At 42.4% G+C, this 72,089-nt stretch overlaps 1 protein-coding gene across 1 annotated transcript; it reads right to left on the bottom strand.

Annotated features, from left to right (window-relative positions):
• Positions 1-17,975: 17,975 nt before the first annotated feature.
• On the bottom strand, positions 17,976-70,094 carry LOC121873073 (aquaporin-7-like). The gene is made up of 7 exons (XM_042376391.1): positions 70,023-70,094; positions 66,373-66,637; positions 59,898-60,031; positions 58,823-59,040; positions 47,858-48,021; positions 30,140-30,183; positions 17,976-19,157 (listed from the first exon to the last, which is right to left on the bottom strand). Exons 1-7 carry the CDS (start codon positions 70,092-70,094, stop codon positions 19,113-19,115), a joined length of 942 nt encoding a protein of 313 aa, XP_042232325.1. The 3' UTR covers positions 17,976-19,112.
• Positions 70,095-72,089: the final 1,995 nt, after the last annotated feature.

Below are 72,089 nucleotides of genomic sequence, written 5' to 3'. Positions count from 1 at the left end.
GTTAGAGATTGACATCTCTTTACTATGAAAATAATCACAATAATTTAACTCTGACACCACTCACACAAATATTAAATAAACAGCACTGGAGTCAAAGAATTACTTAAAACAAAACAATCAATACAAAAAAGAACAGGTATTTCCTACGGCAGCCGATGAATCTTTCTCCTAACCAGCTCGGTGGAATGTTCTGGTAACACGGTGATCAGCTCTCAGGGGGAAGGTCCAGGGCAGCTTCCTCACTTGGCGCCGGCGTTGGTGGGCGATGTCTTGCCACACTGGAGAGACGCCAAGGCACGGATGGGGGGGATAAAGCGTGGAGGAAGAGGCGATCATGTGGTAGCCGCGGCAGTAGCTGGAGTTGGTGACCCGAGTTGACAGCCGAATAGTGAAGGACTGGGGAATAAGCCCACGAGCCCCAGGAACCTCAGATGAGTACACAACCAGAGTTAAAATCGAACAGCAGGGTGCGAGTACAGCTGTGGTGACGCCTGGATAGTGTCTGGTGCTGACGAGGCAGCAGCGACCTTCTCACCTCCGTCTAACCCCTAGTGGGGCCGCGAACAAGCAAACGAGCGGCAGAAAACCATCCCGCTCGTTACAGCCCTTACAATAACTTTTTCAGGAGTTGAGCGAGGTCAAGCTTACTAATCACAGCAGCCCGCCTGCCGGCTTCCCTTCTCATGGTCAGAGAGGCTACACTCCTACCACTAGTTAACAAGTTAACACCTCACTTCAGTGTTCCCATATATATGTGCACTCAAGACACTTACATGGAGAGAATCCACAATTCATTCTCTCATAAACTCAGGACTGTGTATATAAAAACTTCAACAATATTGAAAACCCAGAAGAAGTGTTTCCATCAGCCCTGCCACTTTAAGAGTTCTAGAACTACTTAAAACTATTTGTGTATTAGATATAAAAACCCAAAATCACATACTGGTGGCAGTACAGTGAGGCGGAAACAAAACCAGTGAGACACTCAGAAACAATAAAAAGAAAGTGATTCCAGTGACTTAAATGGCACTTTAAGTAAATCATCAACAAACAAGCAATTACAAGAAAAATAAGTGGACAGTGTTTAGAAACACTTGAAAAACGTATACACAGAAACCGTGGCCGGACAGATGGCCGAAGGACCTTTGGCCGACGGACGTTTCACCGACGGACATTTGATTGAACGGACATCGAGCTGACGGATTTGGCCGAACGGACAAATCGCCGAACGGACATTTGGTCGAATGGACATTGGGCCTTTTTAATTTTTTTGTTTTTTTCTTTCTTCTTCGCAATGTATTTTTTGCACATTTACTAAAGGATAAAAGATATTAATTGTAATTTAATTGCTTTATAAAAATTGCTTCACTCTTGTGTTTAATATCTGGTAGACGTCGGAAATAATCAGCATTATTCGGAAACAATCAACATTATTTTCCCCAATTTCAATTTAACTAGTGAATTACAAGGACTGAGAGAGGTTTATGTACACAGGGTGACCTTACAAAACATGAGGTCAGGTCAAAAACATGACATCCGCTAATCCACACACCAACGCCACTACAAACACAAAAGAAAGGGCGACGTAACTAGTCATGTTAAGTCAGGTCAAGTTTTTGAAAGAATGCTTGTTCAAACTTTTTAGCCACGCCCCAAACCAACCAAACGTTAGCCCTGCTCGCTCTTCAAAGGTTGTAAAGGTAAGCCGATATTTTTATTGTTGTTATTATTGTTATTGTTATTATTATTATTATTATTATTATTATTATTATTACTTTATTTAATATTTGTTTCTTTTGAGACCATGGAATTCATACCAACGACAAGAGGAGGAAAAAGGCTTTTGCTTGACGGCTACGCCTACATCGTTGATAAACGGAAAGACAATGTAATATATTGGCGATGTGAACGCAAAGGAAGTTGTTGGGGACGATTAAAAACAGAAGAAGACGTTATTCAAGGAGAAGCAAGTAATCACTCACATCCGCCTGATGGCGGACGTAACCTGTCCTTGAAAACAGTAAAAAAAACTTAAAGAAAGAACCACACAGTCGGAGGAAGTGACATCGACTATTACACAAAACTGCACCAGTGAGTACCCACTTGATGCTGCAGGTGCTCTTCCTAAGAAAGAAACTCTGACAAGAATGGTGCGCAGACAACACATGGCACCAGACGGGGACTTTTTAACTGACGACTTACGGAAATCAATTAGAGGAGAAGACTTTGTCATCCATGAAAGTGACAACCTGCTAATTCTGTCAACACCTCGAAACTTACAGCTTCTTGCTTTCAAAGACCACTGGCTGTGTGATGGGACATTTGATTCTGCGCCAGTAGGTTTTCAGTTATATACAGTGCATGTTATGCTGGATGAGAGCCATACAATTCCCTTGGTATACTGCATTGCAAGGAACAAAACCAAGCAACTTATGACTTGATTTTTAGCACCCTCAAGCAAGTAAGACCAGCTCTCAATCCTGTTTCAGTCACTATTGACTATGAAAGAGCGGCTCTTAATAGCACGTTTTCCAAACACAAACATTTTTGGTTGTTTTTTTCCATTTCGAGCAGTGCTTATGGAGACAAATACAGGGCTTAGGACTACAGTCTTGGTATAATGACCCAAGAAATGCACTCCTCGTCAAGTCCGTTCAAGCTTTAACATTTGTGCCAGTCAGTGACGTTGCTGGAAGCTACAATGAATTTGTCTCAGCACTAGATGATGAAACCGATGAATTTCTATCTGAGTTTCTTGGCTACTTTGAAGCGGCATGGATTGGCATTGTACAGCGTGGAAGACGACGCAGACCAGCATTCGAACTCAGGCTGTGGAACATATTGGAGAGAAACACACAAGGCCTTCCACGGACAACAAACTCTCTTGAAGGCTGGCACGGAGGGTTTGAGCAGAGAATGACAATCACCCACCCTACCGTTTGCCGTCTCGTTTCAAAACTAAGAAAAGAGCAGTCGGACTGGGAGTTGACAATTGAGCAGGCAGCAGCAGGAATGGTATTGAGGAACCCGAAGAAGTACCATTCTTCTTTGGAGAGAGTACAAAGAAGAATGACAAAAATTATCCATAATATTAGAAACCTTCCATATGAAGAAAGACTGAAAAGCTTAGGCTTACATTCATTAGAGAGGCGTAGAGTTAGGGGAGATATGATAGAGGTGTACAAGTGGGTAAGTGGGATTAACAAGGGTAAAATGGAAGATGTTCTGAAGCTCAGTAATAACGAAATAACTAGAACAAATGGCTTTAAATTAGATAAATTCCGATTCAGAAAGGATATAGGCAAGCACTGGTTTGGTAATAGAGTTGTGGATATGTGGAATAGGCTACCGAGTGCTATAGTAGGATCGGGGACGCTAGGGAGCTTCAAGACGAAGTTGGATAGGCACATGGAAGTGCTGGGATGGGTGTGAAAGGGACCTGCCCTGTATGGGCCAGTCGGCCTCCTGCAGTATCCCACTTTCTTATGTTCTTATGTTCTTATATTAAACAAAAGACTGAAGTCTGTCATTGAGAAATATGAGGAGTATCCCAGAATCGACTTCTTGAGAGTAATTGCCCATAAACTTTAAATATTTATGAACATTTCATTTTATACTGCAATTACATTACAATTAATATCTTTTATCCTTTAGTATATGTGGAAAAAAAAATTTCTATCATGCAAATGTATCACATTGCAATTATGTTATCTTTTTATCCTTTGTTTTATAAAGCAAATACATTGCAAAGAAGAAAGAAAAATAAAATATAAATTAAAAAGGCCATATGTCCATTTGGCCAAATATCCGTTCAGCCATTTGTCCGTTCGGTCTATTGTCCGTTCGGCCAAATGTGCGTTGGCTCGATGTCCGTCGGTGAAACGTCCGTCGGCCAAATGTCCTTCGGCCAACTGTCCGGGAGCCCACAGAAACACAGTGGAAACACAGACATTATAAAAAGACTTGCGAACTCAGCTATCAACTTCTCAAAGCCACACAATTGAAGTTACTCCGACTAGACCCGAGACCAGCCGAGCCAACCCGAGTGTGGGCGGAGATCACTGCCAGCTAACACTACATCACCGGAGTTTCGGAAGGTCGTCAAAGTGGTTCCAGACAAGCAAACAATCAAGCCTCGTTGGTGAGCAGCCCAGGTCAGCCCCCAGGCTGATCACCGCAAGAAGGTCAGCCCCCAGGCTGATCGCCGCAAGAATGTCAGCTCCCAGGCTGATTTCCATAAGAAGGTCAGGTGGGTCGCCATAAGACGTTAAGTCATCCCTCCTAGAGTAGGACGTCATCGCCAGCTCAAAACTCTACGGAGACTCTTCGCTCAGGTAGATCAAAAACAACCATTATTTTATAAACTACACAAACACAAGTGAATTTCAAGAAGTTTTCACATGTAGTCAATATAAAATATAAATTAATTGCACAAATGCTTAAAAGCTATTCAATTTAATGTAATTAATTACTTCTCGAACATGTAACGCATTTATATAAAAATAAAGTGTCTTATAGTCTGTAACACCATTTATAAATATTGAATAAAATACTCATAAAGAACACAATAAAAGTTTCTCTTCAATTAATCCTTACGTGAATAGAATACCTATGATATATAATGTGTGTACAAATCAAATCCACTGGCATGGATATGTTGTAATTGAAGAGGAGACTCTTAGAAATGTACCTTTAACGTAATCATAACAAAAACATATTGTACTTTTTTCTTGTGACTTTGTTTCTAATCACCAATAGGTTAACTTTAGCAGAAGTACATGAATTATGCAGTATCGTTTCCACTCGATTTTTTTCCCAGTTTTATGTTTATTTATTTATTATTATTATCATTATTATTATTATTATTATTATTATTATTGATTGTATTTTGTATTTTTATTATAATTTTGTATTTATTATTATTATTATTATTATTATTATTATCGCCCCCCCCAGTCCCTGATATGGGTCAGTGACTTGTGCCTGGGTCGGCTAGTGGCCGTGAAAAAAAAAAACGGGCCAATAGGAGGCCTCAAAGTAAAGTATGGGAGACGCGCTTCCTCCTACATACTTTCCTTGGTTCACACCCTGCGTCTGCCAGGAGAGAGAGACCTTCTACAAAGGCAACAACAGTACACCTGACATAATTTAAATATTAACTCAAAACATCTTTATATAAATACATAATATTATGTGCTTACAAAATATAAGGAATTACATAGAACCAAAATACTTCACATCCAATGAAAAAAAATATTATTATAGCAAAGTACATACCACCACAACTTGTTATTGCACCGCCACCAAAGCTCGCTGTTCCAACCCACCACCACACCTCGCTGTTCCACGAACCACCACTTGACATCGCTTTTCCATCATCACCACCACCACCAAACCTTTGTGTTCTACCACCACTACCACCACCACACTTCGTTCTTCCACCACCACCACCATCTTTACCACACCTCTCTCTTCTACCACCACACCTCGGTCTTCCACCACCACCATCATCACCTCTACCACACCTCGCACTTCCATCACCTCCACCTCCACCACACCTAGTTCTTTCACCACTACCACATACCTCGCTCTTCCATTACCACCCCTACCACACTTCTCTCTTTCAACACCACCACCACTCCTCGCTCTTCCACCACCATCACCACGAGATCTCGCTCTTATACCACCAGCACCTCTACCACACCTAGGTCTTCTACTAGCACCACCACCTTTACCACACCTCTCTCTTCTACCACCACACCTCGGTCTTCCACCACCACCACCATCACCACCACCACCAAACTTAGGTTCTTCCACCACCACCACCACCACCACCACCACCACCTCTACCACCTAGATCTTCTACTACTACCACCACCACCACCACCTCTACCACACCTAGATCTTCTACTACTACCACCACCACCACCACCATCACCACCACCACCAAACTTAGGTTCTTCCACCACCACCACCATCACCACCACCACCAAACCTAGATTCTTTCACCATCACCATCACATCATGCTCTTCCACTACCATAACCAACACACCTCGCTCATTGACCACCATCACCACACCTCTTCCACCACCCCCACCACACCTCTCATCTACCACCACACCCTCTCTCCCACCACCACCATTACACCTCGCTCAAGCTCCACCACCACTACGCCTCTCTTCCACCACCACCACCACCACCACCACACCTCGGTCTTCCACCAAACACCACCACCACCACCACTACACCTCTTCTTACCACCACCACCATCACACCTCGCTCTTCCACCACCACCATCACTACACCTCTCTCTTCCACTTCTACCACTACCACACCTCTCTCTTTCACCTCCACCACCACCACACCTCGCTCTTCCACCACCACTACCTAAACTTTTCCACCACAACTACTACCACACCTTTCTTTACCAGCACTACCACCACATCTTTCTTCCACCACCACTACCACCACTGCGCCTCTTTCTTCCACCACCACCACTGCCACCACACCTCTCTCTTCCACCACCACTACCACCACCGCACCTCTTTCTTCCACTACCACCACATCTTTCTCTTCCACCACCACCACATTTTTCTCTTCCATCACCACCAAACCTCGTTGTTCTACCACCACCACCACATCTCGTCGTTCTACCACCACCACCATCATCATCACCACCACCACTCCTCGCTTTCCACCACCACAATTTGCTCTTCCACTACCACCATCACACCTTTCTCTTCCACCACCACCACACCTCGCTCTTCCACCACCACCACCACCACCACCACATCTATCTCTTCTACCACCACCATCTCTACCACACATCGGTCATTCACCACCACCACCTCTACCACAATTCGGTCTTTCACCAGCACCACCACCTCTTTTTCTACCAGTACAAGCTGTACACATGCACCATAATTAGCAGCTTGGGCCCTTGCTTGCTCACAACTGTTAATTACTTTTTAACAAACAACTATTGTTCTTCTCCGCGCTGTGATTTAAACGTGTTGTGTAATTTGGAAGACACTATAGGTTAGCGTTAAATCAGAGAGTAATTAGCACTATGGTACGTCTCTATGAGCTTTATCCCCCTCATCTGCATGTAAACTGCTATATAATTACAGCCTTTACCAAATTCTTAATCTTTCTCATTAAGTGGCTTTTGTCTAGCTGTGAAATTACTTCATTCTTGACTTAAAATATTACTTGTATTTGTTAAAAGAACCAGTGTTGGCGTCCATTGGGCAACACATGGCTATCGGCTTGCATATCTGACACTACATCACGCTGCCTGTGTCACTTTCCAAACATTATTTACATTTTCCCGGGCCGTGGCCTCCAGTTACACCCTATAATTTTCTCCGTGATATTATCAGGACCACACAGGCAACAGCTTCAGTCTATTGAAAAAAAAAATATGTGGAGAAGCGGCTCTGCTACGCTACAGTTATCCAGTTTTTGTTGTACTGTGTTTATATCGTGTGTCGTCGCCAGGCCAACTTACTCCTCCAGGTTACTCTAAACGAAAATCTGGTGTTATTTTTTATTTTTTAAATATATTTTATTCCGCAATACGTACAGTATTGTTCAGCGAGCGACAGTGTTCGGGCTTACTAGCATACACTGCTTCCTGCTTGTAAGACAAAATTCCACCAAATCTAACCTAACCAGCCTATGCTAGACTAAACCTAACTTAACCTAAACTAAACTAAGCTAGCCAAATTTAAGTAACCCAACCTAAGTTAACCTATCCTAACCATAACAGGATTGGCGTAACCTAAATTGACCTAACGTTTTCTAAAATAAGTTAACCTAAACTCGACCAACCTAATCAAGGCAACATTAACCTAACCAATGTAACACTAACTTACCTATCCGTAACATCACCTAAGCTAGGCTGACCTAACGAAATATAACCTGATCTAGAATAACTTAACCGAAGCTAACCTAGCCTAACCTAATTTATCATAAACTAACCTACCTTAACCTAACTTAACCTAAATAATACTAAGATAAACTAACTTAAATAAACCTAAAGTAGATTATCTTGATCTGAACTACAAGGTTAATTTAATCTAAGCAAGTTAGCCTAAGTTAGACTGAGTTTAACCTAACCAAATCTATACCAACCTAACCTAAGTTAACATAATCTAAGACTAATCTAATCTAACCTAAGTTAACCTACTCTAAGACTAATCTAATCTAACCTAACCTATTAGAGTATTTCAGTTCCCGAACTTAGGGGGTGAAAATCCCACCAGACCATTAATACAGCAAATGGACCAGTTTAAAGAAGCCAGGAAACAAGGGAAACACGTGACGTTCAGTCACAAAACCTTTGTTGTGAGGGATCAGGCAAGTGGACCCCCTCCCACTCACTCACCCGCTGTACGAACCCCCCACCCCCAAGCCCTCGAAAACCCCCTCCCCACTGAGGAGGAACCAGCCACTGTAGCTATCACCTGCGGAGTTTCCTCCCCCCCCCCTCCCCCCTGCCGGCCAACTCGAGTACTACACGTCTACCCTCTGTGGTGGAAACCAGCAGCCTTCAAAACCGAGTGACAGGAGCACCTCCCACTCCATCTGGGAATCACCCTCAACATTACCTGTCATCCTAATTCTGTTGGTTGTAGCACTTGTGAGTACGTTACCTCCCCACTATTATAATGTTCTTAGATCTTCCTTTTTCACACCCCAGTGACCCTGAGTTTTTACTGTTCCTTAATCAGTATCAATGTTCCCACAATGATGATGTCATTCCCTTAGATGTGCTTGGTCGTATGTGTTACACCCCATTTCCCCATGGTGTCGACACAATACTCCCTCATATCGATCCTGATGTCTTTCTACAAAACTCACTGGGTTACACCAACCCAAACTGTAACTATTACTTTCCTGACTCCCCCGAGTTTAGTTCTAGCCTCCTACTACCTCATTCCTTCTCCTTGATTAGCCACAACATCAGCAGTATTCTCCTTCATCTAGATACCTTTTTAGATCAGTGTTTATCTTCTATTGCCCACAAATTTGATGTACTTGGATTCTGTGAGACCAAACTCACTAACGATATTAACCATTTGTATAACATTCCTAATTATAATAGACACTGCGTGAACACGTCACGACACAGCGGTGGTGTCGCCCTATATGTAGATATCAAGTATAACACTTCTGTAAGAGATGATTTAAAGGTTCAGGAGGAGTACATGAAGAGTGTTTTCATTGAATTACGTAACGACACACGAAATATCCTAGTAGGAGTAATCTACAGAAGACCCCACACTAATGTAAGGAATTTTCTTGATAAATTTTCGGAGCTTATCACTATCATAAGTTCAGAGAGGAAACATTGCTACATTACAGGAGATTTCAACCTTGATCTATTAATATCAGAAACTGACACCTCAATATTTGACCTTCTTGCTACCAATCCAATACAGAGACTACTGCACCGACAACATGCTCCTTTTTGAAAACAACCTAATGAATGCTAACTGGGATCTTGTCTATGCCTCCAGAAACCCTATAAAACATATTGCATCCCGTCAAAATACAAGAAGAGTCGGGCTTCCTCAGGAGAACAACTATGATTTTAGTTACACTGCCCAACAACATACGTCTTACATTAATTGCGTGGCATTAACCAACTCATTCCTCATAACAATCATTGACCTCCTTACCTCAGTCATTCCTTCTCCGTATAACATCAGTAAAACATCACCTGGTACATTACAAAAAGAGCTGGTCTTCATCAGGAGAACAACTATTATTTCCATTACACTTCTCTTGATGAGCAGATGGGATACTTCCCAGGTAATCATACCAGTATTGGTTCTCAAGTATACAGTGATTTTCGCCTTTCCTGGGTGGTGATATGTAGGGTATCCACAGATTCACAGTGGAAGTGCATGACCACGGTGAGCAGATGGACCCCCCATGGTGCGTTCCTCACAGGGGAGGTAATGGCTGACGCTCGCGTGGTACCTGTGTTGGGAGAAATCGAGAATCACTAAGGGCGGTGCCTTGTATCTCTCACTGAAACAGGCCTACAGTTTCCAATCTTTAATTTTCACTTTCAATTCTTATGGTTCTCACATCTCCATTTTCCTATCTATTGTGGCCTTATGTCTTATAAATACATATCTTAATCCTAGATTACACACTAAGGTAAGGTTCTGGTTTGCTAGTTCCTGGATAAATTCACTGGGTTATAATGTGGAGTTATGAGATATTGGTTCACACTCAGGATGGCCTACTGAGAGTTGGCTGTTAGATCTTAGACGTAAGAAGACTGACAAATTCTTTTCAGGATCGTAATTACTTTCTAAAATAAACAACTGACAATAATTTCAATACAAACATCAGATTTTCTGAAGATTGGGAATCAAAATGATCTAACTTCAGTATCAGTTGGCAACTCATGGCATCCTTACTGATGGGTTCAGGGATTCGTCACTTCTACGGGCACACTAAACACCAACTTAGGTGACAAGTTTTGCAAATAGTAAATGCAGTTGAAGCTTTCAACATCACTCACAAGGGATCTTGAATGTTTTATATTAAATCAGACATATCTTACTTAATCTACCATGTATGACTTCAGTTGCAATTTCAAATCTCATAACATGATATAGGATACGAAGGAATATCAGAGTCTCTGGGGTACATGAATTAGAGAAAACGGAGGCCTCAGGCGCCCTGAAGTGATAAGAAAATGGACGCCTCAACTGGGGGACTCAATAAAGAAGTTACGGCTACATGTTTAATGGTCTGTTGAGCGGAATATGAATTGTCTGATTTTACGTTAACTAACATCTACAACCGTGGTCATTACAATATCCTCGCTAAGCTCCGTCTACAATGCACTGCCATTCTTAGTACTTGATGTCAGTTTAATTCTTGCATTTGAAAACTCGGTCACTGCCTAGATTAAAAAGCATATACCGCAGTTGGGTGGATTTACGACCAGGGAAGGTGTGGACGACAACATCAACACTCGGGGAAGTCCACGGTGGTAGAGGCGGATGAGTGTACTCGGGAGGGAGAGATGACAAGGGGGTGTAAAGGTGATAACGCAGGATGTCAGCAGCAATGTGGACGGGCCAGTGTTGAGAGAGGGAGGGAGAGGTAATGGGGGCAGGCCGGCGCAGGAGGGAGTTAAGATGTGAGTTCACTGAGCCGGACAGGGGAGTCGGTTTCTCACTGCGAAGAAGTTTAACACCAAGGATAGCATTGAGAGCAGTAATTCGATCGCAGACAGGAAGCAGGATTAGTTCACTCTGCATGACTTCTATTCTGGTGGTCGTAAGGCAGCCGAGGATGAGTCTCATCGCTCTGTTTTGGATTTTCTCTATGCTTTGTTTCTCGCGCTGGGAGCCATGCTGGCGCGCCAAATCAACCTGCCTTGTTCCTTTCTCCAACTCTTGGATGATGCTATACTTCACCTCGTAGCTTAAGGAACGTCGTGTCTTCTTTGGTTTAGTGCCGCTGGGTCCAGGTAAGGAAAGGTTTCTCTCTGGGGGTGGTGGTCCGGCGGAAGCCATTTTACGGAACAATGGATGCGCGTTTACACGGAGTGGCCTGGAGGGATGAAACTGCCGCGGCTAGGTCAAGCGTCGTCTCTCCTCCCTCCCTCCCTCCCCCGGGTGGACACGTCATAATACTTTAAGCCAATTACAGCTAGCAGCAGAGGGGGGTAGGGATGCATGGCCAATCACAGGTCTGATACGTCATATGACGTCAGTGATAACGCAACAAAGACACACACTGCGCAACCTTACCGCGCCGCTTGCCCAAGCGGAGGGAGGAGGAGGGAGGAGGAGGGAGAGGCAGTCAGGCGGGCGGGTGGGTGGTGCGTGGGGCAAATCTAAAAATAGCGTCGCGCCGGACACTCTCCGCGTAATGGGGTTCACGACCGCGTAATGTGAGCACGTTAGGTTCTGGCAAGGCACCGCGTTAACGGTGAACCACGGAATGCGGGACAGCGTAATGTGAGGGTTGACTGTATATTAGTTCTTGAATTGATAAGTGGCAGGGCTGAAGTAAACACTTTGTTGGTTTTGTTTTATTGTAGAAAACTATAGTTTTTCAAGTACTGAGTTCAGTTGAGAATATATTGTACCGTCTCTGCTAAGGGAAGTGTCTTAGTGCACTTACAGGAGAACACTTAAGTGAGGTGTTCACTGGGTAACAAGTGATATGAGTATCCTGTCACTGACCCCAGGGGTGCACCCAGAAATTGACTAGGGGGGGGGGTTCCAAATTACTGAGAAATCTGGCGAGCGTAGCGAGCCAATTCAGCCATCTTAGGAAATAATCTGAGGTTGAAGATGGTGTAATTTAGCATCCTAATCTTTGTACATAGACTTATATTACAGGATAATAGAAGTCGTAAAAATTTTGTAAATATTTTATTTACACAGTTTTAAAATACATGAATTTACTGTACTAAATATAGAGTATATAATATAGTTATTACTGTACTGAATGTGTAACAATCATTAAGCATTTTAATACTTGTATATAATAACTAACTAACATTGAACACTAACAGAACTCATAAGATTTGCTTAACAGTTTTTGAACACCCGTAAAATAAATTGCCTTTGTTTTTCTGCAAGTACATTGGCAAATTTCATCTTCCTGGGATTTTTCTGTGCAAACGTGTCAATTACTTGGTTTATATCCACTGGTATATCTCAATATTTCACACTGTCTGGCATTGCTGTATATATTAAGGGCATGCAGGTGCATGAGGATGACAGAGGTGGTGGAAGTTACCATGGCGTGGGGTGAGGTCAGGTAAGCTGACCCAACCTTCGTGTTACTGAGGTGTCGCCAGGTCAGGTATGGGTTGGCCCCACCATGCAGTACCTGGAGGGGGAGGTTTCCGGGCAACCAGGAAACCCCCCTGGCTGCGCCACTGGACCCAGGGAGAGAGAGCGAAGAGGCCTGGAAGAGGAAACGCGTCAGATATGTTGTTGCTGACATGCTCTGACCTCAGCCTGCCCTCGCTCGCTCCCCATAGGAACTACCACCTCAGCAATGCATGACATGAACAACTACTAAGTCATGGTTGAATAACTTAGTGAATAACTACTGAGTCTTGGTTGAATAACTTCGTGATTGATTTGGTATTATACATTTGGGTAAATATTTATATAATACAAATGGTGCTGTTACACTCCTTTGATGTAAAGAAATACTGTATACATATTTTGTGAAACATTTGATCTAATTCCTGTCCACTTGTTTTATAAGCTCTGTTTAAGGCTTATCAACTGCCTAACTTCTATTTCCAAAATTAGAAGTTTGATCTTAATTTCCTTTTTCCTTTTTTAACTCCATTCTAATATTAGTATTGTATTGTCATTATACATATTCTACCCATGTCTTATTATTATTATTATTATTATTATTATTATTTACCAAGTTATACCTCTTATCATCATCCAATTCCTTGTATTTTCGTTTTGTGGATGTCATTATACATATTCTACCCATGTCTTATTATTATTATTATTATTATTATTATTATTTACCAAGTTATACCTCTTATCATCATCCAATTCCTTGTATTTTCGTTTTGTGGATTGTTTACATTTCTTTATTTCCTTGTGAAGTTCTTTGTAACTTCTATTTCCTCTTCCGATCATTTTCTTTAAACTTTTATCCTTGATCCTTTCAGTTATAGCCTTGTCTACTTTTTTGTTCTATTGATTTTCCCCTTCTTTAATATTATATCTTTGGATTTAGTTTATTCCTGTTCTATTTCTTACTCTAAATCTTTCCTCTGGCGATATCGAACATCTTTTCTCGGTTTCTTTTTCATTTTCCGAAAACCTGTCTCTGTTTTCAGTGGCCTTTAATCCCATATGCTTCTTCCCAACTTTTTTCTTGTGAATTTCTGAAATTTCATCTTCAATAAATCATTGCTGGGACATGCCCATGCCCAAAGTCTGACCCACCGGTGTGTAGGTTTTGCTAAGCTAATTTCTGCATGATTAATTTTTCGAATATGTTGCAAAGCCGGGCCAAACATGAGCTATTGAAACAAAACACATACCGATACTATTTAGTAACAGGCGGTACATGTACTATTCCACAAAAATTTTGACAATACCATCATCGTGAAGCATTAATATTTTGTCTTGACCCTTACTATAAATCTACCATGGATGATCTCTTCAGAAATTTTGCAAAAACTGCAAAAATTATTAATATTTGACACCCATCTATGTAAGTCACGTGCGCTCTCAAATTAACTATTGTTGTCATCTGTGGGCTTGATGTGGTTTTAGGACAATTCGCCCCAAAAGAATCAAAATAATGGACAATGATAATATTATCACAAAATTTACAGGATTGCATTTCCGAGATGTTTCATTGCTTTCCATACTCGTTAGAGCAAAGGGCCCAAGTGTTCAGAATTTGGGCCACGGAATGTTTTGTCAATTATGAAGTTTGCCATGTTTACTCAAATATGACTTAGTACAGAGGAACAGGAAAATAAAATGCATACTGTATTTTAATGACAAATTTTATATATATATATATATATATATATATATATATATATATATATATATATATATATATATATATATATATATATATATATATATATATATATATATATATATATATATATATATATACTGCAGACAAATGGGTAAACATAAAATGCAGACTCGTACAAACATTCACACACACACACACAAATTAAAGCATAGTACAGAGATTTTATAATGACAAAATGTATAATATAGACATATCAATTACAGAAAACTATTTAAACTTTGCTAATATACTGTATATATTGACGATCCTCTAATATAACAAATCTGAGTTATACTTTTCTGGAATACTGTATAGTACATGCTAGATATAAGGTACTGTACGAGTTGTGAGAGTGGTTAGAGTGCATTGGTCATGACAGCAAATTGTGACTGTAGGCAGGGTGTCAGCCGCGTTTTGATTGGCTCAAATTTTAGCGTCATCAATTTTCCCCATTTCTACATTTTAAGGTCCATTTGTGGTTCCTTCAGCTGCTAAACGTGGTACTGTACTTATTACTAATAAAATTAAAGTGAGAGTTCTATCTTACGAAAGTTAATTTTGCATTTATGTTTTATTATGTGTTCATCCGCTTATTAATATATATATGAACATAATTATGTGTGTTAAATTGTAACCAGTATGGGGTGAACAACACACATTGTCACTCACTTCTTTCAGAAACTGTGCACCAAACTTTTCTAATGAAACATTACAACAAAACTGTCGAGCGTCTTCGAAAGTCCAGAGCTTGTAGGTAGGTAGGCGGGACACCCTGTACTACAACTTGGAGCTCATGTTAGTTTTAAACTTTACTGCATGTAACAGTAACGTCGTGAACACCTGCTACTTGATCTTCCCGCAGTGCAGAAAGCGACCAACAGTTGTGGGAACAAATTCAGTTTCTTTGTTTATTAACCAAAACAATTATATAATAAATGAAGCCTAAAAGATCTTTTTATCTAACGATCCTAAGAAATGGGACCAGCTAATGCCGGGGGTGCACAACATCTTCGTTTCAATATATTATCCAATCAGTGTTTAGATGACATTAATCAGCAGACCAGTCAGGGCACAGCTTTGTGGCAGCGTGCCAACTCTTTTGACTAATTTATAGACATAATGTTTCAAGTTTAATTTCAGTCCAAGTCCTCCCAAGAGTGAGGTGACAGCCATACTGTTACTGCTGCACCTTCGTCCCTCAGAGATGTACAGTATACAGTATAGTAATTTCTCAAACACCAAGGAACTACATGACAAAGTTCTAAGACTCTTCGTTTCAAATTTATATCAATATCATATTGATCTGAATTCAAAAATATTATTTTCCTTACTACTAAATCATAGCTCAGACTCATGTTTGACTTGGATTTTGACAAGTGTATATATGTATATATAAATATAGTTTGGTCCGTCACAACAGACACAGTCTCTTTAACACCATCAGTATATCTTCTGAAAGTGAGTTGGATTTTATAATGAGTATGATTCTATATATATAAATAAATAACAATTATTTTATATTGAAACTCCATCAGAAAAAGCAGATGTATACATGACGTCTGATGTATGGCAGGGGCTGTGTGGTGGTTGGGAGGAGCCGGCAGAAGACTCGGGCAAGACGAGAGCAAGAATAATACGCTGACGGAATAATATAGAGTAAGACTGACAGTGTGAGTGTGCAAGTTGGGGTATAAGATTAAGGCTTGGCAACTATGTGACGTTTAAAGGAATACCAGAGACAGACAGACAGACAAGCCTATGTTATAAAATATTACATGTTTGATTATTGAATGAATGACATAAAGGTCTGAGGGAAGTGAAGAAAGTTGTACAGGATCAATTAAAGTTCCGATAATAAGGGACATCAAAAAATAATTGAAAATTCAATTGAATGAATGGGCACTTAGGGACCCTGGTACATAACCTGGGCACTTAGGGACCCAGGTACATAACCTGGGCACTGAGGGACCCGGGTACATAACCTGGGCACTGAGGGACCCTGGTACATAACCTGGGCTCTTAGGGACCCAGGTACATAACCTGGGCACTTAGGGACCCGGGTACATAACCTGGGTACTTCGGGACCCGGGTACATAACCCACTGTAACTGATAAAACATGAAGCATACAGAAATAATGAATGCTAATAATATTGTATAATATGTGCATATTTGTATAACATGATAATACTAGTGCACCCCAAATACACACCAATATATATATATATATATATATATATATATATATATATATATATATATATATATATATATATATATATATATATATATATAAAACACTTAAAGAACTATTAAAGAAAATACATGTCGGTTGTTCATGAATACAGTATATGGTAGCTTAATACCCCTGTAGGTCACTCACTAAATATACTACACTACAAAGTACACCTCTCTAACTGTGTGTAAATATATGAATATATACAGTACAGTATAGAAATTGTTCTACAGGGTTATCCAAGATGATTATTAAGAGACTAATGAAAGCACATCTAAAATAATGTATAAAAAAATATATGTTTATTTTCTGATTATTCTCACTGCAGACTAACAATAGCAATGTTTTATTATTAATATCAACATGATATTTTTTATCATCTCAGAAGAAACAGGTATTTAAGAAATGATATGGTGCAAAATAAATATACTGTTGATAAAAAAAGGAACATATGCGAACTTTGACTGAAGCACAGCTGAGGAGAGAGTGGGAGTGACGATGACGCCTGCTGGTGTAGTTTGGCTCCACCGCTCATGGCTTCCTTGTACAGTACCTCCAGTCACTAGGAGGACCCAGTACGCCCTTCTACCTCAGTTACTAGGAGGGCCCAGTGAGCCCTTCTACCTCCAGTCTCTAGGAGGACCCAGTGCACCCTTCTACCTCCAGTCACTGGTGACTAGAGGGACCCAGTGCGCCCTTCTACCTCAGTTACTAGGAGGGCCCAGTGAGCCCTTCTACCTCCAGTCTCTAGGAGGACCCAGTGCACCCTTCTACCTCCAGTTACTAGAAGGACCCAGTGTGCCCTTCTACCTCCAGTTACTAGGAGGACCCAGTGCGCCCTTCTAACTCCAGTCACTAGAGGGACCCAGTGCGCCCTTCTACCTCCAGTTACTAGGAGGACCCAGTGCGCCCTTCTACCTCCAATCACTAGAGGGACCCAGTGCGCCCTTCTACCCAGGCGCCCTTCTACCTCCAGTCACTAGAGGGACCCAGTGCGCCCTTCTACCTCCAGTTACTAGGAGGACCCAGTGCGCCCTTCTACCTCCAATCACTAGAGGGACCCAGTGCGCCCTTCTACCTCCAGTCACTAGAGGGACCCAGTGCGCCCTTCTACCTCCAGTTACTAGAGGGACCCAGTGCGCCCTTCTACCTCTAGTTACTCCAACCTCCACTAGAGGGACCCAGTGCGCCCTTCTACCTCCAGTCACTAGAGGGACCCAGTGCGCCCTTCTACCTCCAGTTACTAGAGGGACCCAGTGCGCCCTTCTACCTCTAGTTACTAGAGGAACCCAGTGCGCCCTTCTACCTCCAGTTACTAGAGGGACCCAGTGCGCCCTTCTACCTCCAGTTACTAGAGGGACCCAGTGCGCCCTTCTACCTCTAGTTACTAGGAGGGCCCAGTGAGCCCTTCTACCTCTAGTTACTAGAGAAACCCAGTGCGCCCTTCTACCTCTAGTTACTAGAGGGACCCAGTGCGCCCTTCTACCTCGAGTTACTAGACGGACACAGCCGCAGCTCATGATATAGCAGTTGGTTTGTTCAATACTATATTTATAAGTCAACTTCTCTTAAACGTCACTGCCACTCACACTCTTTGGATGGATGCACAACTGGGCGGCAGATGTGGTTCTTGGGCTTCTTGAAAGTAAACTCCGACTCGCCGACACTTTATGCCTCTTGCATCCATATGGGAGGAAAGTTATGATTCTGTCTTGGTAGAAGACTTGGTAAAACCTTATTTATATTATAACTTGCTCTAAGTTTACTTAGTTGTAAACTTGTTATAACTAAGTCTGGTTAGAGGAAAACTATAGCTAGGGGTTTTCATTTAGGTAATTCGCAACAAGAACCGAGCGCTATTATTAAATTTGATAAACCATATGAAGCTCCTAACTTCTCGTTAAATTAGTTAATTTGAACCTCGAGATAATTACATAAAATGCATCAAAATACATGGCAATATAAACAGCTAACTTTTTTGTTTTACTTTAAATAAGGCAGTAATTGTACAAAGGAGTAACAGGTATATTATAGCTGCCTGAGCTTAACGCGTAGTCAGTTCAATAATACAGTAATGTAGAAAATATTGTCTGTTCCGTGTAGCTTGTGTGCATCTATTCCGTGCCTCCACAGAAGTAATGCGGCACCAGTTGCTCTTTTCAAACTACTTGCCAGTCTTCGAAGAATCCAGCAGGGATTTCCCAGCTAGTGATCTTGGCGTATATAAGTTAAATTGACTTCAGCGTTGCTGTTCTTAAATGCCTCCGTAGTTAAAAATACTGTACTTGTGTCTAGACAGTTGTGGTTGTGTGCTAGTAGATCTGGAGACTTGTCACCTCGTTACTTGGTCGTGGCTGCTGTGGACAAAGCAAGTCAGTATGAAAGCAACAGAAAGAAAAAAAAATATGTTTATGATATCTAAATGAAAATACTTGACCTGTAATAGGTTGGCGGGAGAGACTCAAGACAATGTGATATCCAAGAATGAGAAGTAAAGTTGATGATGACAAGTTGTGAAGCATTCGAGTATTAGTATAACAATAATGGCCAAGGAAAGGGGAAGGTTTTTAGGAAGAGAATATGCAGGTGGCATCATCCTCACTGGCCACGTGTCCTGCGCACGTTTAATGTGCACGTACTGTTTTAAGACTGTTAACTTGTAAAATAACTAAATGCCCTGGGTAGCCGCCCTCCATTAACCGGAACCAGACCACGGAAACTAGATTGTTGGTCAAGGATGTTATATGGTAATCTGCTTTGCTCTGTATCCAGTGCATTTTCTCTCTTTGTCCACTAAATTGTTACACTTGAGCCGAGTTAACGTGAGATAAGCTTGCCTCTGCAGTATCCAGTCCGTATGGTCCAAATTTGACCAATACCTGTAGAATCTAGTGATGGCTACTGTTGATGACTAATATGTCTACTTTTGGTCATGAGAACAGAATCATCGTGTGTGAGACTGCTATAACAATCATAATTACTCTTTAACATTCTTAGCTCTGAATTTATGACCAATTAATGAGTGAAATTACAAGTGTCTGTGCCACCTTCACCCTGTTTGCCATTCATAGGATATCACACCTCCTACAACCTACACCCCACCTACAACCTGCATCCCACCTACAACCTGCACCCCACCTATAACCTGCACCCCACCTATAACCTATTCCCCACCTACAACCTGCATCCGACCTACAACCTGCACCCCACCTACAACCTGCACCCCACCTACAACCTGCACCCCACCTACAACCTACACCCCACCTACAACTTACGCCTCAACTACAACCTACACCCCACCTACAACTTAAACCTCACCTACAACCTACACCCAACCTACAATCTACAATCTACAATCTACCTAGAACTTACATCCCACCTACAAACTAACTGTAAATAATGTTAACATAGTGCATGCTGTAACTTAAGTAATACTACTAACCCAGAGAAAAGAGAACAAATGGTCGAGAATCATAATCTTCTAAAAGGACAGTCGTAGAAGCCTGGCCAATCAAGTGTTGGTACACAAATACCACACGTCTAGTCTATGCTGAAGCGACTTAAACTAGTCTATGTAGTGATGATAGTGTTAAAGGAAGCTACCATTTATTTCCTCTACTGACGTCCCACCGAGTGCCGAATAGCTGAGTGTTGTCTGACGGTTATATCTGAGCGTTTTCTGAACTAAAGTTATGCCTTATTTTATTAACGTTAAGCTTTATAATTGAATGAAAAGTACAGATATTAAAATTACAGTATATAGGAGTAGAATTGACTCCAATATTGCTATATCAGGCCTAGTTAAGACTCTTGGTTACAAAAAATACTGTAGGTGGAAGAGAACTACATTGTTCAGGCTGAGTATATCCAACACCAAGATGACCTTACCATCATGTTTAAACTGAGGCTTAAACAAAGACAGTGTTATATATCGTGAACAGATATTAGTGAAGTGGCGTGGAGGGCAGGACGGGAAGCTGAGGGTGACACTTGACTAACACCTACATTATTTGTCCTTTTTTTCAGTTCAGAAAAAGATAAAAAATATAAACTTTTAATTAAATTTATTTTGCCAAATCGTCTTGGGAGGAAGTGAAGATTCAAACAATAGTCGAAATGAACTAAGAAAAAATTATCAAAGTTCTGTAAGTTTACAGTCTATTCTTATTTGTTCGCCCCCTAGGCTCCGTTGTGGGTCGTTGACCTGTGCCCGGGTGGGCACCGCCGTCCCTCCGCTACCGTAGTATTAAGTTTGTAGTGTCGGCTTTAAGCTTGTTAGAGACTTAGTAGAACTGTTAGTTTGTTAAAAAAAATAGTTTTGAGCTAAAGAAACTAATATCCACTTGCTCGAGATAGAAGTCAACACAAGGGGGACTTAAGACTGACCCATGGCTGGCGGTGACTTGGGACAAACGATGGCGATTCACATGTCGGGTTTGGTGGGTGCCCAGGCAAGGCTTTGGGGGTCGCTTACCCACAGTCTTGAACCTTACGAGAGACAACAACAGATGAAGTATGTTACCTCAATAACTGGCCAAGGTACAGTAGCGGTTCCCTCAGACGACGTATTTAAAGTCGTCACAAATAAAATTACTGGAGCTCCGCTGACGAAAAAAAAGAAGAAGAGATAATCGGAAAATTCAAGAAAAAATATGAAAGTAATAAAAACAGAGTAAATGAGTGAATGGGGCAAGTGTAGAGCCAGCGAAGTAGGACAGACTGTCACAACATGCAGAGGATCGCCAGAAAAGCATCAACCCAAGATGGAATAAGAAACTTATGTTAAGTGAAAGTAGCAGAGAGGAGCCAGAACGATCTGATAACGTGGTAAGGGTGAAGAGAGCTGGGTATCATGAATGGTGGGTGTGACGTGAGAACATGAGGTAGATAAGATTATTGTACTGTACATTGTCAGGGCATGGCGAAATTAGTGGCAATAGCACTGCAAATTTCTTGTTCGGGCTTTAAGAAGCAATGTTGAAGAGCTACATATTGACAAAACATATCCTAATGCATCATTTTATTACTGTAAATAATAAACTAATGTTGACTTAAAGAGAGTATTATTCTGAATCCAGGTAATATAATTATATGCACTTATTGTGATAAAAACAAATTATCTTCAACTAACTCATTTCTTTGTGATTATGGGTGTTATGTGCATTGTGTGCACATTTATATACGTTGTGTGCACATGTTTCTGTGTGTTGTGTGCACATGCTTCTATGTGTTATGTGCACATGTTCTTTAAGTTTGTTTCTGTGTGTTTCTCTACTGCATGCATGTATTTCTTTCGTGTGTATTGTATTACTGCATGTTGTATGTGTGTGTCTCAGAGAAGAGGAGAGAAGACCCGAGGCGAGAGGAAGGGGGAGAGAGGGACGGAGGAAGGGAGGGAAGGGGACTGTTGACGAGGGAAAGAAGGAGGGAGGAGAGCTTGTTGAAATGGGGACAAGGGGGAGAGAAGAGTCTGGTGACGGGAGGAAAGGTTGGGTGATTGGGAAAATGGGGGAGAGGGAGGGAGGAGGGGACGGACGGACTGACGGATGGACGGAAGGAGGGCAAAGATCACGATGTAGTCGTATAGTGTTGATCTATAGAGTTAAATAACTTGAAGTCTCTTGTCCACTAACACTCCTCTACACTAACACTCCTCTACACTAACACTCCTCTACATTAACACTCCTCTACACTAACACTCCTCTACATTAACACTCCTCTACACTAACACTCCTCTACACTAACACTCCTCTACACTAACACTCCTCTACATTAACACTCCTCTACACTAACACTCCTCTACACTAACACTCCTCTACACTAACACTCCTCTACACTAACACTCCTCTCCACTAACACTCCTCTACACTAACACTCTACACTAACCCCCCACACCAACACCCTCTACACCAACACCTCTACACTAACACCCCTCTACACTAACACTCCCCACATTAACACTCCCCACACCAACACTCCTCTACACCAACACTCCCTCTACACCAACACCTCTACACCAACACCTCTACACTAACACCTCTACACTACACTCCTCTATACTCAACACTTCACACTAACACCTCTACACCAACACCTCCACTCAACACCTCTACACCAACACTCCCCACACCAACACCCCACACCAACACCCACTACACTAACACTCCCCACACTAACACTCCCCACACTAACACTCTATACTAACACCTCAACACTCAACACCTCTTCACTAACACTCACTAACACACCTCTACACTAACACTCCTCCACTCAACACCTCACACTAACACCTCCACTAACACCTCTACACTAACACTCCTCTACACTAACACCCTCTACACCAACACCCCCACACCAACACCCTCTACACCAACACCTCTACACTAACACTCTTACACACACTCCTCTACACTAACACTCCCACACTAACACTCTACACTAACACTCCTCTACACTAACACTCCTCTACACTAACACCTCTACACTAACACCTCCACTAACACTTCTACACTAACACTTTACAAGAACACTCTACACTAACACTCCTCCACTAACTCTCCTCTACACTAACACCTCTACACTAACACCCCACACCAACACTCCCCACACCAACACCCCTCTACACTAACACCCTCTACACTAACACCCCTACACTCAACACCTCTACACTAACACCTCTACACCAACACTCCCCACACCAACACTCCTCCACCAACACCTCTACACTAACACCCTTTACAAGAACACTCTACACTAACACCTCTACACTAACACTCACACTAACACCTCTACACTCAACACCCTCTACACTAACACTCCTACACCAACACCCTCTACACTAACACCTCTACACTAACGCTCCCCACACTACAACACCTCTACACCAACACTCCCCTACACCAACACTCCTTTCCACCAACACCTCTACACCAACACTCCCACACCAACACATCTCTACACCAACACTCCCACACTAACACTCCTCCACTAACTCCCACACTAACACCCCCACACTAACACCCTCTACACCAACACCCCACACCAACACCCCACACTCAACACTCTACACTAACACCTCTACACCAACACCTCTACACTAACACCTCTCCACTAACCTCTACACTAACACTCCTACACTAACTCTCCTCTACACTAACACACCCCACACTAACACTCCCTCTACACTAACACCTCTACACTAACACCCCCACATTAACACCTCTACACTCAACACCTCTACACTAACACCTCTACACCACTCCTCTACACAACACTCCTCTACACTAACACCCTCTACACTAACACTCCTCACACTAACACCCTCACACTAACACCCCACACTAACACCTCTGCACTAACACCTCTACACTAACACACCTCTACACCTAACACTCTACACTAACACCTCTACACTAACACTCTCACACTAACACTCCTCTACACTAACACTCCTCTACACTAACACTACACTCAACACTCCTCTACACTAACACTCTGTACACTATTCTACACTCAGAACATATTAGAGTATATAAATATTAACTTGAAGATGTAAGTTTAACCATTTGTGTACGTGGTCCTCTCTGTCTGACGTTATCTAAATACAATATTAAATATGTCGTCCCAGTAATGAAGGGGTTAGTGGAGATAGTTTACTAAGACAGAGTTTAATTATAATCACATAAATCCAAACACACACACACACACACACACGTATATATATATATATATATATATATATATATATATATATATATATATATATATATATATATATATATATATATATATATATATATATATATATATATATATATATATTCAGTAACTTTTGGTAGTGTTTCATGCCAAAGCAGTGGTTTACACAGAATCCTTCACCTTATTTAGCGATAAACATTTTATTCACGACATCCTTTCCAAAGCTTTTCGTACCGGACACAACAATGATCATAATATTAACCCTACCAGTAATAATGTTAATGTTGTGGGCAGGTGTGACTCACACTGGTTCACACCTATTATACAGAACTTCACCCTGACATCCCTACCAGCAGGTTCATAGAAACATACTTACTGTTACGTGAAACCTGTATATATTTGATAATTATTAAGTTCCCCCAACAAAAATATGTATTGTGGTATACTATTGTGGAACAGAGACAGTCTTACTACAGTAGACTACATGAAATTCACACTTTTATTTCGACGTAACTTCCATGACTCAATAAAGAGCAAAACGTGGTGGTAGTGCAGGACACCATCACCGACACTTACCTGGCGCAGCCGTATAAGAGTAGGCCACCTCACACTCACTGAAGGCGACACACATATTATGGTGTCTATTTGTGGTAGCTGAGGTAGTGATATTATGAAAGACGTGTAGTTATGGTAAGAATATGGTCGTGTCGTGAAGGGCGCGTAGTTGTGGGAGGGATGTTCATCTTATGAAGGGCGTGTAGTTGTGATAGGGATGTGTTCATCTTATGAAGGGGGTGTAGTTGTGGTAGGGATGTGTTTATCTTAAGAAGGGGGTGTAGTTGTGGTAGGAATGTGGTAATGTTATGAAAGACGTGTAGTTGTGGGAGGGATATAGTTATGTTAAGAACGTGAGTTCAGTAGTAGTTAATAGCGTTAGAAGTGATACAAAAAGTGTTGTGTAATTGTGGCATTTGATAAGTTGTGGCAGCTCTGTACTATCAGAGCTCCAGGTGATAGATAGTGACATAACTGAATAAGAGCATAAGAAGAACATAAGAATGGAGGAAACTGCAGCGGGCCTATTGGCCAATACTGGGCAGTCCCATTTACACCCAGCCCCTATTGCCTATAAGCATCCAACCTATGTTTGAAGCTATCCAGCGTATTCGAGTTAATGATGATATTTGGTAACTTGTTCCACTCATAAACCACTCTATTTCCAAACCAATGTTTACCTATTTCGGCCCTAAATCTAAATTTGTCTAATTTAAAACCATTGTTACGAGTTCGCTCCTGGTTGGATAGTTTGAGTACCTTTGTAATGTCCCATTTTTTTAGCCCTGACTTCCATTTATACACCTCTATCATGTCGCCCATCGCTCTACATTTCTCGAGGGAGTGCAAATTAAGATGCTTTAACCTGTCTCTGTACTCAAGGTTCTTAATGCCCGGGATTGGTCTTGTCATTCTCCTCTGAATTCTTTCCAAGGATTCTATATCCATTCTGTAAAACGGTGACCAGAATTGAACTGCGTAATGCAAGTGAGGTCTCACAAGCGCAAGATATAGTCTTAAGATGACCTCGCTAGTCTTGTAACTAACACTCCTTTGTATGAACCCAAGTACTTTATTGGCCATGTTTCGAGCAAAAACACATTGTTTACTTGGCTTAAGATTCCTACTTATCATTACTCCTAAATCTCTCTCTCAGTCGTTGTTCATCTGGTATCTGGTTTCCCTGTTTACATCTCCTACACTGAGTTTTTACATTTGTCCACATTGAATTTCATCTGCCATTTTTCAGACCATTCATAAAATTTTTTAGATCTTCCTATAGTTTTGCAGAGTCCTCGTCAGATTTAATTACACGTCCTATTTTAGTGTCATCAGCAAATTTACTTATGTTGCTGTCTATGCCGATATCTATGTCGTTTATGAATATAATAAATAATAATGGACCAAGCACTGAGCTTTGGGGAACTCCACTAGTGACGTTGCTCCAATGGGATTTAGTGCCGTTAATGCCCATCTGCTGTTTCCTGTTCTCTAACCACGCCCTAATCTGTCGAAGGCTTTGCTAAAGTCGAGATATGCCACATCATAATTGTGCCCCTCGTCCACTGATTCGAGAACTGATGAAAAGAATGTTAATAGATTGGTTAGACATGAACGCCCGCTTGTGAAGCCATGCTGGGATCATTGATCAACTTGTGCTTCTCCAGGTGATTTCGAATAGAGTTTGAAATGATTGCTTCCAGTAGTTTGCCTACAATTGATGTTAGACTGATTGGACGGTAGTTAGAGGATAGTGATCTATCTCCCTCCTTGAAAATCGGTATTACATTCGCTATCCTCCAGGATTCTGGGACTACTCCTGTTTTTAAGGACATGTTAAACAACTTTGCTAAGGGCATACTAAGCTCTTCCTTACATTCCTTTAATACTCTGGCAAATATCTCATCGGGACCAGGTGACTTATTAGGCTTAGTTTGTCTATTTGCTTACTAACATCGTTACAAGTCACTACTATCTCGATTAATTTGTTTTCTTCACTATCTCTGTATAGAGTCGGTGCCTAGGGTATCATGTTTAAATTTTCTGTGGTGAAAACTGTTGAAAAATGTTTATTCCGATTATTGCTCATTTCTCCGTCGTTATCAGTTAGCTCACCCGTATCTGACTGTATTAGTCCAACTTTCTCGTGTTTTAGTTTGATACATTTGATAGAATCCCTTGGGGTTTGACTTCTTGTTATCCTCAGCTCATTATTCCTCTTTGTTTTTCTTATCTCGGTCTTAACCCCACCGGCCAATACCTTATAATAATCTTGAGGTAACCGCCATGATTTATCCTCCTACCTATAGCCTTGACCAATAATGTTCTTTAAATAATTATTTATCCATTTAGGTCATTGTTGTTTGATATGAGTTTGTATGGTATGTTCTGCCTTTGTGCATTAAGTAACTCATTATTTAAATTGTCGTGGAACTCGGCAACCTCAGATCTCGTTATCAGGTCCGTCTCAACTGTCACATCATGTGAGGTCATGTAGTTCACCCCCAAGCGTGATACCCCTTCTCTCAACTGCCTCTTCAAACTATCGAAGTTTGCCCTTCAAAAAGGAGGTTATTCATGGGTGTTATATTGTTGTAACTTGTGTAATTGTTCTTCAATAGAGACCAATAGTATAAAAATTTAAGACAATAAAGATTCTGTGTTTAATGATAAAACCTGGTCGTGTGGTAATGGTGGTGGTCAGTATAATATCTGGTGGTGGGGTGGTGGTAGAGTAAACTGCAACACAATTAATCATTTTGCAAACACATTGAGAGTGATGCAGTCTGATTGTGAGATGCGGTACTAATGTTTTGCAATCTTTGTATCTGATAAATAATTGATTTTCAGAATTCATCTTCAAGATTATCAGAATCTTCCTGTTTAGAGAGAAAACTCTAGTGCAAAGCTTATTATCAATGATGAACACAAAGATCTTGAGATTGTTAAGGCTTAAAGTGAAGAATAAGAAACATGAGAATATGGGATTGATCAACATTTGGTTGTAAATGAATATCAAGTAAATACTGTGGTATAGTAGTGCTGGCAGTCGTGATGGGAGATCGGTAGTGGTAAATACTGGTTAAAGTTGGCGTGGCGTCAGTGGTGATGACCGTGTTGTTATGTGGTGCAAAGGTGGTTATCGTATTGGTACAGTTGTGGAAAAGCGTTCCTACACCCCCGTAACTCGTGTCTCCAAACGGTCAACCTATGACTTATCTACCAATCACGTCCGTTGTTACACAACCAATACCCATACATTCACAAATAGTGATACTATTACTGTGACTATGCCGTTTAGAGACACAGGCTACCACAGGGAGTGTAGGAACACATTTCCGCAACTGTACGTGGTACAGTGGTTGTTACTGTCAGTACGTACATGTAGCTATGTTAATATACAATTTGTAATAGTGGTCATGGAATATGTGTCCAGTTGTGGTTGTAGAAGTAATTGTGCTGAGGGTGATGATACTGGTGATTTTAGTGACTTTGGTAACTACTATATTAATACAATAGCTGTGGTAGTGATAATCCGTGGGCGTAGAAGTGCTCACAGAGAAGGTGATCACGGTAATAGCTGTACCTTGTGTAAACAACTCTGGTTAGCTTACTAACTGCAGTAGAGTTACGTGGTCGGTGATTTACTAGTGCAGTACCTTCAACTCCGTACTACAGCACGACTATTGACAACCGACAACATCCCGATAATCTACAAATACAAACACAGAGTGCATATTGCACACAAGAGAATCTTTCGAAGCTTGTGTGTCCATACCGGCAGAACGAGCGATGCTGGTAACTACAGATGGGTGAGGTATAGGGAGGGGCGCCGACGAAGAACTTGTGATTGACCTAAATGTCTGAGTAGGTTCTCAACGTGTGTTGCTGATAGTCAGGAGTACTACCTGCCTAAAAATCACTAGAATATGTTGTTGGCTGTGGGGCAAAACTGAGGTGTATTTGATGATGTGCACAAAGTTCATGATCTTTTTAATTATTTACATTACATGAGTGACTTTTTGCATTATCGACAATTAATTACTAGAGGTTGGAAAGTTATTAAGCTTAAAAGTTAATATCAAATTCCGTATTATACATCACTGCCAGAAAACAAAACAAAACAAAACGTGTCTTCGATTTGTGCATCTCAACACATCAAACCATGTACTGTACTACCCGACACTCATACACATGCGCGCGCACACGCAGCAGTACTGCAAGTGCTACCCCGACACAGATTCACACCAACACAGCAACACATGACGTTATACGTTACCTGGTCTGTGTCGAGTACTACTGCGTCACCTCACAGGCGTCACCACACCTTCTGCCCAACTCATTATTCTTGAGGTCAACTAGTCTGTAACCTGATGTAAACATGGTGAATGAGGAGGAGCGGGAGTCGTCACATATTTAACACTCTACGCGCACTATTCTGGTATGAATCTGACTCGCATCCTGTCGGGTAGTGTGCAGAGAACCTGCACACGCAATGGGTAATACCATCTAGTGTCTGGACTCGATACATGTAATGTTCGGGAGCAAATTAGCAGTTGGGTGACTTAATAAACTTGAGAATTATTTTCGGAAACGAAACCTGCCCTGCCACCTAAACATTTATCGTATTGGTAAATGATGGATAGGTTGATCACATGGCCGCGCCCTCGCGTCTGCGGAAGCAGTTACAGCGTGTTTCCACAAGCTAAGGAACAATATAGGGTCAACTGAGAGGTAAATCCTCACAACCCAAGCTACACGTACACCAAAATGACTCAATATCGAAAACCTGAAAATTCGTTTCACGGATTTTAATATTCTGAAGGTGCTTTATTTATTATATCACGGCGTCCTTAAATGTTACCAGTTACGTAATTAAGCATTGCATTGAAAAGCCTAGTTCAGCAGTCCTCCTTCATTGTATGGAAAACTTTAAAAAGGGTTACAAATCTCACTTGAAGTAACGTTTTTCCAGGATGAATTCGTACTTATTGACAAATGTCACTTGTGGAGAATTGTGTAGCTCAAGTTGCGAGTTCCAGACGTTGGAAGGTACAAGCAAAGGACAAGCGGGTGTGACACTCACCAGGATCCTGTTCTTGGTAGAGTACTTGCCATCCATGCCCAGGCCTTGGGGGAGACCACACATTGTTAGTAGATGGGAGAAGGGATCATAACTTATAGGGTGACGATGACATTCTTGAGGTAACAGTGCAGGATTAACATGCGAGAGAACTGACCTTCTGATTAACAAAAATCTATGATGTTAAAGTTTTTGATGAATATAATTATAAGAAGGGAAAATTATCAACAATAACACCAAAGGACAAATCAACTGGAGAGAAACATACTGAAAGAAACGGTTTATTAAATATAAGTGGGGGCTGGTGTGCACAGAAGTATACAGTTCACATGAGGTATTGCAAAGTGTGCAGCACAATTTCTGTTGAGGACCAGGGCCTAGATTCACTAACACTGCTGAGATACGAAGTTCATAACAGTCGGGAGATCCAAGTCCATATGAACTACCTTAAGAACGATTCACTAACGGTTCATAACCTAGTTGTGGTGGTCATACAGACTCTGGCATTTGTTCTTGAAATGCCAACAGGTAGACGGTAGTGTGACTCCCAGCCAATCACTGCTACTGATACATAATTGAGTAGGAGACGTAAGCCAATCATGTCATAACAAAATTAGACCTGCGGGTGCACGTGATCATCTCGACCAAAGAGTATATACGAGAGATAGGAAAGCTCGAGCTTTTGGATGTGCGTTTAGTAAGGGACTGTGAGGCAGATAACGTTAGTATCTGTGAGAACTTCGTCTGTTTGATTGCCGAATTGGTCAATTTCAGTGGCGCCAAGTATATACACAGCAGCCATGCCTCACCCGTGCTTCCTGTGCGGAAGAAATTCATCCTACTTTTATATTTCATCGATTTCCTCGACAACAGGAACAGTAGTAGGTAGTAGGCAATTATCAAACAGGGAGGTACTATCGCCTGGGAACATATTGGAAGCATAATGTATTGTCTAATGGTAGACCCTGCTGCTATATGGCATCACAAAAATTGTGACCAAGTCCCAGGTTGCTGATCTGACTTTCTCCTTCATTTACACACAATTGCAGGGTCTCAATTGTTTCTCTTACCATTGACAACACAACATACATACAGTATATCGTTTCTCACTTTTGATTTTTTTCTTTATGGTTCTTTATTATTGTTATTATTATTACAGTGTTATTATTATTATTGTTATCATTATTTTTATGTTTGTATCTTTTATTATAAATTTTACTTATCTGAATTATTATTATTATTATTATTATTATTATTATTATTATTATTATTATTATTATTATTATTATTATTATATTATTATTATTATTGTTATTGCATTTTCCTCCCAGGTCCCGAGGGTTAGTGACCTGGACCCGGGTAGGCTAATCCTGTAAAAAAAAAATAATAATAATAATAATAATAATAAAAATAAATAAATGTGAGTGTAATAATAAACTATATATAATGCACAATTAACACAATATATGAATGCTGGGAGGTGCTGGTTTGGCACCACTGTAGTATGGGCAACGAACGCAGAGCTCAGTTCTGGCTCAGACTTCCGCTGTGAGGTCTTGTCTGCCCCCCTCCCCTCCCCGTCATCTTCGCCAATAAATGGACTATGGAGGCGGCCCTTACTTAACCCCCGGGTTGGCATCCTAACATGGCGCAGTGAGTAGGATATGAATAATGGCTTGATTATATTTGGAGCCTTGCAGATAGATGGCGCTGATTTCTGCTTTGCGGCACACGGTTAATTCAATTGCTTTCTTAAGCTTTCCTATCTTTTGTATATAGTCTTTGATTTCGACTTCCCTTCTTATCTGAACACCGGAAACTACATCAACACAGTAAACACCGAAAACAAGAATGAGGTAAGTCATTCATAGTATTATGATTTTTATAAATTTGGTAAGGTTTCTAAAGGTTTCTTTGGTGTTCTTTATTGTATTTTACCCCATATTTTCCTTTTTCTTCAAATCCCTGCCCACTTTGAGCAACCAATAATGTTGGTAATTGGAAGTAACAAAACATTATGTACGGCTGTACACTGCTAAGACATTGATCAAATATCCCCTATGTTGTATCATTTTACTAGATATATGGTAAATTTTACACACTGCTAGATGGGTTAAAAATACTTGTTTCATAGCATTTTCTAATGTCATTATTGTAAGCGAAATTTCTCAGGAAATCTCATTGTCACCAAACCTAACCTATTGTATTTTACCATAAATGCCTTAGATGAGCAGGAACCTAGGTTGTTAGGTAAATTTTCCTACTCCTGATTAGATTTAATATAAAGTTTACTCTCACATCTGTGGTTAAAACCTTGGCAGCCTTACCTAACATAACCTTGGTTTTCAATCATCTTAGTTTACAAAGACTGCCATGACAGTCTTGATACACTTTGTAATTTTAATCGTGTATTTATAGACAACAGCACTCTATGATAACGCATATACTCAGATCAGCAATTGTTTTCTATTGGAAAGCTTTACAAAGTAATATATTAAAACCTGTTTTGCTTTTTAGAAGGACCAAGCAATGTACTACCCCTGACTGCAACAGAAGAAGCAATGGCTGGCTGGCTAAATTAGTGATGTTGCCATTCAGGGATGTTTGTTTCAGAAGAAGAGTGTTTTATTTTCTAATTGTAGCCTCGGTGGAGGAAGTTTAGGTTAGCCAGTTGCGTGTGATGAAATCTACAAATTGGTACAACTGCATCGGAAAGAATTGCCATATAAATTTAATGTTAATTTAAGTTATGTTAGGTTAGGTTAGGTTAGATTCTGTGCAGGAGGTAGCAGTAAATGCCTTACAAGAACTTCATGCATCAGTTGGGGCATGGGGAGCTGAGCATCAATAAGTAGATGGCCTCAGCATAGGTTTGTTTTATCTCTTTGAATTGCATACAATTCAAATATGTAGCAAATATTGTCTATTTTGAGGATTATTATATTTTCTTTTTGCCATACCTTACAATTGACCTTTTAGTCATGTATAGTACCGTAATGAGAATCTCAGGGTGGTTACAGTAGTTCCTTTACCAATTATTATCTGCTACTGTAAAGTACATCTTTTTTTTTTAATATTGTGATTCCCTTTCATGAACATAAGTACAGTAGGAGTAAATAAAAAAGAAAATTAAATTTCTTTACAATATTTTCCTGCACTGTATACTGTACCTACTTATTAAAACAATAACAGTGTTAAACTTCATTTTAGTTCAGTGTCCCTTTATTTCTTAGTAGTATTTATGTGAAATGCTTCAAAGGTAGCGTATATATAAACATATATATATATATATATATATATATATATATATATATATATATATATATATATATATATATATATATATATATATATATATATATATATATATATAAAAGAACATAAGAATGGAGGAAACTGCAGCGGGCCTATTGGCCCATACTGGGCAGTCCCATTTACACCCAACCCCTATTGCTCATATAAGCATCCAACCTATGTGTGAAGCTATCCAGTGTATTCCAGTTAATGATGATATTTGGTAACTTGTTCCATTCATCCACTACTCTGTTTCCAAACCAGTGTGTACCAATTTCGCCCCTAAATCTAAATTTGTCTAATTTAAAACCATTGTTACGAGTTCGCTCCTGGTTGGATAGTTTGAGTACCTTGGTAATGTCCCCTTTGTTCAGCCCTGTCTTCCATTTATACACCTCTATCATGTCGCCCATCGCTCTACGTGTGTGTGTGTGTGTGTGTAATATTCAGAAATTTTAATGTGATATTTTGAAACGTTAGAACAGAAATAACCGATCTGCCGAAACAGGAAAGCATAAGTAGGCCAGGCTGAAACACCCACGCCTCATGGTGAGTACAACTAGGGCAAGCAACGCCATGAAGCGCGGTTGAAGCATTTTGAACTAGGCCTATATAAAACTAAAGGTACTTTATCGAATTAATGTAGACACGTTTCATGAAGTTAAGGGACAATTATAAAATTTTAAGTTATTGTGGATAGTTTCTCAGTCTAAATATGTTACGTGTTTCCCAAAGAAACTATTAGTAATACGCGAAAAATTACGTCACTGGGTAAGGCAGGCCCGCTTTGAGGGATGCCGACGTGAACATGACCCGAAGAAACTACAGGAGACATCCCACGGAAACAAACAGACATCTCCTGCAAGTCATAGTTAAGGATACCAGGGAAGAGAAGGAAGAAATCAAAAGTGTAAGCTGGCTCAAGTGGTGCTCCAAACTGAACGAGCACACCTCCCTCGGCAAAATGTGGGCCCAGATCCGAAGGGCATCTGGGAAGGCAACACCACCACCACCAACCCATCCCAACCCAGAAGAGGAAGCCGAGAAACTTGCAAAACTGTTCTCTGACCGAGCAGCAACGAAAAACCTCTCGAGACACGCGGAGGAGACACAACGGCGTCTGCGACAGGCCAGACTCCAGATGATCGAAGAGGCCTGCAACAGTGAAGGTGACACCGACAGACCCTTCAACCAGCAAGAACTCCAGAAGTCGATAAAACGAAGCAAGGACACAGCACCAGGGGCCGACAGGATAACCTACTCCATGCTTTCCCATGCCGGAAAAGCTGGGCACGAGGCTCTGCTACAAGTCATCAATGCTTCGTGGACAGCACAAAGACTTCCACCGGAATGGAAGAAGGCAGATATACAGCCTATTCCGAAGCCCAGAGAACCAGACAAACCGAGACCCATCTTCCTTCTCAGCTGCATAGCAAAGACGGGAGAAAGAATGGCTCTCAACAGACTCAATTGGAAAGTAGGCAGCCCACACCTTCACATCGTTGCTTACACCGAGAACACCGGCACAGGCAACAACATCGCCGAGATACTCAGCACAGTGGACAATAAACCAGCTTTGGTGGTCTTCCTGGAGAAGGCCTTCGAAATAGCAAATCCACTGGCCATTATAACGACACTCGCTGAAAAAGGCGTCAAAGGAAGGTTACTGGGATGGATCCAGAACTACCTCACACAGAGAGAAGCAAGAGTACGCTTTCAGGGAGCAACCTCAAGCTACAGGGTCCATGAAAACGGAACCCCACAAGGAGGCATCCTCAGTCCAACGCTGTTCAATGTACTGATGGAAAATCTTGTCAGACTTCCTTTCAGACAAACAGCCAAGCTCCTATGTTATGCAGACGACTTACAGCTCATAGTAAGAGGAGCAAACAGACTAGCCAACACGCAACACGCACTCCAACTTATAGAAGAGGAGTGCAACAGACTTGGACTCAAGATAAATCCAGCAAAGTCGAAAGCGATGGCCATCTGCACAGACACACCAGACAAGATGCTCTCCATACAAAACACGTTGTAGTCTGGAACAACACCCACCAGTGTCTTGGAATCTGGTTCGACCAGAAACTCACTTTCAAGCCGCAACTCGAGTATCTCAGGCACAAGACTAAGAGCAGACACAATATAATGAGGTAGCTCACCAGCACAACCGCAGGAGCGAACATACATGTGCTCAAAGCCTACTACACGGCCGCCATCACATCGCTGGTAGATTACAGTGCTCCAGCACTCATTGGACTGAGAGAAGACCAGATAGCTAAGCTAGAAGTTATCCAAAATAATGCTCTCAGGACCATGCTCGGAGCACCCATGTGGACCAGAATTTGCAATTTGCAAATGGAAACTGAACTACCACCCCTGGCAGTACGAATCAAGCAGGTGACAGCCGGTCTCCTCGCCAAAATATGTAGATCAGATAAGCCCACAGCTGCCAAAACGCGAATCAGTGCCTCCCTCCACCTCGACCACAGAGTGCGAGGGGCCACCTGGTCGCACGAGGCAAGCGAGGTCATCACACACCTGCAAGCAGAAACATTCGTCAAGAACAACCAAGACATACGAGACAATGGTTACGTAGTTCCTCCACCATGGAGCCCTCCACCAGCCACATTTAAAATTACCGAACTAGGTGATAGCAAAGCCAACCTCCAAGGGTGGACCTCAAAAGAATAATTCTGGAAGCCATAGCCACCGAGACACTGGCTGATGCAGCATCATACTTCACAGACGGCTCGGTGGACCCAAAACATCATACATCCGTAGCGGCCTTCTACACCCAAGGTCAGACCTTCCGATGGAGACTTTCTAATGACTGCTCCACCCTACAAACAGAGTTGGTAGCAATCTCAAAAGCCCTACAACACGCTGCAACACAACACAACAAGTCCATCATAATTCACACGGACTCGAAAACGGCCGTGCAGGCGCTGCAACACAGTCAACCAAGAGACAACGTCCACATCATAACCTCGATCCTGGCACAGCTACAGGACTTCCAAAGACAAAACCGCCCAGTCGTCTTACACTGGATTCCCAGTCATGTAGGGATCGGGGGAAAAGACTTGGCAGACGAAGCAGCCAAGGCCGCCACACGTTCTAGAAGCGTACACATTCAAGTTCCAGCAAGCATGCAACAGATCAAGAATCACCTCAGAAAGACTACCAAGCTCCACATCCAAAAGAGCTTCCTTCATGTATTCAACGCTGGTTCCCAATCAGCCAAATGGTACCTGGCGGCTACAAAAGGGGAACCACCTTTCGCGGACAAGAAAACACCAAGACAAACCCCGGTTAGCCTTCATCGGCTACGACTAGGGTACAACTGCTCCTGGCAGACGATCGGAAATGTCGTTATGGAATGCACCTACTGTCAGGAGCCAGCAGCCAACCCAGTTGAACACTATCTCCTCGACTGCGAAGTCACACAAAGTCTCCGAAACAGAATTCAAAACTTCCAAGAAGAACACACAACACCAGCGGCCACTCTAACACCGAAAGGCCCAAACACACCACATTCACCACCTTCTCCGGGTCATCACACGATACCCACCACGCAGATAGCTTAGGAAGTATCCGCCCCCAGCAAGTGCGGACCCCAGTTCGGGGGGCGCGCCACTCCGAAACTGACCACGTAAGAGAGTGGGGGTTGGTGGTAAGCGTCCACTGATAGGGAGTCCGCTCACACTTGCAGTATCCTTTCATATCTGCAGGTAGGACAACCTCCAATCCCAAATCCGGTCTGGCTGCTCCAGGAGCTCCAGCCGGAACCACCAAACGGGCCGCCTATAGGCAAAGGCCCGTGTCGGACTACGGTCCGACAATCTGAACAACAACAACAGCTTCAGAACTCATTCTACTCTACTCTTCTGAGCCAGCAAGACCTCCAAACAAGCTCCTCACCAACCAGCTCCCTCAGCAAGCTCCTCACCCAACAGGACCTCTGAGCAAGCGTCTCACCACACAGCAACTGCACTGTACATACATATATATATATATATATATATATATATATATATATATATATATATATATATATATATATATATATATATATATATATATATATATATATATGCTGATAACCACAAGGAAAGAAGAAAACACGAAGTTCCCAAGCGCTTTCGTGTAATTCACATCTTCAGGGGCGAGTACACTGTACAGCTCCTTGTGATTATCAGCATATACCTAGATCATGCACCTACAGTGATATACTTGCATATATATATATATATATATATATATATATATATATATATATATATATATATATATATATATATATATATATATATATATATATATATATATATATATATATATATATATATATATATATATATATATATATATATATATATATATACAGAAAACGCATTGTGAGTTTCTACTCTTAACTCCTTCCTGAGTGTGAGATATCTTACATGTACGTACGTATGTGAGCGCATTCAAAGAGAAATGGACAAACAAAAATAAATTTGACAACTGGCCACATACAGTATGCTACAGTATGATTACTTGGGACGTATCCCATTTACTCAGCAAGAGTAGAATGTGAACGATTTACCATGGTATATGTACCTAAGAATACCGAGAAGTTCCATACTTGTAGGTGTGGAGTGTACCCGAGATGTGGTGCCATGATATAACATGTGGTGCTGTAATGTAACATGTGATGCTATACTCTAACAGGTGGTGCAGTCTGATGTGTTGGGTTTTATGGTAAGAAGGAATGATCGAGCTAAGGAGGTCATTGGTTGTTATGAAGAATGAAGATGGTAATAGTAGTTATTTGATGAAGGACATATGTTGATGTGAAGTGTAATGAACATAATAGTGGTTGTTCTGATGAAGTCCAGCTCTTTTTGTATTGTGACTAGATGCAATATGTTTTTATAAGGAATAAATTAGTAAGTCATGATTGATGTTTCACCCTTCTTCCCACTGTCGATTTGGTCAATGAAAATCCCAATCCAATGCCTAACTTACTCTGCCCGCTACCTACCGGGCTACATACTGTCCAAGCGAGTCTGACGGCAGTGGCCTTAAAATTAAGAGTAGAGTTAAGTTATCCCCTTAGAATTAGTGACCCCAGAATCGGGCAGTATAATACATTTACTGCACACATTAGTATTGGTCTCCATAATCTCTTCTGATTCATTTTACAGCAGCATAACAATCAAATTCACCACGCCATGGGAGTATCTACGATTTCTAGTTGGGAGTCTCACAGAAAACGGTAAACATTTTAAAGGGGTAGCTCGTAAGTTGTATGTTGTTTTATTGGAATTATACCAGTGTCCGTGCATATAATCTTTAGTATGTATACAGATAGTATTAAGAAAGAACTCAAGGTACCTACATGATGATTGGGAAGGCCCAAGCGATACGGAGTAGTGTACTATTGTGAATAAGTGAGACCGTGTCTGAAAGTTATGGTATTTACAGTACATCTGTGTACGATTTGTCATCATAGGTATAGTCAGCCAAAGATGCACCGACCCCACCCTGAGTCTCGTGCTCGCAATTTTACCTGGCAATACTTGAAAGAAGGCTGGCTGTATGTATTGGTGATAATGATTGGTGAATTTGTTTTCGGCTGTCAGGATAAATATTAAACAATCCAAAAGTAGCATTTTTCAAAAATAAATTATTCATCGTTATTTAAGATCATGACAAGTTTCCAAATATTCGTATATTTTCTTAAATAATGAAGAAATTATATCAATGAATTGGCAACGGAACTACAACCAGGACTGCCACGAGATTCTCACATAAAATTTCAAGAATATACAGTATGTTCCACATTTACTCTTGAGTGTTTCATGAAGGAATTAATTGTCTTTACAATGTGAGCAATACATAATATAATTTGACGTAAGTTAGAGAGCAGACACTGTAATAGACTCATTTGACAGTCACGACATTGTATCTTCGTATATTATAGTTCTCAGTTAGTGTGTGTGTGTGTAAATAAATTCCATTTGCAATTATGGCAATTATAACACAAATTATATGTGAAATGTGTGCGATTTGGAAAATGAAGTATCCAAGTGGCAGCTGATGTATGGAGCTTAGTGTCTGGTTCCCCTTTGTCGAACTAAAAATCGACAATTGTCCGGCAAAAGACTGTGTAGTCGTCGTTAGGTAACAACATTTTCAATAGTTACCTATCTTATTTATGACGTCAGCATCAGGTTTTAAGCCCACCAATCACATATCACTTGGCATGGTCTAATCAGCCAATAAGAGCTTGACCGAAATGTCGTTGTGAATACAGGATCAACACTAGGCATTACTTCTGTCACCATGAACACGACACAACAGCACTTAACTACTCGCGGCCAAATAATCGCCCTCCGAGAAGAAGGCCTTACGGTGCGTGCCATCGCAGACCGACTTGCTGTTTCGACTCAACTGTGAAGAGGTAGATCAGGAGATATGCCGAAACGGGTATTTTAACTGATTTGGGTATATATGAAAATTTCAGATTGTACCGGGATATAAACAATATCTAAGATATTTATTTTTATATAAATGATATAATAATGCAAATATTATAATATAAATGTTATGTTTTTTTGTTAAAGGTTATGAGTGTATGCCATAGCGTTAATGGCATACCAGTTTATGACAAAGGAGATCCAAAAACATTATTGTGTCTATTTTCAGAAAGAAGACCACGCCCCCGACTGACTACTGGGGATGAGGATGCCGCCATAATAGCAGCAATCCGAAACAACCCGTTCTCCAACCCTGTCGCCATCAGAGAGGCGTTACACTTAGATAGTGCACAGACTGTCAGGTCACGTTTGCATGAGGCGGGCATACAACACAGAGTCCTTGCCATAAAGGAACGGCTAACTAAACAACACCTCACTGGTCGCCTCCAGTTTGCCAGTAATATGTGGGAGAGGTCCTGGAGTTTTGGTCGCGAGTAGTTTTCATTGATGAGAAGACTTTTGCCAGTACTAACCATGGTAAAATTCATTTGTGGCGGCCAAATCGCACGAGGTAAGTAAGTTTAACCTGTTAACAAGTCCCTAATGGTTAAAATAAGATTTAGACTGTATTTGTCGATATAGCCGTAAAACATCGAACAGCTCATCATACTTTTTTCAAATAAAAGTCTTTAAGATTATCACAAAACATTAAAATTTATTTTCAAGTATTATACTACAAACTTAATATAAGATGTAATAGCTTAATTCGGCCAATATATTTATATTTGTATCGTATTTTCCCTTCCTGCAGATACGACAGGGCCCACATATACGAGGTGGCTAGAAGTGGGCATGTGACAATTGTGACACTGAACGTGTGGGGCTACATATCCCTGCACGGTACGGGAGATGTTTTCCAAATTCCTGGGAGGTTTGCGGCAAATAAATACCGAGACATCCTGCGGAATCAGTTCCTCCCTTTAATTCAGGAACGCAATTTCCCATTCCCTGCTGAGCCAATTACTTTTATTCATTGACGCACAGGCAGAGCAGTGCGTCAGTGTTTGACGGGCAGCAACACCTCAGGCTCTTGGGATTGCCGAGCAAGGGAGCGACATGAATCCCATTGAAAATATCTGGGCAAGTATCGTCAATTCCTGGGAGCCCGGGTTCGAGAGGACGCCGAACAAGCTGTTCGACCACGTGACAAGACAGTGGGAGATTCTTAGAAACAAACCTAAGCTTGTTACAAACAACGTATCTTCTATGCAGCGGAGGCTGCAAGCTGTAATTGATAAGGAGGGTAGATGGACTTGTTATTAAACAATATACTGTAAATAATACACCTGTCAATATATTAATCCTCGAAAGAAAGAAACATATTATAAACCTTAAATTTAAATTATGCAATGACAATAAAGCCAGTTGCAATATGATTAAAAAAAAAGAAAAGAAAAAGTGAGGAACAAAAAACACCTCCAAAAAACAGAGCTATTCAACCCCTTTCTGAGTCCTCACACTGTGTCTTTGACTCTCTCTCTCTCTCTCTCTCTCTCTCTCTCTCTCTCTCTCTTTCATTCACTGAGTTATTAATAATAATACCATCAAACGCAGTTAGTAGAACACCAAAATGACCACTTCATTGTTTTCCCCTCTCCACACATCCGTGCTGCGCTGGAATACCACAAGCTATCATTGTGTCGGTTGAGTCTATTACAATGTCTGTCCTCTAACTTACGTCAAATTATATTACGTAATGCTCTCATTGTAAAGACAATTAATTCCTTCATGAAACACTCAAGATTAAACGTACTGTATATTCTTGAAATTTGATGTGAGAATCTCGTGGCAGCCCTACTTGTAGCTGCGTTGCCAATTCATTGATATAATTTCTTCATTTTAAAGCAAATATACGAATATTTGGAAACTTGTCATGATCTTAAATAACGATGAATAGTTTATTAGTGTAAAAATACTACTTTGGATTGCTTAATATTTATCCTGACAGCGATACAGCCGAAAATAAATCCACCAATCACAAGTATTGCCAGGTAAAATTGCGAGCACGAGACCCAGGGTGGGGTTGGTGCATCTTTGGCTGACTGTATTTACATTAGGATATTGTAGTTTATTAGTCTTCGATAGGGAGGAATGGTCTTCTTGGTAGTAGGCAAGTTGTTGCAATTACTATTTCGCCCTGAGTTGTCTGTAGCTTGATAGTAATAAATTCACTGTTAAAGTTGTTTATAATTATATATTTCATTCCTTTTTTTTCACCGCTATTGCCACTCCGTCATATTTTTGTCCGCTTTTAGTTGATTGGTGAGTCATAGTTGAAAATTTTCCATTTATTTGTTGTCAGGTCCGCCATGTGCACTTATTAATATTATGCCCGGACTGATTTCGTTGAATATGTTGCAAAGTGATGTTTTGCACGTATTCCAGTCACGGACATTGTGCCGCAGAATCTTGAGTGTTTTCAATTGAAGATGATCCATTATTTCTTTTTCGCGAAGCCCCGATGTTTTCCTATTTAGTTCTGCTGGTGAGATTACAAAGAAGTGTTTTGAGCCAAATTGTATTTTGTCTTTCTTGATCATTCTCCATACGATGTCTTGATCATACTGTTCATCGGTGTACTGTCATACAATATCATTTGATGTAACTAAGCCCTCGATGAATTTTCCTGAAGGGTTTCTTATGCGGTGGGAATGGTATTTTTGATGTTTGATAGAACCTATGTCCCATATCGGATGCGTCTTCAGGTATTGGGTGCTAGGTGTTGTTTCGTTGTTAACTTCCTCCTTTTTCTTGGTTCATTGTTTTCCTCTTTTGTCCCGTGCCTTGTGGTATTCTTTTGCTCTCTTGGCTTTTCGTTTATTTTTCCTGGTTATATGGCTTTTTCAGGTTCGGTATTGGGGGTTGCTGGTGTTGTTCTTGTTCCTTTGGGAGCGTCTATTCTTTGCCTAAAGTGGTCAGTAAGCTCTGGAGTGTTGGTGTCGTGTAAAAGGTTTGCTGATCTTGGGTTTGATTGGAAGATCATTCTTGGCATGTTGTTTATTTCCAGCATTCTATTTAGTTCATCGGCATAGGACCCTGGGGCTATAATGTTATGGAGGTGAACATGTAGCATGCTCACCATTACCTTTCACTAAGGTTTACCACCATGTCAATGGTTGGCTTCGTTGCCTCCTTTACCACCCTCTTTGCTATTTATACATATGTATGTTGATCTTTGTTCTTTTCATTTTGCTCTTCTGCATCCTGTTTGTATTTTATGAGGGTCTTTTTAATTGGCAGGCCATGGCCAATTGGCCATGGTTGGGTGGGTGTGGTATATATCTCCGTTTCTTTTGCAGTTTACACAGCTTTCGTTGGTGTTATTTCACTGGATATAAACATGCCCTTCCTCTGCACAACTGGTCAGTACTTTGTAGAATGTTCTTCAAATTTGTAACTCGTGAAGCATGTCATGAGGCTTGTGAATTTTTCCCTCTATATTTGGTGTGGGGATATTGACATGCTGCATCCTGGGAAGACATTTTGGAGTACCCGGTCTGCCATGGCCGTTTCTTCAAAGCAGAACTTTAATACATGAGTATAATCTTTTATCTTAATTACGTCTTCAATCTTAAGTCCTTCATTTCTATTATCTATATCTGTCTTCAAGAATTCTGCTGTTTCCCCACCTACTTGAGAATCAAGTTTCCTTACAAAAACTGATCTCCTGGCTTTAAGCTCAGAGGGCATGACCACACTAGTCCATTCCTGGCAAAGATTTGTTTTGCTTTTACAGTAAGCAGTTTCTCTGCATCGTTTTCATCGCGACAAATGACTTTAAATCCCTCATTCTGGTTGAACACCCTATTGAAGGGCACACCCAACTCAACATATGCTAGGATAATCACACTTGATCTCTCAACGGGTTCATATTTGTCTTTTACCTTTACTCTTTGGTTAACTGCCATTTTTACATATAGAAGGTTATTGGAGATCCTTCTTTGTTTTACCAAAGACAACCCCCGCACAGTGGAGTGACTGCACGATCACAGCCGTCAATATGGGCTCGGCCTGCTGTTCCCCGACCCCCAATGACCACACACAATCCCACATAGCTGTGAGGTGTGCGCCATTGGAGGGGCTCCGGCACGAATGCCTAAAAAAAAAATTGCAGGTGCCTCAGCCAGGGTAAGAAATAAGAAATCTTAGGGTGGAAGAAAAGCTCTCCAATCACGTCAGGAAGGCTAAGAAACAGCTGCCCTCCAGCAGGAGTGTGGGTCCCTCACAATGCCGGTAGGGAGAACAGCTTTTGTTGGTAATCTTAAGCGTTCGTGAACTCTACTACGTCCACTCCTCATCCACTAACATGTAAAGATTTTTCTTTTCAATGTGAGAACGATTTCAACCCCACCAAGAAAAAAGAATATTTCTGCTTTTCCAAGATGATCCCAGGTGTGTACACTCCCCCCGCTACAATTTGAAATGCTAGACAAAATGCTTTGATATGATTCTCAGTGCATCATTGTTAGTTGGTACGCCTGCTCGCCGTATCAGCAACACCTAGAGATGAAGATGGGATTGGGGAAGGGTCCTACTTGTATGGCATACTAGATACTTCAGTATAACAAGAAATCCATTAAGCTATATTAATGTATGTGTTGTGATGGGTAGAAGCAAGACATTTGTAAGAAGCCACTGACTGGTGATTACAATATCACTGAAATATACATTAAATGAAAGTGTTTCGGAACGTCATAACTGAGACAGACCTCAAAACGGGCATCAACCATTACGTCGTTGTACTAACGGAGTTTCATTCATACTGAGTTTAACAATATGCCTACTAATGGTGCTCACGATATGTCTGATTTGTGAAGAGTGACTGACCAAATAGTTCTTGATATTAGAGTGAACAGCTACAGCAATATACAATATATCGGTCTACATGGGATCTGCCATATGTAAATTGCATTCGTTTTACACCGAAATAAGGTTTCAAATCAAGGGACTTGCAGGAAACAGAACCCCCCTCCCCCGCCCACCTATAGCAAGACACTTTGTGGTTGTAAGTTTCAGTGTGGCACCATTTGTTTCATGGTGCCTAACCCATCGTGATACTGTGGGTTCGCTCACTCCAGTGCTATCTCAGCATTACAAAAACTTTGTTGCGAAGGGCAGTGATTGCACTTCTCACATCTTGCGATGTCTCCCCGATAATTCCTCGCTCCATTCGATGTAAGATCCCGTTGATGATTGGCATAGCGTTGGTGTCCATTTACGACATCTACTCCGAGTCATGTAATATATGATTTGAAACCTTGGAGGATTCACATCGTTCGAATCATTCAAAAACGTATATATGCATACAAGCTCCAACTACCAACTGTACAGAAACAGGTCGAGTAACATTGCTCGGAAAGCACTCAAATCACATCGACCCCATGTCTAACGATACATCCCAGTCTTAGTTTTGAACGTCCCCAATTAATATGTGAATGTCCACACCAACCACGTGAACTTCCCACTTACCATGTGAATGTCCACACCAACCGCGTGAACGTCCACACCAACCATGTAAACGTCCACATCAACCATGTGAACGTCCACACCAACCATGTAAACGTCCACACCAACCATGTGAACGTCCCACCAACCATGTGAACGTCCCCACCAGCCATGTGAACCCCACCAACTATGTGAACGTCCCACCAACCATGCGAACGTCCACTCCACCCATGTGAATGTTCCTACCAACTATGTGAATGCCCCACCAATCATGTGAACGTCAAAGTAGTTGAAGGACTCCCTGTTCGTCAAGACACAACTGGGTGAGTGAATGCTGGGCTAATCAATACCTGTTGACAGTGATAATATTTGATTAATTAACCATAATGCAAACACTGGCAGGTCGATGGTGCCATAGTCCATTAAGGATCCATTACTTCTAAGTTGAGGGAAACTTTGACATATCACTAACAGAGAAACACTAATAGAAAGGGCTTACGAGACACTGTGTGAGGACTAGCTCAACCTATTGGCTTTCGTAATTACTGTATACCTGCGACTGGTTTACTACGTGTAGCCATGTGTGTGTGTTTTGTTTGAGTGAGTTGAGTTATGTAAGGTCGGTATATATACTCGTAACAGCTGACACACTAATCTGGTAGCTTCCTCCTCCACAAGTATGGTGAAGCTGTACTGTAAGATATGTTGAGAACTTTAAGTAATGGATGTATCAGCGTTTAAGAGGTGGCGTCAATTACTACAAGGGATATGATCTAGGAAACTTATACGTACAAACGTCATATGTGTGATTGAAATTAATGCTGTAATTTATGATGTTTAGTCGAATACATTGTAAGTGAACTGGTCAAATATCATCAATAAAAGGTACTATAGTTATTTCATTATAAACATTGCGTGTTAAGAAACTGAAGTGTCGGATGGGTTTCGTTAGTAGACATTCTTCATGTGGATATTTTTAGCACTACGTTACTCTACACTGCCAGTAACTAAGCGTGGCCTTTACCGTAGTAAGTACCTCGCCGTTAGCACAGCCTCAGGCACCAACCTTCAAGTTCAACGAAAATGTTTGCCTTCGGGGTGACGGTGGGAACAAACGCCTTGTAAAACACTGTTGCATCATCGTCCCCCACTTTCCACTTCCCGTGCTATCTATATTACCGCAATTGTGAGAAAAAATTACACGGCGGAACAGCTTTGGTGTTTGGAGTAAGCTAAATCTCCTGTTATTGTCAGACGAGAAGTAATAAAGAGTATCAAAAGTTCTCTGTGTGAGAGAGAAAGTGTAGAGGGTGGGAGGGGAACGAAGAGCGAGGGAGACGACCTGCAACTCGCCTTTCACTTGGAGGGAAGGTAGTGAAGGTGGTGAGCATTAGGAGATGGTCATTATCACTGCATCTTACCTATTTGCCATTTTTGTCAATTACTAGGGTGTGTACTATGCACACACACACACGCGCGCACACACACACACACACACACACACACACACACACACACACACACACACACACTTACTACCTACGGATGTTATGTACTAATACCTGTTATATATGTCACTTTTTTGCGAAATCGGTTATTTTGCAAAATTACCGGCATGCATATTGGTAATTTTGCAAAATAACTTACAAACAGACAACCTAAACTAACTTAACCTTATGGTTAGGTTAAGTGAGAGTTTAGGTTAGGTTAGGTTAGGTTAGGTTAGGTTAGGATAGCTCGTGTAGATTGATACGCAGTTAAGTGGTCCTGTTTTCTTTTCTTTTTTAATTTTGGTTAGCCTGTTTGTAAGTTATTTTACAAAATTACCAATGTGCATCCCGGTAATTTTGCACAATAACCGATTTCGCAAAAAAACGTAACACACACATCTGGTGCATATATGTAGTGCAGATATCTACTTTCTACAGCCCTGTAAAATATGCACCGGAGATGTATTCACCTCCTGTGTATGTAATTATGGTTTAAACATCTGCGGTAAACACGTGGCGTGTAAACACTGGAGGCATAAACATCCACTATGTACTATCTTGATAATGCATACACCTTACGTGTATGCACTCCAAGAGCAGGGTAGTGCATACACCTGTCGTGTACGCCCTATGTACCTGTGAACTGTGTACACACACATGCAAGATTGGCTCTATCTATAAGAGCCACCCAAGACACCTGGTGACACACTACTCTCGCGAGACATGTTGGTAATATTCTACTGCCTAGGTGTACCGAGGCCGGAACCCATTATGTAGCAGGTGTAAGTACAGCATTTGTACAAACTGTACCAGCAGAGCCCAGAATGCACCAGCAACCCCCCTCAAATTGCCAGGGTAAGAAGCAGTGCTGCGTAAACCTAAAATGATCTGCCCACACTCCCCACACCTGTAGCCACAACCGAAGCCGTAAGATATCGAGTTGCGGAAGTTTGGGGACAGTGGCAGTTACTTACTAGCCACAGAATCCTGCAATTGAACTTGCGGAAGGACGAACTCTTGGGCCTCTGGGTGGTGGAGCTCGATGAAGAAGATGTAGACCATCACGCCCAGAATCGCACCGATGTGAGGCGCCACTACCGGCACCCACCACCAGGCGAGCCCCTCGATGGTCACCGCTCTGTGGAAGACGTGGGTGACAGTTACTAATGTGTGGAAGACGTGGGTGAGAGTTACTTATGTGTGGAAGACGTGGGTGACAGTTACTAATGTGTGGAAGACGTGGGTGAGAGTTACTTATGTGTCGAAGACGTGGGTGAGAGTTACTGAAAGAGTGAAAGACGTGGGTGAGAGTTACTGAATGTGTGGGGGACGTCGGTGAGAGTTACTGATGTGATGGAGACGTGGGTGAGAGTTACTGAATGTGTGGAGATGTGGGTGAGAGTTACTGATGTGTGAAAGACGTGGGTGAGAGTTACTAATGTGTGGAAGACTTGGGTGAGAGTTATTGAATGTGTGGGGGACGTGAGTGAGAGTTACTGAATGTGTGGTGGACGTGGGTGAGAGTTACTGATGTGAGGGAGATATGGGTGAGAGTTACTGATGTGTGGAAGAGGTGGGTTAGGTGTTACTGATGTGTGGAAGACGTGGGTGAGAGTTACTGAATGTGTGGGAGATGTGGGTGAGAGTTACTGAATGTGTGGAAGAGGTGGGTGAGAGTTACTGATGCGTGGAAGAGGTGGGTGAGAGTTACTGAATGTGTGGGGGACGTGGGTGAGAATTAATGATGTGTGGAAGACGTGGGTGAGTGTTACTAATGTGTAGAAGACGTGGGTAAGAGTTACTGATGTGTGGAAGAGGTGGGTTAGGTGTTACTGGTGTGTGGAAGACGTGGGTGAGAGTTACTGAATGTGTGGGAGATGTGGGTGAGAGTTACTGAATGTGTGGAAGAGGTGGGTGAGAGTTACTGATGTGTGGAACACGTGGGTGAGAGATTACTGAATGTGTGGGGACGTGGGTGAGAATTAATGTGTGGAAGACGTGGGTGAGTGTTACTAATGTGTGGAAGACGTGGGTGAGAGTTACTGTGTGGAAGACGGGTGAGAGTTACTGAATGCGTGGGGGACCTGGGTGAGAGCAATAAATGTGTGGGGACGTCGGTGAGCGTTACTGATGGAAACGTGGGTGAGATTTACTGAATGTGTGGGAGATGTGGGTGAGAATTACTGATGTGTGGAATACGTGGGTGAGAGTGACTGATGTGTGTAAGACGTGGGTGAGAGTTACTGATGTGTGGAATACGTGGGTGAGAGTTACTGATGTGTGGAATACGTGGGTGGAGTGTAAGACGTGGATGTGGAAGACGAGAGAGTTACTGAATGTGAGGGGACGTGGTGAGAGTTACTCATGTGTGGAAAACGTGGGTGAGAGATACTGATGTGTGGAAGACGTGGGTGAGAGTAACTGGTGTGTGGAAGACGAGGGTGAGAGTTACTGATATGTGGAGGACGTGGATGAGAGTTACTGATGTGTGGAAGACGTGGGTGAGAGTTACTGAAAGAGTGGGAGATGTAGGTGAGAGTTATTGAATGTGTGGAAGACGTGGATGAGAGTTACTGAATGTGTGCGTGATTGGGTGAGAGTTAATGATGAGGGAGACGTGGGTGAGAGTTACTGATGTGTGGAAGACGTGGGTGAGAGTTACTTATGTGTGGAAGACGTGGGTGAGTTACTGATGAGGGAGACGTGGGTGAGAGTTACTGAATGTGTGGGAGATGTGGGTGAGAGTTACTGATATGTGGAAGACGTGGGTGAGAGTTACTGAATGTGTGGGCGACGGGAGAAAGTTACTGTGAGGGAAGACGTGGGTGAGAGTTACTGAAAGTGTGGGGGGTGAGATTTACTGATGTGTGGAAGACGTGCGTGAGAGTTACTGATGTGTGAAGACGTGGGTGAGAGTTACTGATGTGTGGAAGACGTGGGTGAGAGTTACTGAATGTGTGGGAGATGTGGGTGAGAGTTACTGATATGGAAGACGTGGGTTACTGATATGTGGAAGACGTGGGTGAGAGTTACTGAATGTGTGGGATGTGGGTGAGAGTTACTGATATGTGGAAGACGTGGGTGAGAGTTACTGATGTGGAAGACGTGGGTGAGAGTTACTGATATATGGAAGACGTGGGTGAGAGTTACTGAATGTGTGGGAGATTTGGGTGAGAGTTACTGATTTGTGGAAGACGTGGGTGAGAGTTACTGAATGTGTGGGCGACGTGGGAGAAAGTTACTGTTGTGAGGGAGACGTGGGTGAGAATTCTGATGTATGGAAGACGTGGGTGAGAGTTACTGAATGTGTGGGGAAGTGGGTGAGATTTACTGATGTGTGGAAGACGTGCGTGAGAGTTACTCATGTGTGGACGACGTGGGTGAGAGTTACTGATGTAGAAGACGTGGGTGAGAGTTACTGATATTTGGAAGACGTGGGGTGAGAGTTACTGATGTGTGGAAGACGTGGGTGAGAGTTACTGAATGACTGGAAGATGTAGGTGTGAGTTATTGAATGTGTGAAAGACGTGGGTGAGAGTTACTGAATGTGTGGGTGATGTGGGTGAGAGTTACTGATGTGGGAGACGTGGGTGAGAGAGTAACTGATGTGTGGAAGACGTGGGTGAGGTTACTAAATGTGTGAGGACGTGGGTGAGAGTTACTAAATGTGTGAGGGACGTGGGTGAGAGTTACTGATGTGTGGGGGGACGAAGGTGAGAGTTACTGGTGTGTGGAAGACGTGGGTGAGGGTTACTGCTCTGTGGAAGACGTGGGTGAGAGTTACTAAATGTGTGAGGGACGTGGGTGAGAGTTACTGATGTGTGGAAGGCGTGGGTGAGAGTTACTGAATGTGTGGGAGATGTAGGTGAGAGTTACTGAATGTGTGGAAGATGTGGGTGAGAGCTACTGATGTGAGGGAGACGTGGGTGAGAGTTACTGATGCTTGGAAAACGTGGGTGAGAGTTATTGAATGTGTGGGGGACGTGGGTGAGAGTTACTAAATGTGTGGGGGACGTGGGAGAGAGTTATTGAATGTGTTTGGGACGTGGGTGAGAGTTACTGAATGTGTGGGGTCGTGGGTGAGAGTTATTGATGTGAGGGAGACGTGGGTGAGAGTTACTGAATGTTTGGGAGATATGGCTGAGAGTTACTAAATGTGTGGGAGATGTGGGTGAGAGTTACTGATGTGAGGGAGACGTGGGTGAGAGTTACTGATGTGTGGAAGACGTGGGTGAGCTTTACTGATGTGTGGAAAACGTGGGTGAGAGTTACTGAATGTGTGGGAGATGTAGGTGAGAGTTACTGATGTGAGGGAGACGTGGGTGAGAGTTACTGATATGTGGAAGACGTGGGTGAGAGTTACTAATGTAAGACGTGGGAGAGAGTTACGTGACGGTGAGAGTTACTGATGTGTGGAAGACGTGGGTGAGAGTTACTGATAAGTGGAAGACGTGGATGAGAGTTACTGATGTGTGGAGACGTGGGTGAGAGTTACTGAATGAGTGGGTGATGTAGGTGAGAGTTATTGAATGTGTGGAAGACGTGGGTGAGAGTTATTGGTGTGCGGAAGACGTGGGTGAGAGTTACTGAATGTGTGGAGTGGGTGAGAGTTACTGATGGTGGATGACGTGGGTGAGATTTACTGATGTGAGGGAGATGTGGGTGAGAGTTACTGATGTGGGAGAGGTGAGATGTGGAAGACGTGGGTGAGAGTTACTGATGTGTGTGGAAGACGTGGGTGAGAGTTACTGAATGTGTGAAAGACGTGGGTGAGAGATGTGGGTGAGAGTTACTGAATGTGTGGAAGACATGGGTGAGAGTTACTGATGTGACGTGCGTGAGAATTCTTGATGTGTGTAAGACGTGGGTGAGAGTTACTGAATGTGTGCGAGATGTGGGTGAGAGTTACTGATGTGTGGAAGACGTGGGTGAGAGTTATTGATGTGTGGAACACGTGGGTGAGAGTTACTGAATGTGTGGGAGATGTGGGTGATAGTTACCGATGTGTGGAAAACGTGGGTGAGAGTTACTGGTGTGTTAATAGTTGGGATAAAGAAGTATGGGTATCTTGGGTGTGGACCCATTGAAGCAGAGTAAACAAACGTAACACACACACACACACACACACACACACACACACACACACACACACAAACACACACACAAACACACACATGCACACACACACACACACACACACACACACACACACACACACACACACACACACACAACACACACCTCAGCCTTCATAGGGTAAGGACGTGTGTATTCGGCGCTGCCCGCTCACGCGGCCGTGGTCTCTTGATCATGGAGACAGCTGCCAGCCCGGTGTGTCGGGCCCTCCGCTCCCCATCTCCTCCTTCCCATCTGGATTTATCAACATCCTCACACCAACAGTACAGTGCAACGATTGACCATCAACCCACAAGTGATATACAAAAGTGGCAATTTCAACTCGAAGGAAAAGCACAAAAACACAGCAATACTGATTGTGGCTGGATCTGACCTGATCTCAGGCTTCACCTGACCTAACCTGAAGGATGGAGCACACCTGCATTGCCCCAAGCTACTGTCCTGGCCACTTGGCCACACACCTGCCCAACCGCATCCAGCCCATACGAGCACGAACTGACTGCTACAAGAACAGCGCAGTCTCAACCTTTGTAAAAATCATCAACACCTAATTATTATATATCATATTTGTATCACTTATGTTACTTGTACATCATTTGTAAATCAAGAGAACCATTCCCCAATTATGTAATTGTATATTTTCAGCCTTCTGGCTGCCATGCTCTTTCAATAAACCGTTAATTATTATTATTATTATTACACATGCACACACACACACCCACACACACACCCACACACACACACACACACACACACCCACACACCCACACACTTCTACTACTGTACTTTGCTGTCACTAGGAATCTAGTATGACGATGATACAGCTATGATAGTGATAATTTTGACTTATTAAGGATGTCACTTAGGTTGCTGACTTTTAAGGTGACTAAAGAGGCCGATACGGGACCGGCAGAGTTGTTCAGAGATGTTGCATATGTGGGTGGCTCCATCTAGTGCGGAAAGGGCGGCGGCAGCGTCTTTCCAGAGCTGGCGCTTGTCTGCCTAGGTTTGCAGTCGGGCTAATTGGAAAGTATTGACACCTTCTCGTATGATGCTCCTCCAAGCGTTCCGGTGTGGAGTAATCATCTCTCTGGTGAGGGGGTCGATTTGGCACTTTTTTCAGGTTTGTCTTGGACTATTCTTATACTTTTTCAGCTGCTCGCCAGCGTTACGTTTATTAATCGTTAGATGACTGTAAAGTAGCTGCTTTGGCAGTCTACTGTCAGTCCATTCGGGTAACATCACCAGTCCAACGTAGTGGTTCATGGATAATGATAGCCTCGATGCTCCTACAGTTGGTGTCAGCGAGAATACTGGCATTTGTTCTCTTGTCCTCCCAGCAAACTAGGAGGATGGAACGTAGACTACGTTGGTGAAAGTTTTCAAGTGCCTTGAGGTGCCTTCTGAATGTAACCCATGTCTCACTGCCATATAGCATGGTGGGGAGGACCACTGCTCGATATACGTGCAACTTTATAGATAATTTCAGCTCCCTACAGCTGAAGACACGGGTACGGAGTCTGCCAAAGGATTGAGATGCACATTTGATCTAATGTTGAATCTCTTCATCGATGCCGGCGGTGGTGGACAGTTGGGAGCCGAGATACTGAAAGTGGGTAACATTAGCGAGGGTAGTACCATTAAGCTGGATGGATGATGGAGGTGTAGCTGAAACCAGGGGCAGGCTGAAAGAGAATCTGAGTCTTATGCACATGCACCTCAAGGCCGAAGTGTGCATATGCATCTGCATAGGTGTTCAGGATCTCCTGTAGGTTGCATTCAATGTGAGCGACAAGGGTGAGGTCGTCTGCATACTGAAGTTCAGTAATGAAAGTTGACGACACCTTTGTTCCTGCCTGGAGTCGTCCTATTTTGAAAAGATCCTTCACCCGATACTCTATGTCCACCCCGCCAGCTAAATTGGCACTGGCACGAGTAAGGAAGACAGCCAAGAAAATGAAAAAGAGAGTTGGCGCCAGTACGCATCCTTGTTTTACCCTCGTTTGGATGGGTAAGAACTCAGACTGGGTGTCATTATGCAGGACACTGCTGTTCATGCCATCTTAGAGTTGCCTCACTAAAGCGATGAATTTTGGTGGGCAGCCAAACCGGCTGAGGGTCAGCCAGAGGGCTTCCCTGTTGACCGAGTCAAAGGCCTTGGTTAGGTCGATGAATGCCATGTACAGGTTTCGATGCTGTTCTCTGCACACACACACACACACACACACACACACACACATCCTTGACCACCGTAGGGTCGAGACCTTTTCAGGCACTGCTCCTGCTGAGCAGCGGCCCCCCCTTGGCCAATTTCGGCCCATTCTCCAAGTCCCTCTCCCCGACCCACCCTCATCACCGGGATTTCAACATAATCGAAAGTGACAATTTCCTTTCGGAAAGAAGTGGGACCAGTGTTGAACATTGATGAGCAGTGTTTAAGCCAGTGAATTCAGCACAAGACAGCACCAGTGAGAGCCGTGACCCACCAGTGAGATAAGCACCCCTGGGAACTGACCGCCATCTTCTAACAAGGAGGTGCTAATCAGTCCACCATGGGAACAAAGATGGCCGGCCGGCTATGCACCTGACTACGAGATAACACAACACCACCCAGCAGGGCGAGGTACTATGACACCACCCCACACCACCCAGTGTCCCCTCATGATAGCCCTGAGGCTTCTGCGTGGTGATCCTGATAACATTGTTTCCTTAAAATTGCTAGAATGTATGAACCATGGGACTACTGAGTCTAAATGGATCCAAACTACAGCTACACATATGAAGATGTTTGGACTAGACCACCTGTACAAAGTTGAGACACAACAGCGCTTCCTGCCACCCTGGCGGACAGTTCCCTTCGATATCACAATACCGACGTATCCGCCTAAAAAATTAATTATACAAAGCATTTATCTCCAACACACTGCCAAATTGAGAGCTCTTGAAGAAAGGGCTGGAAGTGCTATTGTTGTGACTCAACCTGACGGTAATATAATTGAGAAAGGAGTTAGAATTAACAACTGGGCATCCACTCTACAAACTGAATTAGTTGCCATACTCACAGCTATTAAATTCATTGAAACCACTGTTACTGACAGTCTCATCATCACTGACTCTCTATCCTCACTACTTGCCCTTGGCACCCTCGATTCAGGTTGTCACGCTCTTGTCTCTGAAGCCAGACACAAATATGCGTGCCTTGTTGACCGGGGTGTCAGGGTCAAACTGTTGTGGATCCCCTCTCACATAGGCCTCATAAAACATGACAGAGTTGATGCCCTCGCCAAACTCGCGTCTAACAAAGACACCGTTGAATACAATTTGGGTCTGTCAAAAAGAACCCTTAAAACTGTAATTAGGAAAGAACTTATTGATGAGTTTGACGCAAGTAGACAAGTGCAAACAGGCACTCGTCGATTCATAGGTTACCATGATGAGATGTATCAAGTGAAACATGTACAGTATATGGAGCAAGTAACAAGATCACTAGATTACAAGATGTTGTAACCGCTAGAGAAAGGTTAGGATATAAGTACCTTTGGCAGTATGTACCTCAAGCAGATGTAAACAAAACTAAATGTAAAGTGTGTGACCATACATATGGCCACACACTTGAACACTACGTCCTCGACTGTGTGAAGATAGAACCTTTTAGGGACAGGTCCAAGCACACTGTGTGTGAAATGGCACAACACTTCATCTCTAATGGCAAGATAGCCGACATATTAAGATTGTATCCACTTTTTTGCACTTAGTAACTATATCAATTCTCATGTACAGAACCAAATACGCAATGTGCTTGAATACCTCCCACGTAAAGGTGAATAACAAAGTGTGAGGCCAGACATACTGCCTCACACGCCTGTACTCACGCATTTGTGAATAAGTTACCCTTTATGTATAGAACTAAACAAATAATGTAAATGAAATAATGTGTAACATTCAGTGCCATAATATACTGACAACGGGGGTTAATTATTATGACCCTTTGTAAACCCTACTCTGTAATCCTTTTGCGCTACCGCTCACAGGATGAGTGTGGGGTGCACAATAAAGTAGCCGCTGCAAGCGGCAAAATCAAAATCAAAATCATGACCACGTGAGGTCCTTCATGTCAACACCCGAGGACGAGTTACTGCAACAAGTGAACACCACACCACCCAGTGTCTCCATGACCACGTGAGGTCTTTCATTTCAACACCCGAGGACGAGTTACTACACCACGTGAACACCACACTAGCTGGTATCTCCATGACCACGTGAGGTCCTTCATATCAACATCCGAGGACGAGTTACTGCACCACGTGAACACCACACCACCTGGTGTCTCCATGACCACGTTAGGTCCTTCATATCAACACCCGACGATGAGTTACTCCACCACGTGAACACCACATCACCTGTTGTCTCCATGACCAGCCCAGGCCCGGGCCATCAACATAAGACATAAGACATATTGGCCAAAGGAAGGTTATAGGTAGAAGGATAATCCATGGCGAAATTTACTTCCGGGAGTATTAGAAGGTATTGGCCGGTAGGGTTAAGACCGAGATAAGAAAAGCAAAGAGGAATGATGAACTGAAGATAGCAAGGGAGGCGAAGACAAACCCCAAAGGATTCTACCAAATGCATCAAACTAAAACACGAGATAAGATTGGACAGATACGTTCAGATACCAGCGAGGTAACTGATAACGACGGAGAAATGAGCAATAATCTGAATAAATATTTTTCAACAGTTTTCACCACAGAAAATTTAAACATGATACCCGAGGCACCGACTCTATTCAGAGATAGTGAAGAAAACAAATTAAGCGAGATAGTAGTGACTAGTAATGATGCTAATAAGCAAATAGACAAACTGAAGCCTAATAAGTCACCTGGTCCCGATGAGATATTTGCCAGAGTATTAAAGGAATGTAAGGAAGAGCTTAGTATGCCCTTAGCAAAGTTGTTTAACATGTCATTAAAAACAGGTGTAGTACCAGAATCCTGGAGGATAGCGAATGTAATACCGATTTTCATGAAGAGGGATAGATCATTATCCTCTAACTACCGCCCAATCAGTCTAACATCAATAGTAGGCAAATTACTAGAATCAATCATTTCAAACTCTATTCGAAACCACCTGGAGAAGCACAAGTTGATCATTGATTCCCAAAATGGCTTCGCAAGCGGGCATTCATGTCTAACTAATCTATTAACATTCTTGTCATCAGTTTTCGAATCGGTGGACGAGGGGCACAATTATGATGTGGTATATCTCGACTTTAGCAAAGCCTTCGACAGAGTCCCCCACGAAAAACTAATTAGAAAGGTAGAAGCGCATGGCATCAAAGGTAATATCCTTAAATGGATTGGGGCGTGGTTAAGGGACAGGAAACAGCGAGTGAGCATAAGAGGCACTAAATGGCATAGGAGCAACGTCACTAGTGGAGTTCCCCAAGGCTCAGTACTTGGACCATTATTATTTATTATATACATAAACGACATAGATATCGGCATAGACAGCAACATAAGTAAACTTGCTGATGACACTAAAATAGGACGTGTAATTAAATCTGACGAGGACTCTGCAAAACTACAGGAAGATCTAAACAAATTTTTCGAATGGTAGGAAAAATGGCAGATGAAATTCAATGTGGACAAATGTAAAGTACTCAGTATAGAAGATGTAAACAGGAAAACCAGTTATCAGATGAACAACGATGCCATTGTGGAATCCGACTGCGAGAGAGATATAGGAGTAATGATAAGTAGGAATCTTAAGCCAAGTAAACAATGTGTTTTTGCTCGTAACAAGGCTAATAAAGTACTTGGGTTCATACAAAGGAGTGTTAGTTACAAGACTAGCGAGGTCATCTTAAAATTATATCTAGTGCTTGTGAGACCTCACCTGGATTACGCAGTTCAGTTCTGGTCACCGTATTACAGAATGGATATAGAATCCTTGGAAAGAATCCAGGGGAGAATGACAAGACTAATCCCGGGCATTAAGAACCTTGAGTATAGAGACAGGTTAAAGCATCTTAATTTGCACTTCCTCGAGAGACGTAGAGTGAGGGGCGACATGATAGAGGTGTATAAATGGAAGTCAGGGTTAAACAAAGGGACATTACAAAGGTACTCAAACTATCCAACCCGGAGCAAACTCGTAACCATGGTTTATATTAGACAAATTTAGATTTCGGCGTGAAATAGGTAAACACTGGTTTGGAAACAGAGTAGTGGATGAATGGAACAAGTTACCAAATATCATCATTAACTCGAATACGCTGGATAGCTTCAAACACAGGTTGGATGCTTATATGAGCAATAGGGGTTGGGTGTAAACGGGACTTCCCAGTATGGGTCAATAGGCCCGCTGCAGTTTCCTCCATTTTTATGTCTTATGTTTCTTATGACCAGCCCAGGCCCGGGCCATCAACTGTAAACTATAATAATTTGTATGTTCAATCATTGTTCCTTCTCCTTTCAGTAATGAAAGCTTTTGTTAAACGACCCACCCACCCCATGTCTTTGTATGTAATAAGTCGCTTTTGTCGAATGTATATTTTCAGCCTTCGGGCTGCGACTTTTTCAATAAACCGTTAATTATTATTATTATTATTATCATTATTATTATTATTATTATTATTATTATTATTATTATTATTATCACACACACACACACACACACACACACACACGTGAAAGGCGTCTCCCCCAATCAGCTATAAGTAAATGGTCCCGAAAAACTCATACACACACACTCTCTCTCTCCTTTTCTCTTTCTCTCCCCTCCACACACACACACACACTTACGTGAAGGGTGTCTCCCCCCAGCCAGCCAGTAAAGTAAAGAGTCTAGGTGCCAGGTCTCGGGCGGGATTAATAGCGTAGCCGCAGTTGAAGCCGAAGCAGATGCCGATGTTGAGGACGGTGAAACCGACGAACAGTGGCACCAGGTACTTGGGCACCTCCATGTTGCGGGGGTCAGTGATGGCACACACACACACCAGCAGCAACATAGTGCCAACCACCTGCATGCCGGGGGGGTGAGGTAATAAGGTTAAATAAGTGATTAGACTATTCAGATGAATATTATAGACATAAATGGATAAAAGAAATGGATCAATAATAAGGGATACAGATGAAAATTAATGAAAGGGGTAAGTAATGAATTAAAGATATGAATAGTGAGCCTTGAACTGATTTAGAAAGTATAAAAGGGGAATTTAGCCAAATTTTTAATTAAATTGAAGAATATATTTAATGCATTCAGGGACATAAATGAAGATTTTTTACAAAACGAAGATCTCAAGTAAAAATATAAAAGAACTAATGAAGAAAAAAAGGGATTGTTTTTAGTAAGAAGTACGGATGGAGATAATTGTTGCGTCACAACATGCTACAGACTTATTACAGAAAAATTCATATCATCGTAATTCTAAAAGATGAAACCATTATACCAAAGATGTTGTCAAGGCGTAAGAGGTGGCTGGTAAAGGGTATAGGTGAGGAGAAACAGAAGAGAGGACACTGCCTGAAGAATAGATATGAGAGCTTCCTGAGGAGGTAACCCATGCAGTCACACTTTATGAATGAAAAAGTATCAAAGGAAGATGAAGCACTGATCGATATAAAAAATAAAAATAAAAAGTTACTTACAAAAGTATTCACTAAATATAGGAAACGAAGAAAAGTTCCAAAAAGTTAGATACTACAGTATTAGTGAGTGTGCCATTACTCTGCTCAGAAAAGTCACTGAATACTTAAACTACAAACTAATTATAATTGTGAGCAAGATTATTTTCCTGAGCCAACAGTGAACACGAGAATAGATACAAACTATGAAGTTCGATAATAACTACAAAGCAACAGAAGACAGGAGACCTGCCTGGTCGCCGAAGCCATTGCCGTTGGAAAGGAAGTCATTGACGACAGTACCGTTGACGTTGATGGCCCCTGGGTAGGTAGCCCATATGCCAGCCGTGGCCATGGTCCGCTCTGGGTCGAACCCGTCAAGTGCATCTGTCAAGAGGGGTAGCAGAGAAGAGAAGGTTATAAATATTAATGCAGACTATAAAGAAAGGCGAACTGACTAATAGTCATCACATCTGATGTAAAGGATTGCCAACACGGTTTTATGCCGGGACTCTCCTGGTTAACACAATTACTCAAGGTACTAGATGTTTGGACCCAAATTCTTGAACAGGGTGGCGATATCGACATATACCTAGATTTTGCCAAGGCTTTTAACAGCGTACCCCATGAAAAGGTGAAAATTAAATTGGAAGGGCACGGGATTCGGGGAAATGTCCTAGCGTGGATCTGAGACTTTATGATCGCAAACAGTGTGTGGAGATCAATGGTACGAAATCGTTATGTGTACCCGTGACAAGCAGGATACCTCAGGGCAGTGTATTTGGCCAGTTGTTGTTTGTTTGTTTCATAAATGACATGCAGGAAGCTATACACTCCTCCATACAAATGTTTGTGGACAATGCCAAGATGTTCAGGGAAATTAAGAACCAAACAGACTGTGAAGAAATGCAGAAAGCTCCCTGTTGTAGGTTATGTATCTAAGCTACTGTGCCGAGTAGCAACCCTGTGCATAAGCTACTGTGCCGAGTAGCAACCCTGTACATAAGCTACTGTGCCGAGTAGCATTTAGTATATATATAATCACGTGGCAACACTGCACGTGTTATGTGGCAACATTACCCCGAGGCTGCCATATGGCAAGGCAGCCTTAGTCTGACTGTGTGAGCCGTGCATGGCACAGGCGGGTCACCACTTGTATTTCTCTCATCCATAATAAACGGACTTCAGAGTTACACAGTGTTTCCCTACCCATCACTGCATTCTTTGGGGGACACTAGTAACTTTCACCTGTGATCTTCAAGAATGGTGTTAGAAATGGCTGCTAAGATTCAATGTAACGAAGTGTAAGAGGATGTACCTGGGACGCACCAACGGTAAGGTGGCTTATTATATGTCCCAACGGGACGAAGAACCTGCATTAATAGAGACTGAGTGCGGAAAGAACCTGGATGTGTATGTTGGCAATGAACTGAAGTTCTCGGACCATTGTGAGGATGAATCAAGCAAGTATTGTCACCCCGTCTGTTCACCGAGATATGCTAGGGACTGTCTAATGATTGAAAATCTTCGAAAGAGGGCCACCAGACTGGTGCCTGCACTTCGGCACCTCAGCTATCCAGAGAGATTAGAGCACCTGTAACTGTCTAGCATACAGACGGGCGAGGGGTGACCTAATTGAGGTGTATAAACATCTCAAAGGGCACTACTCAGTCGAGTATCCATACCTGGAGCTGGCGGACGCCCGCCCCACAAGGGGTCACAGCTCAAGGTTGAAGAAGCCGCAAGTCCAGAAAACTGTGGCGGCGAACTTTTTCGAAGTGAGAGTTGTGAACTCTTGGAAAAACCTGCCAGAGAGTGTTGTTATGGTAGCGAGTGTGAGCTGTTTCAAGACCAGACTTGACCAACGCTGGAGCAGATTCAGATACATTCAGGAACCAGTGCATGCCCAGTACTTCCCAACAGCGCGTAACAGAGACGTGACCGACCGCCCAAGCAGCCAACGAAACGATCAGTAATGAAGAGGATAAAGGTAAAAGTAAACACTAACATGATTACATTGTCTCTATGGAGATTTCCGTTTTTAACATTTCACTGAACAAAAGGAGGGACACCTGACAGCCGGTCATTTGAAGATCAGTGCTTATGACAATGTTGTCTATATTTATTATACACTTCTTAGTACATCGTGGATAAGGAAGTTGAAGGTATATACTACTGTAAGTTGTGTGAAGCGTGGTGGGTAGATGCCCAACACATAAAGAAATGTAGCTTTTTGGAAAGATGAGAGAGGAAAGGGAATTCCATAGCTGAGTAGCGCAAGGAATGGTGGAGGTAAACGGTGGTAAAGTCTTATTAATGGGAATCTTACTTAAAGTAAAATACCGTAATAGCGATTAATTTGTATTGAGACTAAGATTAAATATAATGGGCGAGTGACACTCTGGAATATTCTGGCACACTGACTATGTGAGTTGTGATAAAAAAAAAGTGATATTAAGATGCTGGAACTTCTGATATGGAAGGGAGGTATGGAATAAGTAGAGGGCTGGTCTTTGATGAGATGAATAGCTTTAGATTATATTTTGTCTTAGATTGATAAGCAGAATTGTGGAACACCCTGCATTTCACAGCAATATTCTCTGCTAATGAGGACATGGATGTTGTAAAAGATAATAGTGGGGCGAATAAGCAAGAAAATTGTTCACTTTTGTATAGAATTATGAGACATAGTGCCAACTGAACAGCGTCCCCTGGTTGCCTGCAGCGCCCCCAGCGGCTGAAAGCGGTAGTGCCTCCCAAGCCATTCTTCTAACTGCAACGCCTCCCTTATTTTTGGTCCAAACATGCTGAAATTTGAATATGTTATGTATCGTGACCTTACAAAAAATTACTATTCTATATAAAGTTTTGTGAGACCAAAGTGCTTGTTTGTTTGTTTGTTTGTTTGTACTTAGAAATTTTAGATTTTTTCCTGAACTAAATTTTTAATCCCTTATATGGTCTTTCTTCAAAACACAGTTATATATTATGCCTCTTTATCTGCTTAAGTAATTTTCAAAGTACTGAAGACAGATGTGCAGGTAGTTTTGGTTGACTGTCTTAATTTCTGCATTGCAGGAACTATGGCTGCTACGTGTTTACTTGATGAGGAGCGTCCCCTGGTAAGTCCCACCACAAGCAACAAGAATAAAAATCTCATAAACTGGTCACTGTGCATCTTCTGCCAAGATTCCAAGAACAACAAGCTAGTATGTCCTGATGAATCTAAACGTCAAGACGTTAGTGTAGGATACACAAGTCTTGCTGATGATTTGCATAAGTTCAGCCAGATTGGAGGTTTACCAAGCTCCCTGAAACTAACTTCCCTTGTTGAAGGAGATGGCAACACCACACACTATAGCGCATTTTTCCCAGCTGAGAAAAGATGCCCCTCCCCCTCCTCAAAATTTACAGGTGATTGGTTGTTGCAAACCTGCCCGATTTTGTCCTGAAGTAATGATGTATTTCTAAATGAGTTTATTCATAATAGTTTGGATGACCATTTCTGACGAGAAAGATATTTAGCTAAATAATAAAAAGATACATACATTCATTATTCCAATCATAAGCACGTAGGAAGTTTATAGATAAATTAACTGTTAAATTCTGGTAGCAAATTCACGCTTTCGGAGGATGCATTTAATATATACTTAATTTTACCCACAATAAGGCATAGTAAGACAAATTACGTATCAGTAATACTACATTATGCAAAAACAACATGTTTGAGCTAATGAATGTATGTATCTTTATATAATTTAACTAAATATCTTTCTCGTCAGAAAAAGTAATCCCAACAATTTTGAATAAACTCACCTGTGACCGAACACAAGCATTGCACAATGCCTGGGGAGAGTGGTGGACAGAAACCTATGAAGAATTTGGCTAAAGAAGAAAAGATTGCCCAACTGAACAACTTAGAAGACGACCTGAGGCTTTCAAATAACGAATCAGAAGCAGACGATCTGCGGCCAATAACAATAGAAGTGGTAGACAATTTTCAAGAGGTGATTAGTAAGAAAGAAAAGAAGAGGAGGCGTTAGTCGGCGAAGAAGAGTGAAGGAAGTGACAGTGATGAGATCATGAATGATAGGAAGAAAAGGACGACACACACAGAAGAAAGCAGAAAAAATTCAACTGGGAATAAAACACAGCAGGTCTTGACTGAATCCAACACCCTTCAAGAGTCAGACCCCAGTGATTATGACAGTGACGGTAATGTTTCTATGGGAAACACTAGCCACAGTGGAAACAGCAATGCCACGGACCCTATCACCCTGCCCCCCTCCCCAGCAGAAGCTGATGAATGTTGCCACATCCTAGTGAAACGATTCCCCCTATACGCGGACATCGAAGATGCGCGTGACTTTAATTCTAATATACTACATACACGTCGACATTACCGGGGAAACACTCCACAAGCTGTGGAGGTAGAAGTATTGATGGAGGTAGAGGTACTGACGGAGGTAGAAGTATTGATGGAGGTAGACGTACTGATAGAGGTAGAAGTATTGATGGAGGTAGAGGTACTGATGGAGGTAGAAGTATTGATGGAGGTAGAGGTACTGACGGAGGTAGAAGTATTGATGGAGGTAGACGTACTGATAGAGGTAGAAGTATTGATGGAGGTAGAGGTACTGATGGAGGTAGAAGTATTGATGTAGGTAGAAATATTGATGGAGGTAGAGGTATTGATGGAGGTAGAGTTATTGATGGAGTTAGAGGTATTGACAGAGGTAGAAGTATTGATGGAGGTAGAGGTACTGACGGAGGTAGAAGTATTGGTGGAGGTAGAAGTACTGATGGAGGTGGAGGTACTGAGGGAGGTAGAAGTACTGATGGAGGTAGAAGTACTGATGGAGGTAGAAGTACTGATGGAGGTAGAGGTACTGACGGAGATAGAAGTATTGATGGAGGTACAGGTACTGATGGAGGTAGAAGTATTGATGGAGGTAGAGGTACTGACGGATGTAGAAGTATTGGTGTAGGTAGAGGTACTGATGGAGGTAGAAGTATTGATGGAGGTAGAGGTACTGACGGAGATAGAAGTACTGATGGAGGTAGAGGTACTGACGGAGGTAGAAGTACTGATGGAGGTAGAGGTACTGATGGAGGTAGAGGTGCTGATGGAGGTAGAAGTACTGATTGAGGGAGAGGTACTGATGGAGGTAGAAGTATTGATGGAGGTAGAGGTACTGACGTTGATGGAGGTAGAAGTACTAGAGTACACTGATGGAGGTAGAAGTATTGATGGAGGTAGAGGTACTGATGGAGGTAGAAGTACTTATGGAGGTAGAGCTACTGACGGAGATAGATGTATTGATGGAGGTAGAGGTACTGATGGAGGTAGAAGTATTGATGGAGGTAGAGGTACTGATGGAGGTAGAAGTATTGATGGAGGTAGAGGTACTGATGGAGGTAGAAGTACTTATGGAGGTAGAGCTACTGACGGAGATAGATGTATTGATGGAGGTAGAGGTACTGATGGAGGTAGAAGTATTGATGGAGGTAAAGATACTGATGGAGGTAGAAGTATTGATGGAGGTAGAGGTACTGATGGAGGTAGAGGTACTGATGGAGGTAGAGGTACTGATGGAGCTAGAATTATTGATGGAGCTAGAAGTACTGCTGAAGGTAGAAGTATTGATGGAGGTAGAGGTATTGATGGAGGTAGAGGTATTGATAGAGGTAGATGTACTGATGGAGGTAGAGGTATTGATGGAGAAAGAAGCGCTCATGGAGGTACAGGTACTGATGGAGGTAAGGATACTGTTGGAGGTACTAATAGAAGTAGAGGTATTCATTGATGATGATGATGATGATGACAATGAAGTAAAGTGGCAAATGACTTTGCCCTGGGAGAGGAGAGGAGGGAGAGAAGGAAAGCATAGAAATGGGGGAGTAAAGTAGTAGGGGGTGATAGCAGGTGGGCTGTCCACCTAGTTGAGACGAGTTGATATGTTGGGGTGGCCACACACAGCAGACGCCTGCCCGCTCAAGGGAGGCACGTGGGGGGTGGGGCTGGGAGCTATGCTAGCTAGGCATTCATTAGTGTGATGGGTGTTAACTTATGTTTGTTAAATGGTGGTGTTATTTATTCACATATATGTGTAAAGTGGTTCTTGTTCTTCTATGTTAGCGTGGAGGCTCTTGGGCCACCAGCTATGTGTTTTAGTAGTTACTTCTTCTTTTAACAGGGAGAACATTGGGTCCTCCAACTCTTCAAGTTTGCTCCAGATTCTCTGGGCTTGGCTGTGTGTACGTGTGTTCAGTGGTTCGATATTGTATAATTCGTGAAGTTCTTGTATATTGGTGGTGTATGGGGGGAGTTGCTTTGATGCTCTACGGATAGCTTTGTTTTGTACTGATTGAAGTTTAAGTTGGCTGGCTTTGCTGATCGTGCTGATTGGTATTGGTGGATATTCCAGTTGGGGGCGGACAATTGCTTTGAATAAGTGTAGTTGAATTTTGGTGTCAATTTTGCTATATCTTCGTAGTTTTGTGAGTTGTGATTGGGCAAGCGTTTTGCGTTGTGTTATGTGTTTTGCTATGCCTGTTCTTGTTATTGAGTCCCAGAATTTTGCCTTCGTTGGAGTATTGTATAGGTACGTTGTTGGCTGTGATTGGTGCTGGGTTTATTTGGCAAGGTGTATGATCTTTAGTTTCTGTGTATTGGTTTGTATTTTCCACTTTTTTTCATATTCATGCACTAAGGTAAAGGTACTCACTGAGGTAGACGCCGTAGAGGAGGGCGGAGGCTAGGAGGGCCCCCATATACTGCGCCACCATGTAGATTGGCACCTTCCCCCACGGGTGCTTCCCCCATACAGCCATGGCCAGGGTGACCGCCGGGTTGACGTGACCTCCACTGACTCCACCACTCACCAGGACGGCCAGGGTCACCGCCAGGCCCCAACCCCAGTTGATGGAGAAGAAGTCTCCATTTGCCTTGTTGGTCAACACACTCTGAGCCACCGACGCATCCCCGAACAGCTGAGAGAAAGAGATGTTGGCATAATAAATATGACTAAAAAATATACTGTATATGGAGACAATTAATATAAAAATAGACAGACATAACCAAATCTCTCATTACAGTTATGAAATACAATATTCATATTTGTATAATAAGTTAATACTTATTATAATAGTGTGAGTATTGTTTAAATAAGTTATTTCTATACTTTGATGTCAAGGCGAACTATATATTTAAACATACAGTAGGTTACTGGGAGGACAATCGTCTCATTATATATAATCTAAGGCCATTGATATGTTTATTAGCCACATTATATAATAGAAAACAATGGTAAAAATTACTGACGTGCGTACATCATTTTTGAGGAGCAAAAAAGTGTTTCGCGTGGTGCTAAAAAGACCGTCCATTTGGACGTAATGCCTTGTTAACATAATAACATCAGAACATAAGAATAGAGGAAACTGCAGCGGACCTATTGGCCCATACTGGTCAGTCCCATTTAAACCCAACCCCTATCGCTCATATAACCAACCAACCTATGTTTGAAGTTGTTACATAATGCCCATTAATTGTGTAGTGTTTGGGTGTAATTATTTGTTCAAACGAGAGGAAAGTATGCACTTTCATACATTTCTTAAAGATGAAAAACTAAAATACAGTGGATTAACCTCTGCAAGAGAAAAGACAAGATTAATACTGCTAATGTTCGGATGTGCTCGGTGGGCATTGAACAGCACTGCCAGAGGCTGACAGACTCTGCAGTTCTTGTAAAAATATTTTGATAAATATTAGATATGAATTTTATACATTTTTCATAAGTTTACAATAAATTAGCATTAGCGATTCCGTAAATAATGTCAAAAGCAAATAAATCTCCTCGCCCTGGTAGTGTTGTATAATGAATTGTTAATTCTCGCAGCCTCTGGCAATGAGTTTTCAAGGCACTCTCCCTTCTCCCTCTCCTCTCCCTCTCCCCTCTTCCCTCTCCCCTACTCCCATCTCCCCTACTCCCTCTCCTCTACTTCCTCTCCCCTACTCCCCTCTCCCCTTTCGTATCGAATTTGTGTGGATTCCGTCCCATGTTGGAATCAGATATCATGACCGTGCTGATAGACTGGCCAATGAGGCATGTAAGAAAGAAAATGTTGACCGTGACCTTGGCCTGAACCTCCGTCCTGCGTGGCAGTGAGAAGTGATACTGTAGTGGCTCCTCTCCCCTACAACTCCCAACTGAGCTCCGGCCGCGCGCCTACCAGCCAATCAGCGCGAATCGAAATCGAAAAATGCTAGTGACAGGGGGGAAGGAGGTTCAGGGGAAGAATAAAGGGAGGATTGAAGTGAATTTTAGGAGGAGAGAACAGATGCAGTGGCTAAACACCGCTTGCGTGAGGGATTATAAGATGGAGGCAGCAGCAACTCGCCTGGACGCGGCCGGGAGGCGACAAGACACAGCCAGGCTAGCGTCAGGTCAAGCGTCAGGTGCATGTTGGGTTCGGCAATGGATATACAGTGCTTGGGCGGCTTGATTGAGTGTGTTGGTTTCTTGTGTGGAGGAGATGTCTTGGTCTTCTTAGCTTGATGTCGATTTTCTTCTCACTCTCCTCCTCTTCTTGCTCTCTTGAAGTGTCCATTCGTTTGTGTTTGGGTCTTGGTGTTCGTCTTCCTCGTGTATTAAGTCCTCATAGGTGTGGATGAAGTCAGAGACGGTGAGGTTGACCACGTGGGCTTCAGCTCCACGGGCCACGTGGTGTTCTTGGTTGTGTGTGGTGGGCATCTTCTCTTAAGAACATAAGAAAGTGGGATACTGCAGGAGGCCGACTGGCCCATACAGGGCAGATCCCTTTCACACCCATCCCAGCACTTCCATGTGCCTATCCAACTTCGTCTTGAAGCTCCCTAGCGTCCCCGATCCTACTATAGCACTCGGTAGTCTATTCCACATATCCACAACTCTATTACCAAACCAGTGCTTGCCTATATCCTTTCTGAATCGGAATTTATCTAATTTAAAGCCATTTGTTCTAGTTATTTCGTTATTACTGAGCTTCAGAACATCTTCCATTTTACCCTTGTTAATCCCACTTACCCACTTGTACACCTCTATCATATCTCCCCTAACTCTACGCCTCTCCTAATGAATGTAAGCCTAAGCTTTTCAGTCTTTCTTCATATGGAAGGTTTCTAATATTATGGATCATTTTTGTCATTCTTCTTTGTACTCTCTCCAAAGAATCTATGTCCATTCTATAATAAGGACACCAGAACTATGAACCGCATAATCCATGTGTGGCCTCACTAATGCTAGGTAAAGTTTCAAGATAACGTCAGCAGTTCTGTTACTCAACCTAGATATGAACCCAAGAATCCTGTTTGCCTTGGTGCGAACGCTAATACATTGTTTTCTAGGTTTCAAGTCGTTGCTAACAAATACACCTAGATCTTTTTTCACAAACTGAGTTTTCTATTTCCGTGTTACCTAGTTTATACTTAACGTTTGTATTCGTCTTCCTATCTGTAGTACCTTGCATTTATCAGTATTAAAATTCATTTGCCAGTCTACTGACCACTCATGTAAGGGTATCTAGATCTCTTTGAAGGTGTTCAAAGTCACTGTCTGAATTTATCACTCTCCCCATTTTGGTATCATCTGCAAATTTACTAATCCTACTAGTTACATGCCTAAATCAAGATCATTAATGAATATAACAAACAGAGGGCCTAATGCAGATCCCTGAGGAACTACGCTTTTATTACGCACCCCAGTCTGACTTTTAATCCATTTATGCTGACTCTTTGTTTCCTACCAGTTAACCATGACCTAATCCATTTTAATACTGATCCACCTATTCATATTGCTTCTACCTTCATATCAATCTCTCATAGAGGACTCTATCAGATGTCTTGCAAATCTAAATAAATTATAATATATGACTTATCATTATCTACCGCTTCATATACTTCTGAGAAAAAAGCTAAGCAAATTTGTGAGACAAGAACGTCCCTGGGTGAACCCGTGTGCTGAGAAAGAATGAATTAAGTTGGATGTTTCAAAGATGGCTTCTGATTTTTTGTAGCAATAATTGACTCTAGCAACTTGCCTATGATTGACGTGAGACTAATGGGACAGTAATTTGATGCTATTGATTTATCACCCTTTTTGAAAATCGGAACTACATTTGCAAGTTTCCAAGCTTCTGGCACTAGGCCCGATTCTAATGACTTATTAAATAAAACTGCTAATGGATTACTCAACTCATCTCTACATTCCTTTAATATTCTAGCATATACCTCGTCTGGACCAGGCGATTTATGAGGCTTCAGTTTGTTAATTACTTTAAGCACATCGTTACTAGTAATATTGATATTCATCAACATATTTTCTATACTGTCGTTATATACCTTATGAACTTCTGAAACTGTACTAGGTTTCATTTGTAGTCTGGGCAAAAATGACGTAGCATTACTACACATTTCTAACTCATCATCAGTCATTTCTCCTGTCGTAGTTTTAGGGACCTATTGTATCTTTTAACCTTTGGTTATACAGTTGATAAAAAGCTTTGGGGTTATTTTTCGATTCGTTTTGCTACCTTGATTTCATAATTTCTCTTTGCTTTCCTAATTTCTGTTTTTACCTGTCTTGTTAGGTTCTGATAGTAACCAAGTAAGTGATTTTCGCCTTTCTTAACTTTTCTATATACTCCTTTCTTTTTCCCTAGAAGATCTAAGAGTCTATTATTCATCCATTTTGGTTGGTTCCGTATCGATCTGAATTTTCTTTTAGGGATGTGTTTATTTTGGGCAGACCCTTCCTCCACTACATCCATACCTTCCCTCCACAACAGCGGGACCCCCCCTCCACTACGGCCAAACCTTCCCTCCACTACTGCCAGACACTGCAACCATTACAGCCAAACCCTCCCTCACCCTCCCCTCCACTGCAATCAGACCCTCCCTCCACTACAACCAGACCCTCCCTCCACTACAGCCGGACCCTCCCTCCACTACAGCCAGACCTTCCCACCACTACAGCCAGACCTTCCCACCACTACAGCCAGATCTTCCCACCACTGCAGCCAGACCTTCCCACCACTACAGCCAGACCTTCCCACCACTACAGCAGGACCTTCCCACCATTACAGCCAGACCTTCCTACCACTACAGCCACACCCTTCCTCTCCCTCCACCTCCCCCACAGCCAGACTCTAGTCCCCTTCACCCTCCCCTCCACTACAGTCAGATCATCCCTCACCTTCCCACTACTACAGCCAGAGCCATCCCTCACCCTCCCTCCACTACACCCACACCATCCTCACCCTTCCCAACACTACAGACAGAACCATCCCCACCCCTCCCTCCACTACATCCAGACCATCCTCACCCTCCCTCCACTACATCCAGACCATCCTCACCCTCCAGTCCACTCACATCCAGACCATCCTCACCCTCCCTCCACTCACAGCCAGAACCATCCCTCACCCTACCCTCCACTACATCCAGACCATCCTCACCCTCCCTCCACTCACATCCAGACCATCCTCACCCTCCCGTCCACTACATCCAGACCATCCTCTCACCCTTCCTCCACTACATCCAGACCATCCTCACCTCCCTCCACTACATCCAGACCATCCTCACCCTCCCTCCACTAGCCAGCGCCATCCCTCACCCTCCCTCTCCACTACATCCAGACCATCCTCACCCTTCCCACCACTACAGCCAGAACCATCCTCACCCTTCCCACCACTACAGCCAGAACCATCCCTCACCCTCCTCCTCTCCACTACAGCCAGAACCATCCTCACCTCCCTCCACTACAACCAGACCATCCTCACCCTCCCTCCACTGCAGCCAGAACCATCCCTCACCCTCCCCCACTCAGCCAGAACCATCCCTCACCCTCCCTCCACTACAACCAGACCATCCCTCACCCTCCCTCCACTCACAGCCAGAACCATCCCTCTCACCCTCCCTCCACTACATCCAGACCATCCTCACCCTTCCCTCCACTACAACCAGAACCATCCCTCACCCTCCCCTCCACTACAGCCAGAACCATCCTCACCCTTCCCTCCACTACAACAAGATCTCATCCCTCACCCCTCCTCCACTACATCCAGACCATCCTCCTCCTCCCTCCACTACAGCCAGAACCATCCCTCACCCTCTCCCTCCACTACATCCAGACCATCCTCACCTCCCTCCACTACATCCAGACCATCCTCACCCTTCCCTCCACTACAACCAGACCATCCCTCACCCCTCCCTCCACTCACAACCAGACCATCCCTCAACTCCTCCCTCCACTACAGCCAGAACCATCCCTCACCTCCCTCCACCAGCCAGAACCATCCCTCACCCTCCTCCACCTACATCCAGACCATCCTCACCCTTCCTCTCCACTACAACCAGACCATCCTCACCCTCCCTCCACTACAATCAGACCATCCTCACCTCCCTCCACTA

Source organism: Homarus americanus, unplaced genomic scaffold, assembly GCF_018991925.1.
Source record: "Homarus americanus isolate GMGI-L3 unplaced genomic scaffold, GMGI_Hamer_2.0 scaffold11022, whole genome shotgun sequence".
Taxonomy (NCBI): domain Eukaryota; kingdom Metazoa; phylum Arthropoda; class Malacostraca; order Decapoda; family Nephropidae; genus Homarus; species Homarus americanus.
The sequence above is the reverse complement of the archived record's forward strand: the minus strand, read 5'-3'. Positions and strand labels throughout refer to the sequence as shown.

Bases quoted from the DNA above. Each gene is read 5' to 3' on its own strand.
- LOC121873073 (XM_042376391.1), bottom strand. From the start codon at position 70,094: ATGTGTAGTAATGCTACGTCATTTTTGCCCAGACTACAAATGAAACCT. The intron at 60,032-66,372 runs GTGAGTACCTTT...CCCTCTTGACAG, and splicing joins CCTCTACGGCGTCTACCTCA to ATGCACTTGACGGGTTCGAC. The intron at 30,184-47,857 runs GTAAGTAACTGC...GTCTCCCCCAAG, and splicing joins ATTGCAGGATTCTGTGGCTA to GCCTGGGCATGGATGGCAAG.